Genomic DNA, 55,058 nt, shown 5'->3' with positions numbered 1-55,058 from the left:
TTCCCTGGAATACCAGAATTTCAGCAATAACCCCATGTAGAGCACACATGGGAAAGTCTGGCTGCTGCAGGGAGAAGAAGCCTCGGCTGGGGCAGGCACCAAAACAGAGGCATCATCCCGCTTCTGATAAGGTATCGAAGCTCCAGCCTTGAGGGCTCCTGCACCATCCCCTGGACCTCAGGTGGGCTCCCCGGCCTCCCTCTCCCTTTGTGGAGCCGTCAGTCAGGATCACGTCCTCGGCCAGGCACGCTGCGGCCACTTGTCAGCTGGGAACAATGCCCGTGCCACAGCACGCCATTGTGCTCCCGGCGGATTACACAGGCAGGGCTGTCTGCCTGGCATGATATTATTATGTCAGTAGGACTTTTCTTTCTCCTGGAAGACGTAAGCGCTGTCATCTTTTAACAAAGAAACCCAGAGCCAACCCGCTGCTTTTCTTGGAAAGTGCTAATGGGCTCCTTCGTCACAAGAGCACCAGGGGCTCTGGGGAGGAGCGTGGGGAGGCCTCCATCACGGTGAACCCATAGTAAAAGGGCTCCCAGCTGCTCACCTGCCCCAGCCCAGAGCACCTACGTGCAGGTGGGACACCCCAGCTAAGGGCCACCTGCCTGGGAGAAGACCCATTGACCACAGGGTTCACATGGGGCACCTCTCACAACTCTGGGCTCTCGCCTGTGGCAGGAGGTTGTAACAGCAGGAAAATGGCACTTGCCAAGATATATCTTTCGCTATGTGGGGCCTGTGCTCTCCTCCAGCTCCACAGCCCTGAGTGGCCAGCAAGGAGGGGCTGACGCTGGGCCGTGCATATCACCACTTGCAGCCAGCAGCAGGCCAGGCCTGTGTGTCCCACCATGGCCACCCTGGGAGCAGCGGCTGACATGGCTGAAATTTTCTCACAACAGCCTGGGCTTTCCCCTTCTGGGCTTCGTTTCTGGGTGGATTTCCTGAAATCCCTTCTTTTTTCCTGTTCTCGTCACAGATGCCTCACACTGCTCTGTTAGTGTGAGGGAAGACCCCTCGCCAGTCAGGCTGCGCATGCAAGTGCACATTCAGCCATGCTCAGAGACCTCCTCATTGCTCCTGAGTCCTGCAAAGATGTTCACTGCTGGCTGGTGGGGGCCAGCAGCCCCTAAAAGGCTCCCTGATTTCATCTTTTCCCTCCCAGCCCTTGGGCTGGTCACACTCAACCACTCCTCGATGTGTTTCTGCCCCCTGCAAAAGTGTTACACCACCATCACCTTGCACTTGCTGCTATTACTGTCTCTCTTGGGGTTATTTATTTCTCATGACATAATTTCAATCAAGTTTCAGGGTGCTTGGTTCCTGTAAAGCAGCATTAAGAGGCTGTCGCTGCTGTGCCTGCTGATGGCGGATTAAAACAAACATGCCTCCATCTGCCTACATTAATCTTTCATGTTCGCCCATCTGTGGTTTGTCCTACCAGTTAAATTCATTTATCATTAGAATAGATCCCTTCTGGAAATGGAAAAGGGAAAATGAGGCCATTTGATGTACTGAGTTTAGGTGAATTTGAGATGGCTGCATGAACTGACTCAAAAAATTATGAGCTGCATTCCTGGCCCATCCTGGGAAACATACCTGTCTCCACAGATATTAAATGTATATGCTTCCACAGGAGGCCAGGAAGACAAGCCAAATATGTACCCGTCTATTGCAGGACGATTGTCTGAGGGATGTCCTGGCCATATGTGTTTGTCTTTGTGCACATCAAGAGAAACCCCACAGAAATCAAGGCATGGAGATGATTCTGGCACCAGGAGGCAGTGTGTTCAGAAATGCTTAAGTGACCCAAGGTCCTGTTTTCAAAGGTGACCTAGTAGAAGAGATTTATTGGTGCCTGACAGCTGCTGTATATGTACATTTGCAATGTAGAAGCTATGCTCTTTAACATACATTTTTCCCTTCCTTCTCTGGTGTTTATCTAGGGGTTGTTTTTCCAGAGAATAATCCTCTTCCCAGCAGCTAGGAAAGGGCGTGAAGCCCTTACACATCCCCAGATCCCGAGAGCCTTCAGACGGAGCATGCTCACGATGCAGTAGAGCACCAGCCCTCCTGGGGGGACTTTGTCTTACAGTGGTGCTTATAGCATTCCCAGGCACCCACCATCATCCAGACATGAAGAGGTGACCCAGAACGGGGCCAGAGATGCTGGATATGCACTGGAATAAACTGCTGAGCTTCCAAGCACAAACAAGCCAGTCAGCTGTACTTCATTACCACCTTAGTCATTACTTTGCAAATACTTGGTTTTCTGCCAGAATTCATCAACATATTTCTGGATTCCAGGAGTGTCAAGAATTCATACCAGCTGTTCATTAGTCACTGCTCACCAGTCAACTTGCTCATGCTAGGAAACGTCAGTGACTGCTTGGAACAGAAATCACACGGGCTCACCTGCCAGGCACCCCACTCCCCAAGATCTACCAGTGGACCATGGTAGCTAACATTTTGAAGGACATCTGTAGCTGGAAAATTATTTGCCCACACAGTCAGGTAATGTTTAAACAAAGAGCAATAGCAAAAAAACCTGCTTCAGACTTGTTTCCCAAAATAACACAGTCTGTACTGCATGACTGTCTAGAGTGGCTCTGACTAGGGGATCTGTAAAGGGCTGGCGCTAGGCTCTTAATTGCTGCTCAAGGCCTTTTTGAGTGGCAACATGACATTTCAGGGGTACTTCAGGCCCTAAACACCACATTCAACAAGGCTCTGCAGCAGAGCCCTGGCATCAGCTCCTGCTTCATTTCATTGCTTCATGTGTCTCCGTCTCATGTGGTGACACAACAGTGTCACCTGGGCTTGCTTGTCCCTCTTGGAAGGTGAGGTTCATACACTGAGGTGGCTCTGAGCAGGAGCCAGCTGCTTCACATCGAGGACTCTCATTTGATCATCTAAACAGCCTCAAAGCTTGCTGTTATACGGTGACAGGGCCAGCGGCTCTTTGAAGGAGTACAAAGAAAAGGTGAAGCAACTTGATCAAACCAGGGGGTTCGATCTGCTGCAGAAGTACATCAAAGCCCCCAGTATAGGACTCAACACGCAAGCGTTGCACAGTCATATTCTGCAAAGACTTGCACACTCTGGCAAGACTTTTCTTCAAACTGAAGAGGCTGCAGCAGCTGTTCCTTTCATGCTTTGATGCAAAACAAGTAAATGGCCATATCCCAATGACTCTGCTGCATGCAGCTTAGCCAAAATTGCTGCCTGCTTTGAGTCACCACAGAGTGGTAACGTCAGCTTGACACGGCCTCTCCCATCAGCTGGTCCTGGGTGGGTTCCTCCTCAAAGACAGCTGTCCACTGGCTTTAGTTAATGCCAGCATTTCCTTTTTTTTCTGTTTCACATAGTCTGTCAGTGCTAGGGGCTGAACTGCACAGCTCTAGCTTACTGCTGAGCACTCCCAGGAACTCACTGCCCAGGGGAATGAAATTCTGCAAATGGGCATGTGGCCCAGTTCAGCTTCTTCATCTTTGCTCCATCCATCCTTGTGCTGGTTGGATGACACCCACTGCCCTGGGCCTCCCAAGAATGAGGGCAACTTCTAGGAAATCTCTTTATGTTAGGAGAATCTGCCCCAACACACAACAACATTACCCAGTTCTGGTATTTTGTTTTGGATGATTGTGCTGTTGGTCATTCACAAGAGCTGGCTTTGGCTTTGGCCTGAATGTCCCCAGGGTCTATCAGTCTTTTCCATAAGCTTACTCATGCCCATCTTTGCTAAAAGAACTCAAGTGGGAAACTACTGAGAAGCTAAAGGGTAAGTGTGGAGTCCAGTGTATTAAATGTTCATTCAGATGAAAGGAAATCGCCTCTATTACAGGGAGATAGAGAAGATACAAACAGATTTTAACTAAATGGTTGGTATTCTCCAGTCATTCAAAAGGAAGGCTTTAATTTCTCTAGAAAGGACAAATGAAAGAAAAAAGCACAGCCCAAGGGAAGGGAGGAGAGAAAGACATTAAAAACATAAGACAGTATTTCCCATTATGAAAGGGGTTTGGGGGAGACATAATGCTCAGAACTACATTATTACAAGATTTCTTGTGATTTATGATAAATCTGAGAGCTGACAGAAAATGCTTGACATAATTCAGTTAATATTACAAAAGCTCTTTGGAACAAGCTAGCACAAGCTTTATACCTTTAACTTAAGATTAATTAAAATTCTTACACCAAGAGCCCATGATATTGTAGAGACAACGCATATCCCTGCAACATCATGGATGTTGTGGTTGTAAAATGGACATATGCAAGACTGATGATTATGAGTCTGGGGGATAGTTCTTTCAGGCTTTTGTGTTGGGTTTTGTTTTGTGGTTTTTTTTTTTGTTTGTTTTGTTTTGTTTTGTTTTTTTTTTGGTGGTAGTGGTTTGGTTTTGTTTTTGTTTGGTTTTTGAATAACCTTGAAAGCTAGCTAGGAAAAAAGAAACCCAAACTGTGTTTGGTATACATCCTTACTTTCAAAAATACAAGCATTCATTGCTGCTCACTGAACGTTGACATCTGCTATCAGACGGTTCAGCGTCATTCCCGATGGACATCACTTTTCACAAAATGCAGAGCTGCTGTGTGTAGGAGGCTTCAGTCAAGGCCACATAATGCCAAAAATTATTCACTGAGAAAAAAATAAAATAAAATAAATAAACATTGTCCCAAGAAAATGTGAGTCACCACACTGAAGATGAAGACTAGGACCAACCCTTCACAAAGACAATCTGACGAGCTGCTGTTGGCTTTCCTCACGCCTCTGTTTTGAACCTGCGTGCTTCGTTCTGCCTCTGCCTTCTTGTGTAGGCTGGGATAGTTTGATTACTTTCTTTGTCTCTGCATTCCTATTCATGAAACAGAGAAATGATGTGTTCCACATCTCCTTGCCTTTCAAAGAACAGTGGAGCTTGCTCAGATGTAGTGACATACAGCTGCAGCAACTGAGAACTTGCTATGCTTATTAAAACAGTAGGTCAAAATGAGTATTATTTTCTGTTGAAACATTTCAGAAAAACGTTTTATTAAAATGGCTCAAAGTGAAAAATAAGGTTTTTGACAACTATAAACCTTTTTTTAATTATCATTATTGTTTTATTTTTAATTTCAGCCCTTACAGAAAAAAATGACTTTCATTTTTGCTTCTTCCTTTCCTCTGAACTTTCTACACTAGAAGGAAGGAATATAGACTACATGGCAATGGAGATACCTCAGGTTAGATCACCAAATGTGAAGGCAATACGGCTCTATAAATTGGAGGGTGGGAGTAGAAAGAAAAATGACCTCTTCTAGTCCCTTAAAACTGTGTCAAACCCCCAGATTTTTCTGCTTCCATCCAACCTAGAGAGGCAATTCATGGCTTGAATGCATTGAGACACGTATTTTCATTAGGAATTCTTTTCTTATTAAAATCAGAATAACTTTCAAACACATCAACATGTTTGTATCATCCAAAAAATCACGTTACATCTGACCTTATTAGAGAGTAGTGCTGATGTGGCAGTCCTCTACTAGATACATGCACTGGGCTGATGGCTTCATGCTTTTTTTCCATTCTCCCTTTCATCTCCTTCTTCTCCTCTTTGTTCTTTGGCGGGTTTCTGAACGGCAGCATGTTTTTCTTGGCTGATTCTCAGAAGCGTCAATTGACATTGTTGGATCACTGGATCTCATCTGCTTTGATTTCAAACCTATTTTAAACCCATTAAAAATCCAAACCACTTGTCCTGTTCTGTTCCCACTCCTGCCTGGCTTCCAGAAGCTCAGACATATTTAGTCAAGGGCAATAAGGAGCCAAAACACCTCCTAGTTTGTGTCCGAGGCTTGTCCTGGCTGTCTCCTGGCTGTTCAGGGCTGTGAGTGCTGTGGTTACATGGGGCTGCTGGAGCCCATGACTGGGGCCCAGCACAAAAAGGGGACCTGGTAGCACACCATGTCCCTGACAGGGTTGCTAGAAACCCCAAAGCAATGCTTTTTGGGGAGAATATGAGGAGTTGGGTTTCGTGGCTGTTGTTGCAGTCCATGGACTCCTGTGTCTGGTACCCTTGGCTCATGTTTTCAAACACTGAACTGGGAGAAACAGAGAAATAGGGTTTATTAAATCTGTTCCATGTTAGGATACCACTGGCCTACAGGAGCTACAGCAGCTAGTTCCCACCACCCAGATCTGCAGTGACACAGGGAGAGCCTCATTACCCCCTTGCACCACCTCGTGCTTGGGAAAACCTCCCCGTGCGGGCGGCCCGGCGGGGCTCTCGTGGTAAAGCCCTGCTCTCCCATCTGGCTGCAAGAGCCTTTCCGTGCTGAGCTTCTGACAGCTTACATCCAGGGCTCTGTCCAAGTCTCACAGTCACTCCAGCTGTTAGAAATTTCTAAATTTGTCTTTTATGAAATGCGAATAAGTGGTGTCTTATCAGCTCATATCTCTGCAGATGTTTGGGGATCTCATCTCTCAGGAATGTATTTAGAATTTTTCCCTGTGCCAAAATTATAAAGCTATAAAAAGTATTCCCAGCCTTACTAACTCCGGATCATTCTGAATTTTCCTCTTAAGCATTGCTTATCTCCTTTCATGCTTTTCCGGCGCTTTCTGTTTTTAAACCGAGGAAGAACATTATCTCAGTCCTAATTCAGTCCTAATTCAGCATCCCATCTCTGAGAATGGCTGAGACCTGGGGAAGAGCCAAGCGAGCCTGGAATGGAAAACGATGAAATTATTTGACCATAGTTAGAGATATTCCCCAGAGTTTAGTGTCTGGTCTGTGTCTTTAAAAAGTTTTTTACCCTGTCTACAGCTATGAACTGTTCATTCATATGCAACTATGTATGTGTTTATTTGCTTCTCAAAAATATTAGCTTTGTAGGTCGGTACATTCTGTACATTATGGTCTGCAAAGACATAGAAACTGGAAATGGAAAAACAGTCATCTGCCTCTCACTGTTGTGAGATCCCTACACTATCCTTTAAAATATTTTAATGGAGTTAGAAATCACCTAAACTTCCTTGTTTTTGCTTTCATTTCTTTTATTTCTTCTTACATTTTTTAATTCATTTATTTAGATTTTTTTCGGCATCCAGTCCTGATTTTCTTTTGCTCAGCTGCATTGTGCACTACACTGTCTCGAACAACCATACCATGTATGTATGTACCATCAGTTATATGGAGGGTTTCTCTTCAGTTGCTCTTTATCCAGGTCAGATTTAGTTCTCTGTCCATCTGGCAGAGGTCTGTCTTCCCCCTTTCATTCTTCCCGCTCCTGCATGGGTTCTCTTCAGCATTCCCTTTCCAATGACAGGTTCCCGAGGCTATGAACAGCCCTCTAGGAACTGTCTAGGGAGTTTTTTCTTTATAGAAAAGATCTACTGTATAAGGAACACTAATTCATTGCCTGTGTTTTCAGTGGGCAATAAGCCCAATCCCCTTGGCATCATACAACTCAAACTAAAGGACCAGGGTTGGAAGGCTCAGTTGGTGCTTCAGTGAGTAGGAATGTAATTTCCACTGGGACTGGGGCCACAAATAGACAGAAGTGTTGCAAATCGGAGTGTCCTGACATCTGCTTTTCAGGCATCATGCCATCTGCTGGTCCACATTGACCTGAGTTGTCCTTGCTCCCTGCGACAGGGTTGGAGATCACTAGGTGTCTGGGAATGGGACCATAGGGGACAGGACACTGGTGGGTCAGGACATGAGCAGGTAATTCATCGTGGTAGGTTGACCATTAGACCAGAGCAGCATCTACCTTAAGCGTGTCCAAGGGTTTTCCTTTGTACTCTGACACCCTGATCATGCACACTGCTGAAAGCTGCCCAAATGACTCGCACGAACCCGCGTGTGCCCCTGGGTGCTGGATGCTGCCCTCCTGGAGCAGAGCCTCGGGCTTAGTGGTTTTCAAGGGGAGTCCAGTTCTCATGTACCAAAACTGCTCTGCGAATCAGATCAGTTAGCAGTGAGTGGAATTGATCAATGAACTTGTTTACAAACTGCCCTACCACTCCTGCGGTGCCAGGACTGCTCCCAAGTTTGTCTTTCAGAGATTTTATGGGCATAATTGTGGAAACTTGCCACTCTTCTGCTGTACTTCATTATTTTTAGATGCTAAGCACAAATCTGCACAGAAGGACAGAGACAGTGATCTCTGCAACACTCCTTCACGTGCAAAATGTTAGGCACGAGACTCCACCAGCTTCTGTGGGACTACCCTGTTGATCAGGTAAGGATGTGGGTACAGATCTGAAGTGCTGGGACCTAGCTTGGGCATTTGGAAAATTACGCTGTCACTGCAATAATATTCTTGTGCTGTGAAGGAGAGGTTTCAAGGCTATCAATAGGATGTTTTCCAAGAAGTCTAGACTCAATTTATAAAGACAGAAAGCACAAAGGCTGATTGTCTCACAGTTTTGAGTTCCACGAATCATTTGGCTTCTGGACTCATGCTTCAGAGCACAGAGTAAAGAATGTTACAATGACCCAGAAAAGTATAGTCTCTCACGCTTTAACATTTCCTTTATTATTTGATTGATTGTCTGATATTCTTCAGGGATAGTTTATTACACAAAATATTATATCAACTTGGTATAAAAAATACCAGAAGAAAGGTAATGAGGAAAGAGAAAGACGTGGGGATGCATAGGCTGGATGTATATGAAAGGTCAGGGGCTGAGAACACAGTTAGAAATCAGGTGTAGGCTACAGGAGTAGGGACAGTTTTGTGAACAGGAGGGAATTAAAGACCATGATGACAAGAAGCGAAGGCAAAGGGTGGATTTAGGCCACAACATGGGAAAGCAGAGAAAGTTTGAGACTCAAGAACTGTTACTGAGAAAGAAAACATGAAGAAGAGATCAAGAAAAGACACAATAGAAATGAGCGATCCTTTATTTTTATTTTCCAGCCCAAAGAGACAAAATGTATTCTCCTTAATGTTGACCATATTTGCTTCAGCTGATCAGTTCAGGGCAGGGCAATAAAATCCTTGTCAAAGCTTTCATTCACTGAAAGATGCAGTTAGGAGTAGCTGAATGCATTTGTAGATTAAGCACATAGATTTCACTGCAACAAGAAATAATGACTCAGAAATGCTGAAATAAATCTCATAACATCCACAGCAGCTTTTTATGACTCATTTGTGATTAAGGCAGAAGACCAAACGGAAGCAGCAACAGCGTTGGCACTGACTGCTACTGGTGCCATCCCAGTGGAAATAGCAGCACATCCGGGATGTGGAAGACCTTAGTTCAAGCCCTTTCTCTGCCTGCAGGCATTTGTACCCCTATCTCCTACCACACTGCTCTGGGATTTGGTGGGTGTTTTGGCGTGTACCGCTTGTGCTTGTTTCTGCTGACACAGTGCCACTTGGCGTATACATTTGCTTTGCATTTGAACATACATTATTGTACAGATGGGACATCCTACCTAGTTCTACCCAAGGCACCAGGTGATATTACTATTTTCTTATGTGCAATCTCTCTGCTACAGCAGGCAATGGAATTTGCTAAATAAATCTGAAAGAGCAAGGGAAGAACACAGAGAACTATTCAGCTTACAGTAGCTGGTTGGTTAGCATCCTTTTCTAAGAATGAAGTTTAATTCTGCTTGATACTCAAAACAATACCTTGCTGTTACAGGTGAGGTCATCTTTCACACCCTTCAGTTCCTTTGTGAATTTGGCATTTCAGAATACTGAAAACGGCAAATAGCAAAACTCTCAGGGACCCTAGTCAGTGACAACATCTAATGATATGCAGAAAGTTGCTCCAAAAATAATAATAATTAGAAGAGCTGGGCAGACTTTCATTTCAAGAATAAGAAGTTGGTACAATTAGTGTTGTCCCTGTTGTTTAATGTGAAATTGTCCAAGAAGAAAACAAACACATTTCTGATCATATGATGAACAGAAGAAAAATGAAAATATAATAATAATAAAAAAGCAGCTACTGACTCACTTTTAGGTATGTGGTTTTGACTTTCTTGGAAATGATGGTCCCATGGCCAGGAAGTGCCACAGAAGCACCCTGACCCTTAGCGATTTCAGGGACCCACTGTTGGGACTGCATGGAAATCCACAAGGAGCAAGTCTGTAATATCTTCCATGGACCTGCAGCAGTCTCAGTAGATGAACAAGCTGAATCTTTCCACCATAAACATAAAAAGCAACCAAACCTTAAAGGACCCCAAACATAGACCCTACCTAAGGCTAAACAGAAAACCTGACAGGGAAACAGGTCAAAAACAAAGGCAAAAAAAAAGACTAATCCTCCCCACAACCACCATTCTTGGCTTGTCCCAGGCTAAGCATACAGCAACCTGAATTCCTTCAAAAATATTGTAAAAACATCCCAGTTACCTGCTGAATTCACATACCCTTATGAGCAAGAGTTGCAGGGCTGTTCATGAAATGGTCTCCTTCAAACAAATTAGCATCTGGCTGCTATCTGCCCCTTTTTGAGTGCTCTTTCATCCCCTTTCAAGCACAGTCACATCAAGTAAGGAGGTGCCCAGAAGCTGGGTCAAACCATTTTTCTCCTCTGAGAGCTTCTAGGAACCAAATCCTAAACCCTCTTGGGTAAAGTCCATTGGGACCTCTGGCAACAATCTGTCATCTTACTGCTATCTGCTGCAAATTGTCTCCAGATCCCTACGTTCCTGCTGGATGTTGTGAATCAGAGGCAAACACACTAGGGCCTGAAAGTCAGAGTTGCTTTGAGGAGGAAAGAGATCCCTCCTGGAGGACTCCTTCAAAGGAGTTCATGCTTTTTGCTGCCTGTGCTGGTATGTCGTGTCTTCACTGCTGCCTGCAGTATGGTTTTGAGATACCAAAACTAGCTGTAAGTAGGAGCTTAATACAGGCTAATTTAGCTTAATTCCTCAATTTTCAACCAGAGCAGAAATCATGAGGCCCCTGGCATCTTTAATATCTGTAAGAATAAGGCAGCTGGGAATAGGATGGTTCCCTGGCTGTCTTCCCAGTCCATACGTGTCCTACATCCACGGACACACTGAAGAACCAGAGTTGACATATTTAACCACCTAGAAAAAAAATGATATTTAAAAGCTCCCTAGTGATCCAAGCTCGAAAGCAGCCAAATGGTGACTTGACTAAATGCAGACTCGTAGGCACAAGCCACTTGAGTCCATAGCTCTGCTGCATTACGCTGCCACAACAGCACAGGCAGCACATTCCACATTATGAAACCCTTCTAGTTTAAAGAGCTAAGTGGTCTTCCATTTCCACTTCCAAGAAGGTAATTCATTTGGCTATGTGACACTCTGTAGATGCATGTTAGACACGTAGAAGAAGAAATTCCCCCTCTAAAGAGTATTTTCTGCTACAAATTATGCCTGCCCTCAGCAACAGTCACACTCAGTAACCTGTACCATGAAGCCTGACTGTAATTAGTGCGCTTAGTCCAGCACGAGCTCTTTCTGGCACCGAGTCCTTATACTGCATCACAATGTGATGACTCTTACTGTACACGTTCTCCTGTACATCAGCCTCATATGGGTCAAGGAATTTTAAATATGAACTGGCTTTGTCTTCTGCTTAGCAAAAGAGAGGAGATTGTTGTCAGAGACCAGAAATAGGCATGAAGTCACCCTGCGTGTACATCCAGCAGAAAGCAAAACCATGCCTAAATCAGCATGGAAGGGCTGACAAGACCCCAAAGTAAAAGCAGCATCTGAGCTGAGATTTTGATACTATGGGGAGGGCTGTGGAGATGGACAGACCTCTCTAACATGCTGGAGCTCGGTATTTGAAACACAGCCCATGCTCCACAGGTCCATGTATCTGCCAGGCGCATCCCCAGGGCGTCCCAACATGAATCAGCCGCTGCAAAATGGTGGGCAGGGCGTGAAGTCACGGTGCTTAGGGCTACTTAGAAGCCAGACTTTCGTGCCAACATAGGCACAATCATGGCAATAGATGGCCTGAGAGAGAGAGGGCTGGTATATTCAGGGCTTGGGGGACTCTGGCCCCCTTTGGAGGCTGCACCATGAGCCTGGGAACAAGTCTGCGTTATCCACCACTGCCGGAGCTCGGCTGCACCCAGGGCTTGAGCCAGGTGCCAGGGCTGAAACAAGAGCCTGAGCCCAAGCTTGCTTGCCCCAGCTGCCAGCAGCTTTCTGCCTGGGAGATGCTGAGGCTGGCAGCACGCGGGAAGCAGCCAGCAGGTTAATCCCCATCACCACTTGTAGTGCGGGATGGAGTGGAGAGCTGACGCGGAAAGCATTGGTGCTGTGGGTTTCTATGGCATTTCAATTTCATCGTTGTCTTGCTATCTGCATATCAATTGCCAAGAAAAGTAGGGAACCAGGAGGGGCAAAGGTTACGTGGGAGCTAAGTAAACAGCGGTGGCAATAATCCAGCAAGTGCAGGTTCCATTGCAGAAATTACGCTGACTGCCTACCAACAGTTTTCTTTCTTCAGCCAGTCCTTCCCACCTCTTTCTCTCCTGTGCTTTGCTTTTTTTTCTTTTTTTCTTTTCTTTTCTCTTTTTTTTTTCTTCTGAATCCCCTGTAAAAGGAACATGTGCAGATTAGCTGGTTCCCCTTCATTCCTGCTTGTTCAAAATGTACGGTAAGAAGAGAGGGAGAGAGAGGGGAGAAAAAAACTCAAAATGCCTGGAGCCATAGCTTGTGGATAAAAAACAGCTGCACGTGAGAAATAATTGATGTGGTTTTCAAACTACTGCAGTTTGGAGAATAAAATGCCAACTCAGCCCTTGCTTCCAGAAGGATGACAGAGCCTAAAAGACACCTTCCTAAAGCAAAGCCCTATCAGAGGCATTTCAGTGCTGTTAGTCAGAGGTGTAGCAACTACTGGATCTTCAGGACACCAGAACAAGCCCAGGCCCTCTCTTCCCTCCCATGAACCTGAAGAGAGGACAGCAAGGGCAAGCGATGCCCTATTTTGTGACAAGGTGAGGAACCCTTGCTGGAGCACAGGGTCCCTTTGACTTGCACAGAGGGACCCTTCTCCTCGCTAAGGATCGATGCTATAATCAGAGGGAAAAGGGCTCAAATCTTCAGCAGACCACATGGTAAGTGGATTTGCATGTGCTCGATAAAGGGAGTTACTGTGACAAGCAACATGCAGGAGTCTACCCAAGTGACTGTGGATGTCTCAGCTTTGCTCCCACGTAGACTGGGCTGCAGTGAGTACCTCCAGGATTTCTTCTTCTTCCCTTTTCCAGGTTCCCTACTGATCCTTTGAATTCTTCCCTCTGGTAGGGAAGAAATGGGGTGATTTCCATCCTTATTACAGGTTTCTGGAGAATGGTGCTATCACTGCCATGATGCTTCTGTGACTTGACTTCCAATTACACTAAATCCCATGCAAGTGCTCTCATTCCTGCATGCACACTGGTGCAGCATGCAAAACACTTGGCTCAAAGAAGTCGATCCCTGGGTACAGTGAAAAGTAATGGCACTTTGGTTCCTTCATTCTCCTGTAAAGTGCTGCACTGTAGCAGAACTCAGATTTAACAGTAACTTAAGCAAGGGAATGTGAAGCTTTAATCAGTATTTATCACTCCAGATTATCCTTTGGTTTATTTTCATGCAGAAAATTTAGGAATCAAACTGCTTCAAAATATGATGGGTCAGTAAAATGTTTTCCTTACCATAAAAAAAAAAAAGTCCAAGACTTATTAGTGGGTTTTAATAGAACAGATTAATGGTGTAGTACCAAAACAGATGAGAGGAAGGTGGCTTCAGCCCCCATCCAAAATCCCCTTGCATTGACTTCAGTGGACTTTGAATGAAGACCAAATTTTTTTCTTGAAACAAATCAATTTAGATTCCTTTTACCAAACTCTTTTGACATGTTTAAATCATGTATGTGTTACAGGAACACCTCTTCTGGAAGGGAGGAGCAGATCATGTCCTGCAAACAGCAGCCACCGGACCTGGATGAGCCACATTTTCTCTGGAGCACTTCGTGCTGATCCAGCGGGCCACTCATCGAGACAGACCATCACCATCTCACGTGGTGGAGCAAAGGGACAGAAACATATCACCTCCGCCACCCTGGTACCTTACGTTGAACACCAGGAACACTGGTAAAAGACAAAACAGATCAGCAAAATGTATACGGAGCAAGCCGCAGCTGCCGTGGGGAAGGACCCTGCACAGGTCTGTGGTGGCTCTGTGCACAGCACAGCACAACACACCTCACACCGGTGTGCGTGGGGATCCAGAGCTCTCTGACCACATGTCTTGGACCCAGTCCCTCATCTTCCTCGCCACAGGGTGATGCTCCGTGGGGTAACCCCTCTGCTCCTGGTACACGGTGAAGGGGCCATGCCTGGCCCTCGGGGGAGCCGTGCGTGCGGGCAGACACATCTGGCGCATGTGACACCACTTAAAATAGCCAGACATACCCGAAGGGCTGCATCGGCCCCGAGGGCCTCCTGTTAAACTGTAACAGGAGTCCTGCGTACTTACACAGGTGCCAGTATACAAAATGCTGATCTTTGAACAAGCCTCTAGTTAAAAGTAAATCTGATCTTTTGAATTTTTGATGTTTTTATGACAAAAGCATAGGCCAGCCTGGTCTGGCCAGGCAGGGGGTGAGGTATTCCATCCGTGTTTTGCTTCTAAAATTAGCTTTGCATCTTCATTTTAAAATGCCAGCCCCAGCTCATCCCTACCCTGGGCAGGGGGTTTGGGGAAAGAAATTTTTTGGTGGCTTCTTTCACATCACATGATTCAGGGCCCAGGATTTCGCCTTGATGGAAAAGGATGAAGGGCTTCCTTTAGGGCTGGGACACTGAAGGACCTCTGAGGGAACCCCTGTGAGTTTTGAGCCATCACCCCTTCTTCCTGGGACATGTACATTCAGGGAAAATCATTCAAGCACCAAGCTTGAATGTTTCAAGCAGTTCAAGCAGTTGGTTAGTGCAGTCAGGAGACACAAACACCAAAGGCAACTGATCTTCTTTTTTTTTTTTTTAATTTTTTATTTTATGTGTGTGTGTTTTTTTGTTTTTTGTTTGTTTGTTTGTTTCATCTGCCTGTCTACCTACAACCACCTTGTCAGTAAAAATCTCATTTTTACTGACCCAGCAGAACAGGATGAAAAACCTATACGCCTCTGATCCTGAAGAAGTTTTGGAGAGAGGCGAATGCTCTGGTCCTCATGATTTTGTGATTTCCTCTTCTAGCACCTGAAGAGACAATGCTGATGGAAAGAGAAAACAAAACCATGCTGAAACATCCGTGTGGGCTTCCTACCCTCTGCTGAACCCCCCCACCAGATCTGTGAAGCCGCAGTCACCCACACCTGCCCTAGGGAGGTGCCAGCAGCTCGATGTCTTGCACAGCTCCGTGGTGGGCATTTACAGAGCCACCACCAGGGCTGTGTTTGTCCAGCTGCCATGGGACCTGCCCTGCTCCTGCGACAAAGGGCCAGGAGGACCAGAGCTGCCAAGGGGAAGCACAAACTCAGCCAGAAGCACAAGCAAGCCTTAGCAGGCTGCAGAGCTGCTGGGCAGGAAGGAAAGTGCAACCCCATTTGGCTTTTGAGCACCAAGGCCTGTGAGCCAGTGACATCTGGAAGGAGCAAGGTGAGGGCAGCTGACCTTGCACGCTAAGGCTGATTTTTGGATGTCCTGCCTGTGGTCATCTGGAAATTTTCCTTTATTTGCTCCTGTTGTCCAAGCAATGGGTCCATTCCAGCAGTGTCAGCCTGCCTTCTTCTGCCACTGCTGTAAGCATGTGCTGACCACACGCTCTTCCTCCTGTCCCAGCAATTCCTTACCCAGCACACAGCCTCTCTCCTCCCATTTTCCCATCACTGGCCGCTGCTCTTCCCACTCATTTCTAAATCAATACAGGGTCCACTTGCACTCTCCCTCTCCATTCACTGACACCACCACCCATCTCCCCTCTCAGGACTCTGTTGTCTGAGGACAACCTCTTGCCCTCCTGCCCAGCACCTCCTCCAGAGCCCCCCCGTGCCCCGCCAGCCTTTTCTCCCCCCCAGCATCTCCCACTCCCCCTGCCCAGACAGCTGCTCCCCCGTGCTGGTGCCGAACGTGTGGGTGCAGCAGCGATCGCTTGGGCTCTGAGCATCACCAGGAGGCTGCGGGGTCCCGGCATGTGCCCGGGGCTGGAGGTCGCTGTCTGCATGTGCACGGGGCAGATGCCAGCGAAACGCCTCTGCGGTGTGCAAGGTAGCGCTGAAACATCAGAAAGGTGGCTGAGATCAGCCAACATGGATGGGATGGGATGGGATGGGATGGGATGGGATGGGATGGGATGGGATGGGATGGGATGGGATGGGATGGGATGGGATGGGATGGAGTGGGATGGGATGGGATGGGATGGGATGGAGTGGGATGGAGTGGGATGGAGTGGGGTGGGATGGGTTGGGATGGGATGGGATGGGATGGGATGGGATGGGATGGGATGGGATGGGATGGGATGGGATGGAGTGGGATGGAGTGGGGTGGGATGGGTTGGGATGGGATGCGATGGGATGGGATGGGATGGGATGGGATGGGATGGGATGGGATGGGATGGGATGGGATGGGATGGGATGGGATGGGATGGGATGGGATGGAGTGGGGTGGGATGGGATGTGGTGGGATGGGATGTGGTGGGATGGGATGTGGTGGGGTGGGGTGGGGCGGAGCGGCGCGGGGCGGAGCGGGGCGGTGGCTGCGGGGCGCGGGGCGGCGGCGGGCGGCGGAGCGCGGCGGGCGGGCGGCGGCGGGGCCGCGCGGGGCCCCCGCTGATGCCGCGCAGGGCCCGGAGCGCCGCGGGGCGGCGGGGCGGGCGGCGCCGCGGCCGGGGGCTCGGCCATGGGGCTCGGGACGCGGCGGCTGCTGCTGCTGCTGGCCGTGCTGCCGGTGCCGCTGCTGGTCCTGCTGGCGCTGCTGGCGCCGGGCGCCGCTGCTGCAGGTGGGTCGCGACCCCCCGGGAAAGCCCCGTGGGAAAAGGGGGGGAGTGGGGAGAGGGGAGAGGGACCCCGGGGGAAAGGGGTCTCCGCCTGGCAGGATCCCCTGCTGCTCGGGGGGGTGATCAGGTTTGTGCTGCGATCCCCGGGGTGTCGGCGAGCCGAGCGCCAGGACCCCGTAGCAAGAAGGAGAAACCCGGCTGGGAAGAGGGGGCTTGGTCGGGCACGGGGCGCAAGTGGAACATCACCAGGCGAGGGTTGCTAAAATGCTTTAGCAGGAAGCATATGATTTTCCGTGGATGTTTTACAGGTGAGTCATGGTATTCGCTGCGTGCTCTTGCTCATTACGGAAGGTTCCAGGGCAGCAACACGCGCGGGACGGGGAACGGGGCATTTAGCTGGGCAGATGCTTTTAGTGCAAGTAAGGCAAAGCACCGCTCCGGGGCTGTGGCACGGCAGTCATGAGCTCGTGGCTCACGGCGTGGAAACCTTTACGCTCTCATCTGTCTTTCTGCCGAATTCCTCTCGCATGCGGCACTAAACTGGAAAGCTGTCACTTTGCATAGCATGCGGTGCTCTGCGTCCGTCACGCGACTCTAACTCAAGTGCAAACAAACACCCTTTACAGGGGGTTTCCTTTCCCCCCTTCCTGCCCCAGTGATGAGCAGCAGGGTCTGCATGCTGGCAGCTTTCCTAAAATCTTGCTGAAGCCAAGGTCCCTGGCCCCAAGTCTGGCCACAGGTTAGGAAGGGACCGGCTGCAGTCAGTGACCGGGGCCGGAGGGTACCAGGAGCTGAATGCTGCTGGGGGCAGTCGAGTACCTTCAGCTCCCAGTGTCTTGCATGGGAATTCAGTAGCCAGCCCCCCTGGCACAGCATTGCCACTGCCCCAGGGACAGCCACCCCCCAGAACAGCCACCCCCGGGACAGCCACCCCGAGCCCTGGCACCACCGGGGGCCCCAGGGACCCTCCCTACTGCCTCCCTGGGACAGCAATTGTTGCTGTGCAAAGAAACCAAAAGGTTTGAAACACAAGCAATAACCTGGTCCTGGCTCAGGGTGCTGGCTGAGCCCCGCTGCGTTTGCCTCTTCCCAAGCCCACCTTACGGTCCCACAGCTGGGGGAACCGCAGCAAAAGCTCACCTAGTTGTTTAGCGGCTAGCTGTGCTGTGCTACGTGTAGCCAAAGAATCTAGGAAAGCAGCCAAACACATAAATTAGGCCAACTTGCGGCAAGCCTGATAACATGATAATAGCACACACTTGCCTCTCCCTCCGGAGAGCCGTGTAGGTTAGTTAGTGTTTACACGAGGCTTTGAAAAGTGTCTTCAGGAGATGTAAGGGACATTGTGTGAATTTTACAGTTAGCTTTGTGTACTTTTCTGGAGCAGATGTGTGCTGCACAGTTAATACAGATCATCTCAGATACACTTCTACACGTAGTGCTTCTGTCTCTGTAGGAAGCTGACTTCACCGAGCCTGTTCAGCTCACTAAAAACTTCCCGAAACTTTTTACCTGGTGAAGTCCAGAGACTGGAATGAGAAGTGCTTTGTGATGGGTGCATAACAAGCAGCGGTCCACATCTGTTCCGAATAACCAGCACAGAAAACCTGTATAGATTGATGGTGGTAAAAATGTGTTGTTTCCAGGGTGTTTCTCCTTAAAGAGCAGGAGTGGGGAAATTTGTCAGGCTCTTCAGAGGCTTAGTCTCTGCTAGTGGATAATATAGCTTAATTGCAACTATGACACTGTAGACAAAGGCTGAATAAAGCCCAAATAAAGGATTTATTGGATGCTAAACTGAAATGACCTTTGGACATAACAAAAATGCCAAGAAGAAGCCATAGTAATTGGTGCACAAAGCTGATTATGTACGATTGGCCCAGTGATAAAGAAGACATTATGCACTTCGGATGTTTTGGCCTGCCTGCATCCAAGTCATCAGAGCTTCTTCTTTATTATTATTATATTAAACAGTTGTGGTTCATAAAATACAGCCTTGGCCTCCTGCTACATTTATTAACGAAGAGGAGAGAGCCCCTCATCATGCGTTCCCAAACCAGGAGGGTTGCTGTGCGGAGGGTTTCACTCCGAACCCCACAGTGATTTTGTTTTCCTTCAACACTCTGACTGTGATCTTTAAACCGACAAGAGAAACCTGAACACAGCCCGCAGAGACTCAGCTGCAAGGCAGCTTGCCAGCGTCATTTCAGCCAAGGATTTATTCCTCCCCCCCCCCCCCCCAGCCCTGCTTTACACACATTGGTGACAGGCTTCCCAAACTTCAGCAGCGTGTCGATTCAACCTGTGCAGCAGATTGGGACTGTGGGGAGATCTGGGGTTGGAAAGGAGGGGAGGGAAATGGGGGTGAGGGTTTGGGGTCACCGTTTGAAGGAGATGCTCGCAGCAGCTCCCGTGCCCCCACACCTGATGTGCCATGGCGAGATGGGGCACTACACGTGCGGCAGAAGCACGTCACCTTTCTTCTGCCTTGCTCCCATCCCCAGCACTGCCTGGGTCCCCTCCAGGGCCTCGGGGACGGGTGGCCGCAGTCCCTGGGGGCCTCCTCCCTGCCCTGCCCAGCTGCCTGAGACAGGAGGGCGAGGTGCAGGCGTCCCTCCTCCCGCCCTCTCTCCCTTCTCATCCCTTTACAACTCTTGCTTGGGATTTTCCCAAGCACAGGGAAGCCCTGAGGGTGGGGTTGCATTTTTTTATTTTATTTTTTTTGCTTTATTTTGCTGTTTTAGACGTGCTAAGCTGCAAGGAGAGCGCCATGTGGCGGTGCCCCTCCTTGATGGGTTGATGGGCACCAGGCACGTAGCTGTGCTCGGGTGGCGGGTGGTTGAGTGCGGCACAGCCTCGGGGTGTGTGGCAGGGCCCCAAAACACATCCCGCAGTCACTTCATTTTCCTTCCAGGCCTGGGCAGTGCAGCCGGGGCGGGCAGCCCGTGCGAGAAGGCCTGCAACCCCCGGATGGGCAACCTGGCCCACGGGCGGGCGCTGCGGACGGAGACGGCCTGCGGGCGCCACGCCACCGAGTCCTTCTGCGCCTACACCGAGGACACCGCGCTCCGCTGCCAGCCCCCCGCCTGCGGCCGCTGCAGCGGGGCCCACGCAGGGCTGGCGCATCCCCCCGCCGCCATGGCCGACTCCCCCTTCCGCCGGCCCCGCACGTGGTGGCAGGCGGCCGGGGATGCCCCGCAGGAGACCATCCGGCTGGACCTGGAGGCCGCCTTCTACTTCACGCACCTGATCCTGGTCTTCAAGTCGCCCCGGCCGGCGGCCATGGTGCTGGAGCGCTCGCAGGACTTCGGCAAGACCTGGAAGCCCTACAAGTATTTTGCTGCCAACTGCTCCGCAGCCTTCGGGCTGGAGGACGACGTGGCGAGGAAGGGAGCCCTGTGCACCTCCAGATATTCCAGCCCCTTCCCCTGCACCGGAGGAGAGGTGAGTCTGCCGGGACAGCCCTCTGCTCTGCTTGGGGCTTGTGTTGCTCATTTTGCTGCACTGGGCTCCCCTTTAACCCCATTTATTGCACAAAGTGTGTTCCAGGTAATGTAGGCATCCTCCTGCGCCTCGCCTCTCTGGGCTCCTAGTCCCGCTGTTTTTCCCCCAAAGCTGCTCATCCCTCACCTGGTGAATGAGCATGGACACGGTGGGGGCTTGGGGACTGAGAAGGTCCAAAGACGTGGGAGTTCACCAGCTTCACGCTTACTCCCGTGTGGAAATAATGTGGGAAAAAAATATAAGAGAAAAAATACACATGAAGAACAAGATATTTTCAGTAGCAGAGACTACAGGTAGTAAATGGTGCATCTGGAGGTGCCACAAGCAGAACCTTTCCCCATCCTGCCGGGAATTACCGGCAATGTCACGCCGGGCTGGACACCCAGCCTGGCCACTGCTCCATGGGGTCCCCACCTGGGCAGGGGTCCCCCCGGGACCATCGCTGGCCGCCAGGCTGCTCCCTCTAGTGGCCTCATCCCACGGGCTGGGCTGAACGGCGAGGGAAAACCTCACTCTGATGCATGCAGAGAGAGGAGCAAACCTGATTCGTGAATCAGGGTGCCGGTTTTCCACTGATAAATGCTGTCATTGCATTTTTCCACTGATAACATGTTTTGAGGCGAAGGTCCTGTCCTTGCAGACCAGCATCCACATCTCAGAAGAATCCCCCATTCATGGCTTTCCACCCTATCCCTATCTTTTAGGGTCACCTTCGCCATGCTCGGAGCCCCTCTCTGCAGAAACACAGGGAGCTGCTCACCAAGTTGCATCTCAGCTGCATCTCAGGATGCAGCCGACATCCTGCTCTAGGAGAAGCTGGGTAATGCCCTTGTCTGCTCAGAAACAAAGATCTCTGGACATGCCAGACTGGCCCACTGTTGTTCCATTCGACTAGCAAAGGGCAGTAGCACACACTCACCTGGTGTGCAAGAGAAACATAAAATCATAGAATATGCTGAGTTGGAAGGGATCCACAAGAGAAAGTGATCTCTTCTCTTCTTCTCCCTCCATCTTCCCATAGAAATAATGTGTCAGCACCCAGAATGAGGGCTGTGTCTGGCAACAACCTGTGCAAATCCTGGCCTTGCAAATCCCTCTGCAGGTCGGTGCAGTGTGAGGGCACAGCAGGACTGAGGCTCTTGTATGTTGAAACCAGTGCCTGTTTCAAGAAAGACAGAAATCTGGTATTGTTTGGTGCGTCTGCGGTAGCCTGCTGCAAAACAGGCTGTGTACCGAGCTTGCTCCTGCAGGATCCCTTCTTCTGGCATTGCCTTAGTTTGTGTTATTGCAGAGAAGCTGTAAAAGTCAAGATCATTTAATTATTCCAGGGCTTAAACGAAAGTTGAGTCCAAGAGGCTGGAGCTTATAAGATTTTATTTACATGGCACACTTCAGTTCCCTGCACTTAAAAACCACTTCTGTTTACCTGCAAAGTAATAACAGCAACTTTCTGGTGACCAGATGGCAAGCGTGCATGCTTAGCAAATATCGCATTTAATTTATTACAGTGTGCTACATTCCAGCAATTACTCCTAACTGCCAATAGCAACATGTATCTCACCTAAAGAAACATCGGAGTTTTGTGTTCTGTTCGGAGTTATGCAGTGCTTTACTCCCACTTCTGGCTGGACCTAATTCCAGACATATGGAAACAGTAATTTCACTTGAAACAGTGGTTTTAAAGATGCAGTCATCTGAAATGTCCAAGGGTATTATTTAATTGCAGCTCAGTTTCCACAGTTTTCTTTAAAGCACAAACATAAATTCCGTAAGTGCTACTGGATTTCTTTTTAAACTTTCGATAGCTTTTTAGTGCCATGTAACAGCTACAGCCCATGATCCAGACTGCGTATCACACCATCTATATACCACTTTCTCCCACTTCAAACATATCAACACCACATGTGCATTTCCAGGCACGGAGGCAGGGCCTGCAGGATCTGGCAGCGTTTTGCGGGACGGAGGGGTTTCTGCTTGCTGCTGGCAGCTCAGTGACTGCTGCCCATCCCTTGGGATGAGTAATTTGCAAAGGTCGGGGTGGTCTTGAGGTGCCTGCTCACCCCTAAAGATCATCAGAGTTCAGCAGACCTGGGCTGGTGGTCCCTGCTTTTCACTGTCTGCAAGGTGCAGGCAGCCCAGGGAGGTGGTGGTGTCACTGTCCCTGGGGGAGTCCAAGGAAAGGTGCTTAGGGACATGGTTTGGTGGGTGATACTGGTGGTAGGGTGACCAGATGATCTTGGAGGTCTCTTCCAACCTTTATGGTTCTATGATCCACATTTCTGGTGCCTGCAAGCCCCATTTCAGGGCAGCAGAGGCAGAAGCTCGTTGTACTCAGTGGGTCGTGGCCTCTTTTTGGCAAGTCCTATGTGTTAATTTGGAGCAAAGGTGTGTCTGCTTCATTTTTTACCGTGTGCTTCTTTAAGAAAAGAAAACTCAGACCTTTTGCATTTCTTCTGCCCTCCAAGGACTTGGCAGTTCCTTTCAGGAACCCGATGCCCTGGTTTTGGGTCTTAAAGGTTTTGTCAGTGGCATTAAGCACGTGCTTCCAGGTAAGCGTGTACTCAGAGCTCCTGTGGTTCCGCACGTACGGCCACGCTGTCCCCTTCCCGCATGGGCAGGAAGGAGGAGGAAACCCCACCACAGCCAGCCCGGCTTTCCAGCAAGCCTCAGGCACCTGCCAGGCAGAGGGGCCAGGCTTGCACCACTGTGAAAGGGAAAACAAACCCCTTCCCTGTCAGGGAATAATTTTGGATCAGCTGCATGCAGAGAGGTCACTGAAGACTCTCCCCATGCTCAGTTTAGTGAATTGTCTCACAGCAGTGGTTCGTTTAACCTAGGCAGGAACCTCTGAGTGCCGGCCTTACATTATCAGTGTTTTAAGAGAAAGGCTAGGACCAAGTTTTAGCCTGGATCTTACAAATGTGCTACAAACCCAGGGTATTTTTGTGGTTTTCCAGGGTGTAACTCTTCGGCCACATTACTGCAAGGGAAATCAAAACTGATTCACCAGCCAAATATAATCTGATCTAAGTAAACAAGATGCAGAAATAAACTCTTTCAGTGTTGTGCTCAGACAGGAATGCTGTTTTTATTAGCACGTGTAAAAGGCCATCTTCCCTCCCATATTTTGGCTCATATTAATGTTTCTTCCTGTACAGGCTAATCTTAAAACTCTCCTGGACTAGGGATCGGTGTTAAAGGCTCATCTAGAAGGGGCCCTTAGCAGATGTTGGTTCTGTAACTGTGCATGAGGGTGACTGTCCACCCTGCAATGCAATTATCTCATTCACTTTAAATTCCCATCTGTGGTCAATTCAGATTAGCTCGCCTGAGTGTCCCCATTTAGACAAGCTCCGGGATAAAAGGACCTACTGAAGCAGAGTCTCCTTGACAAGATTTTAGTAAATTAGTAACTTATTTGAGTGTTCATCTATTCAGAATACTGCTAATAAATCACTTTGAGACTTAGCCATTGTTGCTATTTGCTATTAATAGGAGAGGCGTATTTGCAGCTTGACTGTTTTCCAGAAACAAACTCTTAACACGCTGCTGACATTTGAAACATCTCATACCACTCTTTTACTGTGGGGCGTGCATGTGTGTGTCTTACTGAGCATTTTATTGATCTCATGTGCTTTCTGTAGCAGAGAAACCTTGCAGTGCCTCGCCTTGCACTGTTACTGCATGCAGCCTGCCTCCCTTCCCGAACGATTTGCACACCAGCCCTACAGGTTCTACCTGAAATTAACTCTGCACAGCAAAACTTAAGTTTTGTCCTGCTCCTCACAAGTTTGGCCCTGACAGACAGCGAGCAGTGTTAACACTTGGTAACACAAACAGGAGTTAAAGATACTTGGTGGCTTTTATTTTGGTACCCTAATGTTGGGGTTGGAGGAACAATCTGCTGCAGCCCAGGAGCTTTTGCCCATTTTTTGCCTTTTAGGCCTAAATAAGCTTGGTTTTAAACTTATGATTGGCATTATTAACTGAAGGTAAATATACATTGCTCTGGTCCTGGCTGGTCCTGTTCAGTAGTGCATGGGACAGGTGAGGGCATAGTTGCAGAATTACATTTCCATACCTTGTCCCATCTCTACAAGTTGTAGAAGTACATTTTGAAGGAAATAATACAAATAATAATAATAATAATAATAAACCTTTTAAACAGCATCTTCCTGATCATTTTGTCCTCTGGAAAATGCTCCTTACTGGGCTCTGTACAAAAGTGCTGCGTGTGAAGGACAGCCTGTTTACCCAGGGAGTGATGGGGGTGATGGCCAGATGCAGCACAGCTCTTTGCACTTGCATTGTGTCCATGAATTTTGTGAAATACAGGGGTCCTTATTTCATAAGTACAAAAATGAGGATTTCTAGGGAAAATATAAATGACACAAAGTAAATGAAGTCAGGGCAGAGTCAATGATATGATGTAGGAACCTAAAAATCCCAGGCTTTGGTGGCTGATAGTTCAATGCGAGGTAGATTCAGGTAAAAATGGGAAACCTCAGTTTTATTTTCACTGTGTCCAAGAGAACACAGTACAAGGACAGCTCCAAGAACATGCTGAGATGAACCTTTGGTACCCTGGGAATTTTACCACGAAAGGCACCTGCCCTCAAGGGCTTGGGCATCACCAGGAGTGAGTGACAGAACGGTTTTCTGGGCACCAACACCTGCTTGTAAAGTTTTCCACACGTGGAGGACCAGGGATGATTCTGCCAGGTCTCTGGGCCAGGCTGGGACTACTGTGGACTGCAGCTGTCCTGGAGCGGAGATGTGTCCCCTTGCTGGGTATCCCGGGGAGCTCAGCACCGCTGGTGGACCAGGGACCAGGGCAAGAAGTTTGTCCCACCTGCCCAGCGATCCTCCACTCGATTCCCCCTTTGCAGCCAGCCCACAGGAAGGCCTCATTGTCTCCTTTTCTCCCTGGCTGTCCCAGGGTTTTTGGCACTTGGAGTTTGGCCCTCGGCTTGGCCAGCTATTGAAATGCAGCCACCTCTGGGATGGAGCATAGCCAGTGTTTAATAGTGCGTGCCGGCAGTCCCCTGTTTAAAACAGCAAGTTTCTAACTGCTGCAGATCAGGGCTTCAAGATCAGCCTCCAGTTATGGCAAAAGCAAATTATTCCTAGGAGGGAGCTTGACCAGTCTGTGAAAGGGGATATATTATATATTGTCAGCTGCCAGCAAGAGGAGGAGTGGGCTCCAGGGCTCCAGAAGACCCTTTCCAAACTTAGGTCCTCATGTAGGAAGTAAAGAGCACCATACCCACGTGAAACCAGAGGAATTTGGGTAGGGAGAATTTAATTCTCTAAATTGGCATCTGGCCTTGTTAGCAGGGTTATTGCTTCCCTTGAGAAAAGGGCCGCAGGATTTTAGCCGTGAAGCTGGAGCCTCTCTTCCAGCACTGCAGCCCGCTGCTTTGCTTCACTGCTCCTTGCTGGCATGAAGGGAAGACTGGATCACTTGTTCAGCTCCCAGCTAGCTGGCTGTAACGTGTGGCTGACATGTTTCTCTTTGGGCTTCCTGGACACAAATGGCCACGTGAGAGGTGTGTAATCTGAAGCAGTGAATCGCCACATCCCACAAGTCTTGGATCAAAAGCTGATGGGGACTTAATCTGAGATGAATCGACGTGCACAACAGGTACTGGCATGAGGTTTCCAGCATTTACCGGCATTCAACATCCCACACAAGTGTCAAAGACCTCAAATTCTGCCTGGGCAACATTTCCAGGAAGAAAATAAGTTTACATCCAAAGCAAACTTACCAGAGATGCAAGCCATGGCTCTCTTCTCTATAACCAGTCTCTGCGCTGCATTCCCCATGTCCCGTTGCCATTGTCAAAATCTGTAGTGTAGGTTGAAAGGGGGATGCTGTTTCTCACGGCCTTTCTGACTGTGCATATTTGCATACAATTCAGACAGATGTTCTTCTTCCCCAAATTAACTATAGCTCCTGGGCGCTGAATGGCTTCCACTGCAATAATAAGCAGCCAGCTCTGCAGACACAAAGCCTTTTCTTTATAGACAAAAGGAGTATAAAAATATTCATGAAATCGAGTTACACTTAGGCTGGAAGCAATCCTCTGGATCCCCAGCACTGTTGCAGGCATTCATTTCTCCAGGCTAACCTGCTGCCTTGCAGGCTTTTGCAGCAGAGGCTGTGAGGGCTGTCCTGCGGCCCCGGGGAGCCAGCCAGCTGGACGAGCACATCCAGTTCTTTCTCTGCCTCCTTGGATGTAGCTCCAGGTTTTCTTGCTCTTCCATACCCCAAACATTATTTCTGTGATCATCACCTGAATGAAGACAGGCACGACCTCACAGGGTTTGCTTTTCATCTGATAAAACTGATCTTGAGTGGAAGCTAAGATGGCCCTTGCCTGACTGATGGTTGCCAGAGATGTAAAGGATGCTGGAGGAACACTGGGGCTCTTGCCCAGTTCTCCCTGTGCCTTTTTCAGCCCCTCACCGTGTAGGTTGCCACATAGGAGTAGGAGCTTTTCCCGCACAGCTTCTCACTTCTGAGAATGGCAGGGCAATGCCTTGAGTTTCCCAAAAGACAAACATTGCACTGGTATAAATTAACTTGTCAAGGCTCTCACAGGAGACAGTTATTTGAAATAGCTGGGTTTTCTTTTAGAAGTCTCTGTAAGATCGTGTAACTCTTGGATGGTGAGACAAGGGGTTATTTGCCTCGTTTTATGTGCTGCAAAAGATTGCAGAAGGGCTGTAGGCACAGGCCACATGTTCCTCTTTGTCAACGTGTATGAGATGTCCATAACTGCAGGAGTGCCGTTTCCTCAGCATCTCTAGGAGCTCAGTGGACTGCTGTTGGTGGCACGTGGCAGGGTGGTGCAGCCATCTCTTGGGGATGTGGACAGAGTGCTTCACGCTGTGGCAGGTCCCCCAGTTTCTCTGACTGTTTGGTCTCACCCAGGTGATGCTGTGCTTGTGCAGGGGGTGGCCAGACCTTTCCCCAAGGAACAGAGAGGCTCCTTCTCCCTGCAGTCCGCGTGGTCCCACAGGCAGAAAAGCAAAGCTGTGTGCTGGAGGAGCTGGTGGGTGCCACCTGCCTGGTTTGGGTTGATGAACTTCCCACATCGTGTGAATTATTTACAGCACCTGCAAAGAGTCTTTTTTTAGCCTCAGGTCATTGCAATGAGCACAGCACAGCACAGATATGTGTGGGTTTCTTTCCTACTAGCTCTTTTGCTTGTTGTGGGGGTAATACATCAAATAATTGAGGGTACCAGCATTGGGCTCGTAATGGCCTTCCCAGGGAGAGGAGCCCACCAGGTCTGATTCTGTGAAGGACCAAGACTGTTTCTGTAAACCTTTTAAGAACTTACTGCTTTTAAGATATCTGTCAAATATGATTGAAGTTAGCTGGTAGTTTCATCATTTTTTAGAGGGCACTGATAAGCAGCTGCATAGCTACACACACGGAGTAATGGCACAAAGCCTATTTCAGTAGGAAGCTAACCTAAAAGATACAAGAAGGCTCCTACTGCTCTGCAGACACAGCCCTCGCCTCTGGGAACAGCCACGGAAGGAACGTGGCAAATGTCTCGGGTCGTGGCAGGGGAAGTTTGGACTGGACATTAAGGCAAATTTCTTCAGCCTTGAAGAAAAGTGTTGGAAAGAAACCACAGACCACTTCATGCGGTGTCACTGCTTTGGCTTTTACAACCTAATAACAGCGGGGTGATGTTTGTAACGTTTGTTAATTGCTTTTATTTCTGCTGTTTTACTTGTTTGTTGGCTTGTTTCCATGCTCGTTGACTCCCCCATCCACTTACCCGTTCTGCCTTATTTGCTGCTGCTGTTTATTGCTGTTTGCAAACCATCTCCTGATGCCTTCCAGGCTCAGGGTGATGGCTTTGGGTCGAGGCCTTTGGGAAGCGCAGAGCACAGGGACGGGACATACACGCAGAGCTGTGTGTGCCTGCACCCTGCCTCCACAGGTGCCTGTTTCTCCTGTAGGTGTCTCTTAAACCTCGGGGGTGTTTCTGACCCGAAGAGCCCCCTTTATCACTGCAGCCCCCTGCATCTCAACAAAGGCCTGTGGCGGGTGGAGGCTCTGGTGGCCTGGGATGTGCCGGTGACTCATGTGGCTGGCTTTGCCCTGGTTTTGTTGACTTCCTTGGGTCTCTGCGACTTCAGAGCCTATTTTGTTGTTCTCAGCATCATTCATTAGCATTTTCCTTCCCACTGTGGATATATATATAAAGATGCCCTTTCATTGCCTTTCGAGTGTAAACATAGTAGGGTACTTCTTGCAAAGGGACTTTTATGTATTTATAAATCAAGGTCATTGTGGTGCAAGCGGTTACTTGAGTGCAGCATGCTCGCAGCCACCGTTTTATTTATATTCAGGGCTACATTTTTGCATCTGGGGAATGGAAAGTAGCTAAGCCTTCTTGCGCCACTCGAGCAAAAAAACGTGAAATAATCAGCAGATCAAGAGCTGCTCATGACAGAGCTTCCCCGTGAGGAAATTGAAATGCTGTGAAAATTAATTAGGGGGTGTCAATGTTTCTGTGTGCCCAAACCGCAGGCAGCCTGGCTGAAGAGCAGCACATTTCCATCCCACAGCATGCATGGGGTGCTCCCAGCCATCCCATACAGCCCTGGCCATCCCACTGGGAGCCAAGCACTGCTGTGGGGCTGGCTGGGATGCGACCCCAAGGATGTGGGGAGAGGGGCAGCGCCTGGCCGGGGCTGGCAGCGGGCTCCGGGCACCACGCTGTGGTGGCTGGCATCGGGACACATCACAGGGTCATGGCCTAATGTAGGGATTTCAGTCTGCATTTCCATTTTTTATTGAAAGCATTGCCTTTTCCTTGGACATTTTTCCTGGGGATGAGGATTCCTCAGCACTCTATCTGGCTGTGCAGAGACACTTATCCCCACACACAGATATCCTTGTGCAAGTCTTAAATCACACCTCTATTGACATTGCTTCATGCAAACATCACATTTATGGACATGGGAGACAGCAGCACAATTCCACATGGCTTCAAAGGAACATTACCCTGAAAATCACTTGGTATTTTGTTTCAAAGACAGATATTCATTTTGTTTCCCTCCTAGCTAGTGACATTTGCTCCTCAGATGCAAGCTATTGCTAGATACTTATTTTTAAATGGAAGCTGAGACAAAGATTTGGTTCTTGGAAATGTGCTTAAGAAGAAACCCAAACATCAAAAGACTTACAGTGAGCTCACAGCAATGGGGATGAAAATACCTTTCTGATAGGATGTATTATGGCATGTGCAGCATAGAAGTGCTGTGAGTTTTCAAGTTATCACTTCCTACTTGTTCTACAAAATAGAAATTTGTCGTAATGCACACACCAAACAGCTGCTGATGTAGAGATCCAATCCTCCCACCTTTCACTATCATGTGCGGTGCTGACTGTCATGTGGGAGGAATCACACCATCTACCTAACATCATAACACTAATTTTTGGCATATTGTCAGTAAAGCACTTACATGGAGGCCAGCAAGCCAGAGCTCTGCTCACCGCGGGGTGCTCCCTGGTGAGGCTCATTGTGTGCAGAAAGCTAGATTTTGGTGCCATTGCTCCCTTTGCTGAGCAGGTGCATTTCCCTGTGCATGGTGGAGCACTCTCCATCCCTCCAAGGCAGGGGCCTTGCACTGTGAGAGCAGAAATGGCTTCATTTATCAAAAAGGATGTTGTTCTGCACCTTCATGAGCGATGCATCTTCTTTGTGTAATCACGACAAAGCTCTCTTTGGCAGGAGCCTCGTGCACAACTCCTTACAGTGTTTTTGTGATACGAAGAGTAGCAGGCACGGTGGCTTTGAAGGCAGAGACACCCCGACCAGGCAGCAGCCAGCCCCGTGTGCAGGTGTATGTGGGGTTGGGGTGCTGGGCAGCGCAGGGGTGCGGACCCTCCGCAGCTGCATGAGGGTGGTGTCACCCCAGTGATGTGCTGGGATTGCTCCAGAGACAGGCTGGGGTGAATCCGCAAGGTTAACAGCTGACCAGGGAAATCCTGCTGGGAAACACGTCCTTGACCTTATTGTGCAGCCTCTAGGGGCTGCAGCTCAATCTGCTGGGACAGAGCAGAGAATCGCGATTTGTGTGGCGACTTACATGTTATAATGACCGTTTTGTATCTTATTAAAACAGACCCACTGGCATTGGGTGGGGGGAGTAGGGGTGTTTACTGCGGTGGCAGGGCTGAGGCCAGGCTCCCCCGCTGTCCTGTGCTGCTCGCTGGAGCCCGGCTGGAGCGGTGCGAGGCAGCAGCTGGGAGACTGCTCTTTGCAGCCCCTGGGGACTGCAGATAGGGTTCATGTTTAGCATCACTGTTTTCAAGCAGCCATAAAAAGACATGTTTGTAACAATTTAGGGCCTGAGCTGAAATACTGGCTTCATGGAGATCAGTGGTGTGACTCCCCCTGAATTCCTCACCGGCATGATTTAACTTCCTCAGCGCGAAGGCGCTCAGGGTTATTGATTTCTCTCCGCATTGCCTTTACTGGGGTTACAAGCATCAGTTGCATGCATTAAAATGGGAGTGATAAACAAGTTAAACTGAAAATAATCAGAAGAAAGTCTGTAGCTGCATATAGCATAAATTGTTCCCGTTTTTGTATTTCCTTCACCACTCCCATCTGAGTCAGGACAAACAAAGGCTTCTCTGAGATGCAATTTATGCTAGGAACCCAAAATGCTAGATTTTACAGAAAATTCTCAGCCAGGCATTTTCCATCGTCTCCACTAAAAAGGCATCAATGTCTCCAGTGTGGATGTTTTCCAGGGAATTTTCTTTCCATGGTTGAAAACATCTTGTGTTCACAAAGCCACTAGTGAGCAAATGCGATCAGAAAGACACTGATGTAGTTTGGGTAAATAACTTGCCCTGGGGAGAGGCACAGAGCCTGATAACTTGGTTCATCTGGGTTTCTGTTCATACTGGCTCCATATGTATTTTAGGAAAGCAGGAAAAATGCCTATGCTCCTGAAAGAGAGGAAAGAAGACAGCTTTTGCAATGTGTTGCTATTCGGTAATGCCCCTCATCAGGCTCATTGCTGCCGCACAAGGGGCACCACTTCCCAGCCTTTCAGGTGGATTCAAGCCGCTGCTGGAAGCAGAGCCTCAGCCCATGAGGCTGTGTCACACTCAAACCATTGCCAAGAGCCTCGTTTAACTGGTGCTGGCAAATATTGTGATTCATCACGCCTTCAGGCTAGCCAGCGGAGGGGTATTTAACCATTTAAAAAGCGCAAACCATAAATTAGAAGTTCTGGTGACTAATACATGTGTCATAAACATGTCATTTCGTGTGAACGGCAGCTGCGCGGGTCCCACGCTGGTTCTGTGCCACACTGCAGGCAGCCGGCCCAACAAGTTTAAAATAAACCTCTTAACGAAAATTAGTTATTTTTATCTAGTGCTCTTGATTTTCAGTTTGGGACAATATTTACCTATTCAATCAGACCGAAGTTAAACTAAAGACTGACTGATAAGTATTTGCTTAAGCCTCTGGAGCTCCCAACTTTTCATTCTTTCTTATCTCGGTTTCCTCGACTATCAGCTCGCTGTCACTAATTGCCACACCGAGTCACTTCTCCACTAGGAAGCGGCCCAGGACTGACAGGAGCCAAATATTTGGAAATCCAAGCTTTATTTGTTAAAAAATAAGCGGGGAGGGAAGGAGAGATGTCGGTGAGGACTCCCCAGCCCGATGACCACCCACAGGGCTGCCGGTCAGCTGCGGTGTGTTAATGGCCAAATTTAAGTTGGTGACACTGCAGGGACCAGACTGGGTGCACCTAGAGACACGAGGGGGACAGGGACACGTGTCCCGGAGATGGTCCCACACCGCTGACACCTCCTTTCTGTGCAGGTGATATACCGAGCCCTCTCGCCGCCCCTCGCTGCCCAGGATCCCTACAGCGCGGAAGCCCAGGCGCAGCTGAAGGTGACCAACCTGCGCGTGCGGCTGCTGGAGCGGCAGAGCTGCCCCTGCCTCCTGCCGGCCCCACAGGCCCCACCGGCCCCACACTATGCCGTCTACGACTTCATCGTGAAGGGCAGCTGCTTCTGCAATGGCCACGCCGACCGCTGCGTCCCCGTCAGCGGGTTCCGGCCCGTCAAGGCGGCTGGCATTTTCCAAGTGGTACGTACACGCGCTCGGCAGTGGCTCCTTAAAATGTTGACGTTTCTGGCTCCCTTCTCAGCCTGGATGCTAACTATGATAGCACAATATCTGATACAATAAATGAAGGGCATTTTGATGACCGAGGGGGAGCAGAGCTGCCCCGATGGCAGCAGGGCCCTTGTGCTTGCCGTTGCTCCTGGAGCATCCTCAGAGACAGGGTTGGGTCCTGAGCTGAGGGGTGGCTCTCACTCCCAGGCTTTCCATTGCACTTTGCAGTACCACCTCTCAGTAAAAACCCTATTATCTGGTTTCCAGGGGACTCCCATCACAGGAGCTCAGAGCTAAAATCCCTTGGGACCGACCAAGACACAAAGCCCAGACGCGGCAGGCCAATGCCAGTGCCTCCCCGAGCAGCGGCGTGCCTGCATCCTGCCAGCCCGGGGACACCCCAATGCGCTGTGTCCTTTCTTCCCTTCTTGGCCAGCCCTAAAGGGACTGGCTGTGCTGGCAGAGGAGCTGTAGGGAAAGCCAGGGCCATTAAATATATTGCACTGAACAATGTGAAAAAGGGGAAGATCATAAAAATGTAAGCCAATTACTTGAGGTAAGGAGGTCTGGCATCTCTCCAGCTCTTCGGGGAACTCTCATTTGAGTTAAATTATGGTCTCAAACATGAAGCAGACATCATGTTTCCCTTCTAATAGAGCTAGTCTTGCAACATCTTGAAAATATACAAATTTGAAAGCATGCAGCGCTATGATTGATAAGCCTGTTTCAAGTAGCGCTGCTCTGGTTTTCCCAGATGTTCCCTGAGTGAAAGCCTTTGAAAGGAGCTGTTTACTTGGGATTATTTCAGTGTGATACAATTGCACGGGAGTGTGCCCCTGAGCACCGCTGAGAGTTACAGCAGAGACTGCAGCCAAATACGCTTCCAGGACAGCTACAGCCCATGGAAATCACAGTGCACAGGTAGCAGGCGGTGCTGTGGGAAGGAGCCGCTGCCAGAATCGGGCTGAAAAACAAAGCAAGAAATAGCAGCAAGCCCTTGCACCAGCCCCAGGGGACTGGGAAAGTAAACTCCAGTTATAAATGTGGCAAGAGTCCCAACAGTGACGTGTGTGCAGTCAGGCTGACTCATTCTGCCGTGCCTCAGAGCTTACTCTGCATGGCCCACGGGGCACGGGGCAGCCTAAGGGTGACCTAGCCCCATGCTTTGCAACACGGGCTCTGCTAGAGGGTTGGGGTGTGCTGAGGTGTCTCCTTGAGAGCTGAGGTGTTTCCTCTCCCGTTGCCCCTTTTTATACCGTAAGACCAGGAAGCCTGAGGCCAAGCCTCAGCCGTGCCAGGGGCTGGCCAGCACGTTGCTCTGAGGTGGGAGCAGGGGGTTGTGTCGTGTCCAAGAGGGCAGCAAGACTTGTTCATGCATGTGTGTGAGCAGAAAGACTGCAGGATCCGCAGCTGCTTAGCTAGAAGAAGTCAAATTTCTGAAAAGAGAGAAAGATTTCAGAGACGGAGCGTTTTTGTGCATTTCACCTGAAAAAGCCAGTCACATAAGTGACAGTTCTGAAGAATTATGGTCAGTCATTCAGGCGTGAGATGTCTTCTGTATGTAACTGTATCTACGTGGGGTTTTAGCAGAACCTTCACTGTAAAACCAGGGACAGCAAAAGCTGGGAAACACATTACCGTTTCCTGATGTGAATACAAAATCTGGCTCGGTTCTTGTGCTTGTGCTTCAGAGCACTCCTGAAGGACATCCCCTAAATTAGACAAACAGCATCAAATTTCATGAGAGTTTATGATTCCTCTTCTTCTCAAAAAAAAAAAAAAAAAAAAAGAAACTTTTCCCCAAAAAAGTGTGTGCAAGTTTTCTCAACCCGCCACTTGTTCTTAGCCTAGAGGCAAAATCCTATCTGCAGGCTTGTTTTCAGAGCCTGCTTGGCCAGCAGAAGAACCGGACGTGGTGTATTTGTGTTTCTGCTGGGCTGTAAGCCGCCGCATCCTGGTAGCACTAGGCATGGCTGCCAGGTCTCCTGAACCCTGAAGCATTTTGGCCACCTGCCCCGGCAGTGAGGGTGATAGAGTCTGACAAAGCCATGCGGGGATGCGGGGATGCTGCTGGCTGCTGCCCGGGTGAGTTTAGGGCCAGGGTGCCCCGCTCAGCTCGAGACCTCATCCCGGCCCGCTGCTGCGGCATTCCTCCCATCGTATGAATTTTTCCTCGGTGGCTGGGCCATCGTGTGCTGGGAATCTGACAGTTCTGAAGAAAAAATGTTCTGAATGGCTGAAGGGAGGCTAAAAGTCTGGCTCGGCCATGAGATAATACTGACCTAGGACATCCTTGGGTGCGGGGGCGGATGCGAATAGGGTGGCTCCGTGGATGAAGAACAGCTCGTTTCACCCCAGAAGAAGCAGGTCCAGCTCTGTCCACCGGGGCGGGATAGGCTCCTCAGGGATCCCTCTGAGTCAGGTCAGAGAAAAAGTGGGCATTACAGACTCCAGACAGTTGCTGTAAGAAAAAAAAAAAAATTCACGTCAAGGCTACTCTGCCTTTTCTTTCTCACTCCTCCCACATCGTTTATTCAAAGGGTCACTACCCAAACCTTGCCAACATCTGCCCAATGCATGCCAAGAAAAAAAAGTGCATGAACAAACACACCTCACACCGTACCATGCAATGTAGTTGCACTAGCGTGTGAGCACAATTACATGGTGAAACAGCAGTGCGAGTAGAGAAATGGATTCACAGACACTGGAGATCCCACCGTATTCAGCAGCCAATAAAAAACTGGGTTTGGGGCTGATCCATCCAGCTCAGGAGCTGTGCACTGAGTTATTTCAGTGCCTCCTTGGCCCTTTACCAGCTAAAGCATCCCAATGGCTTGCTTGCAACTCCAGCAAGGGTTGCAAAGGAGATCAGCTTGGAGACAGGCAGGATCTTGCACTGTAGTATTGTATAGAGGGGAAACCAAGTGCAGAAGTCCCTCACCTGGGCTTCACAGTTCAGTCTCAAGGTGAGGGCAGGGCTTCATCTGCCTCAGAGACTCCCTGGCCCTCCCTGACTGCAAAGCCCTGCAGCACCCAGGTGGTTCGCATGGTTGGGCTGAGCTGTCGGTCTCAGAGGGCTGTGCCCTTGCTGGAGCCACCTGCTTTTACCCCTTTTACACAATACTGCATGCATCTTTGATCTGAAGAGAGGAAATGGGAAACGACAACCTAGGGAAGAAGAAGCTTCAACACGCTTAAGGAGTGCCCAAAGAAGTTTGGTGTGGTGCTGCTACCGTACCAAGCTGGTACTGTTGCAAATGTGCTTAGACCCTTCTTTAGTAGTCCAAGGCTGCGAGAGCCCTGCTGCATAGCTGGGCAGTGGGAATATCTCTCTCCCTTCCCACGTGGCCAGCCCAGTGGCTGCTGTAAATTGTTGTCATGTTACTGACATCAAAAGATGCTGAAGGTCTTCCCCAGAGCCTCTGACAGAAGCCTATTGTACAAGGAATAATAATAAAATTAAAAAAAAAAAAAAAAGACAGCCCCCACACCCTGAACAACAAACTTTGTATTCTTTCACAAGAGCGAGATGGGATATGAGAATTTTCTCATGCATAAATTTGGTTGTCTGGTGCTCTGGGAGACAATACCTTCCTGCGGGCGGGCAGCAGCCAGCAGGCAGTTTCTAAAACTGGCACAGTGGCTTGAGTGCAACACGGTTTAAAAGCCATTGTTAGGGACTCGGCGTGAATGGCACGGTTTTCCTCTAGGCTAACATCGTGCCCGTTCTCCAAGAAAGTAAAAAATGATAATTACAATACATTTTTAAGGGTTCCAAGAAAGCAAGTCTATTAAAACCTGTTGCCCCTCCCAGCTATTTAGCCTATTTAGACTATCAGGCCTTTGGGACGTTAATTTGTCTTTAGTGTGTGTCTGCTGGGCTCTCTGCAAGGCGTGAGTTCCCGTGATACAAATGCATCCATAACAGGTGACTCGGTGTGTTTTATCCTCAGCGCAGCACCTCTTTCGCCCTGTGCAACATTTTGGAAGGCGATAAATAGGGGGGGAGGCGTTTTATAAGATTCGACCAAAAAGCCCGTGTGTTTGCAGTGTGAAAGGAAGCGCTGGAAGGTAATAATTCAGCAACAAAAGGCTATGGAAGGAAGCATGCCCTAGCAACTGTCTTTGTATATAGAAATCAGCCGCTCGTTTATCTTACAGAAGTCAACTTTTGTAACACTGTTTGCATTGTGCCCTCTAATGAGTGACGCTGCGACTGGGCTGTCAGGCTAAGAAGGGAAGCAGTGTGAAAGCCAACGGGGATGTAAAGACCCCATGACAAAATGAAAAATGGTATGAAAAGGATTTTCTGCTTAAATGAGTCAAGAGCCGTGTGAATGCTTAGAGCGGTGAGACGCACTGGGAATTGTGTTTGTGTACTTAGCAGTGCTCCGTAATGACCCCAAATGGGCACGCCCTACAGCTACATGGAAATCGAGGTGAGTGAAAAGGGGGAAAAATCTGCTCTTTCCACCGCAGCCCCCGTGTGGCTCACACCCTGCCTTCTGAGAGATGCTGAGATGCCAGAGAAGTGCCCCAGGCCAGCACCACTCTGCCAGGCTGCTTTCTCAGCCCTGGCTCAGGGATGCTCAGGGCACCTCACCTGGTATCAGGCACTCACACACCTCTTACCAGCGAGAATTTTCACCTGGTGCAAACAGCCTCGGCCGTTTTTCACCTGCTGCCATTTCTCTTTTCCTTCTGCTGCCTCTTCTCCTCCTTTCTTTTGCCCTTAGCCATCACAACATTGCTTGAAAACTCAAAAAAATACCTGTCTGCCCATGGGTTACAAGAAAAGGCTTGCTAATATGCAGCTCTTTTGTTGTTTCCGATGCATAAAAACCTTTTCTGTCATGCTGGAATTATGTAGAAGAAAAAAAGAGATTTTTTTTCAATGGGATAAAGCTAGGATGGAGAGGGTTTTAAAGCAGAGCTGTTTTGGGGGTAATCATTATAATGCTATTGAAAGAGAATAAATACATCAGCCTGAGGCAAGGTTTTTGAAGTACTTAGGTCTGACTTCATTACGTTTCTGGAAAAAAAGGAATAGGGAAAAAAGGTATTAACTAAACTGTGTCTGTGAGAAACAGGTTCTTAGAGAGCCCGCTTCCCTCCCCTCCCCTCCTCACCTCCCAGGGTCCTTCACAGAGCCCCCAGCTCGCCCTGAGTGGCTCTCCGGTTACTTTTCAAGCTTTTCACCCATACCACTCATTTCCCTCCCCCAAGTGCATTACAAGCCATCGTTACAAGGCGCATCATGCCCTGCTTGGCCCTGCTGGCTCTCTCAGGGCCGGCTGCCTCGGCTTGCACCATCTCAGAGCCCATAAAACCGCCCTTGCGGCGGCAGGATAAAGCACCCCTCCACAGACTGTTGGTCTTTTTTTAATTATTATTTTTTACATTTGCACATTCTCTCCCATGCCTCTCTTGCTTTGGCCTCACGCTCACCAGAGCACCAAGGGACCACCTGAGTTTGACAGCAGCAACCTCTGGCAGCCTCAGGAGCCTTCCCCTCCTCATCACGCACGTCCCAGCTCTGGTAGGTGCCTCTGCCCAAGCAGCAGGGCACGCTGGTGAGGAATTGTCTGGCCACAGATGTACTTCAGGCTACCACGGCCAGGGTAGCACTAACCACAGGCAATGCTGGTTTAGCAGATTTCTGCTTCCATGCAGCTAGATGCTTTTGAAGTGTGTGTGAAGTAGGTTGTAATGTTGGTTTGGGCTTTACCTGAAGCAGGTGTAAGAGCGAGAAGGTGTTTGGTTTTGTTGTTTTTTTTTGGGGGGGGGTGGTAATTCAGGGCAGTGAGGGTTTGAAGAAGGATGTTCAGAAGTGGTAGCAAAAATGAAAATGTGAAAGCACGAGACACACTTTGAGAGTTAAATATTCCATCGGCAAATAAGTTTTGTTTCCTTTCTCTATTTGTTTCTCATTCTTTTCACACGTTATCACACATTGAAGCATATAGGTGACCTCACTTGCATAAGCCAGACAGACCAATGGATATCTGCAGTGAGGCCAAAATAGCACAGAAAGCAGTGTTATCTTAGCATTTGCCACTTTAGCTCAGACACTTTTGCATTCTGTCAAATTCTGTCTGTATCTGTGCGTTGCTTATACCGTCTGGTCACTGTGCTGCATTTTACTTGTCCCCGCTTCAGTGATCCAGATATTTTAATAAGGCAGGAAAGGACCACTTGAAAGGTTTTCAGGAGGTTTCACTATTTGCCTTGCTGCTGAAAAGTCTTTCAAGGACTTTCAAGGCCAGTTTTGGAGTGTTATCTGCACTGGTTATTTCTGACCCCCCTGCAACGGGAGCTGAAATCTGTTCATGAAAATAAAGCAGCCACAAAGTCATCATTAGCCAAGGGCACGTGTGGCGTGCATGGGTGTGCGCCTACACAGCAAGCAGGGGTTGTTCACTGGGTGCTCCAGGTCCCCTGCTCTGCCCTTAGGCAGGAGAAGCGGAGCTCTTTGCTAAATCCCCCTGGCCGCGGCTTTCCCCGCAGCTGGTGAAGGAAGGGGCAGCGGGTGGCGAGGCACCGGGCAGCAGAGGGGCTCTGAGTGAAACTGCACCGAGAAGCAAACCCCTGCTGGGGGCAGGTCGGGGTTCAGCAGGCTGGGAGCACTGCCCCAGGCTCCGTGCCGTCACGTCTGGGGGCTGCCGGCTCCTGCCCTCTGGCTGCGTCCTGTTTTCTTTGCCTTTGCCAGCAGCGTGATGAATGCCAGCGGCTGACCGGGCAGCTGGCACCCGGCTTGCTACGCTGGCTTTTCGTCTCTAATTACCCCCTTGCACTGTGCTCACTAGCTGGTCAGTTCCCTGTCTGTCGTGAAGGTATCTGAGTATAGTCCCTCACCATCTTTGTGCTGTCTCCAGTTCTTCCCTTGCAACGCAAGGACGAGTAGGTGTCTATGTTCCTGGGGGGTTCATTTCTTTTTTCTTGTGCTCGCTGGTGTTGGTACTTGGCATTGAGATGGTGAGCGCTGCTGCTGCAGCATGGCATAGGTGTCTCACTGTCTGGGAGGGAGAAAAAGAGAAAGGTTTGACAGTATTTCCCAACGACGCTTTGGACCTTGGCTTCTTTTAATCTCTCCTGGAAATTCATACTGCAGCTGGAAACTCTGCTGGTGATCCTTTTAGATCTCAACAAGAAAAAAGGATTACATGATAGGATGACATGCAAACCCACAAGTACCAGTCTACCTGAACGTGTAACTGCAGAACTGCCTCTGGGCGCCAGGACAGGCTCTGTGCTCACCCCCTCCCGGTGCCCAGGGACGCGCCGAGCGCTGCCGCGGGTGATCTGACCTCGCTCTGTTTCCCCCCCAGGTCCACGGGAAGTGCATGTGCAAGCACAACACGGCGGGGCCGCACTGCCAGCTCTGTGCCCCGCTCTACAACGACCGCCCTTGGCAGGCTGCCGACGGCAAAACCGGAGCCCCCAGGGAGTGCCAGTGTAAGTGCCCGGCCGGGAGCAGCGTCCCTGAGCTTCTGCGGGAGCCAAACGCTTCCTCCCGTGCTTCCTTACATGTTTCCCAGAGAGCAGATGAGAAGGGGCACGGGGAGAGCCCATGCCACCATGCATTTGTGGGGTGGGTGCCCACAGGGAGCCAGCGTTGTGGCAGGCACGTTTTGGGGAGGTACGGCCTCCTGGTGCTGGGCTGCAGTCCCACCTCGCTGCGGTTCCCCAGGGCAGTGGCAGCGCAGCCCTTACTTCCACCAGCAGCATCTGGTGCCGGGGGGTGCAATATGTCCCACCCGCACTCCAACAGGTTCCTGGTTCAGGTTTTTGCCTCTCTCTTCCACAAACCAACTTCCCTCACTGCCTTAACAAGCCTTCCTGTTCCCTTTGGCTTCGTCCCAGCGTGCAAGTGTAACGGGCATGCCGACACCTGCCACTTTGACATGGATGCCTGGCTGGCATCAGGCAACCGCAGCGGCGGCGTCTGCGACAACTGTCAGCACAACACGGCAGGGCAGCACTGCCAGCGCTGCAAGCCGGGCTTCTACCGGGACCTGCGAAAGCCCTTCTCCGCCCCCGACGCCTGCAAACGTAAGTCAGCAACCTCTCAGTCTAGTGACTTGCTCCCGCTGAGTAGGGTATCAGAGGAATCCTCCTGAGATCCTCCTGCTCCCGCTTGGAGCAGCCTTCTTGTTTCAGTGAGGGATGGGGAGCTCTCAGGATCTGAATTCCTTTTTGATGATGTCCGCAAAAAGCAACGGAGAAGTTTTCAGGACAAAAGTCTGCAGATGCTGTTGACAAATCTCTCCAGAGGATCCCTGTAGCTTGGGGGTAGAGGGAAGAAAGATGATTCATTGGCTCTCCTGCTAATTTTGGAGAGCAAGAGCTGCATCATGTTTGCATGCCTCCTTGTTCGGTGGTGCTGCGACCCCAGACACGGGGTGCAGCTGGCGAGTAGCATCGCCCACGCAGCAGCAGGTGGGTATGGGGGAGACATGGGAACACAAGCGAAGGGGCGTTGCAGAAGGAATCACATCTTCATTACTTGTGTAAATAATTATTTCACTGCTGTATTATGTACACAAATTCGGTTTTTAGACAGTGAATGTCATCACTTTTTCAAGTCTCTTTACCTACTTGTGTACACTGAAGTCCCACGTCTCCTTATCTGAAACATCAGCAACTTTCCCTCAGCAATTATTGTCAGAACTTAATCAAAGTATTTTTATTTTGGAATCTCATTAGTAAAAAACACATTTAAATCTTACACTTACACTCAAAGCTTGAGGGATTTTGTCAAGTACATCTTTTTTTTTTTGACAATTTACAGAGCATAAAGTACTCAAGCATTTCAGGGAGGCAACTTTCCCCAGCACAAACTGCTTCCATGAAAATGCAGGGAATATCTGCATGCTGTCCCTTCAAAGATCATATTGCTACAAACACACAGATCTTTTCTCCCCGGGCTTCTGAACCCCTCACAGATGTTCTCCTCCCTAAGACCCTTTGCAGTTTCCCTCCTGGGCTCCCACTGGCTGATTTAGGGCTGCCAGGAGGGTCCTGCTGCAGCTATCCCAGATCATGCCAGGTGCTGCCCGCGAGCCCTCTCACCCCTTGGGCTGCCCTGGCCAGGCTGTGTTTTTTTTTTTCTCCCACCACAACGTTTTCCAAGCCCTATAGCAGGTTAGGGCTATGTACCGTAGCTCCAGCTGAACAGCGAATGACTAATGACTGTTAAATTAAATTATATGACTGATTACAGCCCTCAGCTGGAACATTTCCAAGGACCGTGCCGTGGTTTGCAATAACAAGGGACAAGGGAGATGCCCAGTTATTCTTTCAGGGAAGGCCACAGCGTTGCTTACTTGCTTCTGGCTCAAACCCCTGTTATTGCTCAACCGCGGAGCCGTGATGAAAATTTTAAAATACCAAGGTCAAAGTAAATAAAGGAGTTGTTAAGCCATAATCTCTAAGGATACTTTAAAGATTCTTGTAGGCGAAGAGCATATATAATATTTGCTCAGGAGTAGGTGTGTACCAGATAGAACAAGACGTTCTGCTGTTTAAAAGAGCAATCTGATGACTCTTTCCCCCCGCCATACCTATCGGTCCTTTTCTTTATGTCCCCCATGAATTTTTAAGCCTCAGCTACAGTATGATTACAGACAATAAATCAGCCTTTATAGCTGCCGAGTTTATTTTTGCTTTTAAACTGTAGGTTTTTGAGGGTAAATATTTGTCATTTCCAAAGGCAAGCTGTCAGCTCAAGAAACCACACCAGTATCAGCAGTCAGGGGGTGAAATCCACCCTTCTGGAATCCCTCTCACCGCCTCTCAGTCCCCGTTGGTGAGTAGGGATGGGCAGCTTTCCGTTTATATGGGCGTGGAGGTCTCGTGCCACATGCAACCATGTATTGCAGGGGGGGAAAGTGCCGTTTTAATGCTGCTGCTGCTTAGGAATGGAAACGAAAGCAACCAGGTGGAGCTTGTGGCAGGTTTTCCCTAGTCCCAGCCCAGCGGTGCCCAGCCCGGAGGGGTGCCAGCAGTGTGCATGTGGGTGCTGTCCCCAAGCCTCGTGCTGGCACTCGTGCTCTGTGCCTGTGCATCCTCTCAGTGTCTTCAGGACCAAAAGCCCACAAACAGTGGGTGCATTTTCCATAAGGGCTGCATTTTTCATAAGGACTTTTGTAAATTTAATGTTCTTTCCTCACCATGATGTTGTCATTGACATTAAATTTTCCATTAGGGAAATAAAAAGTATATGAAAAAGCATCACCTAAAACATAAAAAGCCACATAAAAACACTAACAGGGCTGGGAGTGAAACTCAGCTGAAACTCAACCGAGACAGGACTGGGCTCCCTCTCTCCAAGCACTGGCTGCGTGGGGACAGGAGAGTGTCAAGGCTCAGTATTTCCCCCGGAGGGGCTGAGGAATGCCATAAATACCCACTGCATCTAGGAGGAAAATAGAGCATTTGGATACATGTGTCAGGTGTAAGAAACTTCACAGACTTCAGGAGAAAGGTATGCGACTCGAGCTGAGCGCTGTTGAAAACTATGCTATTAAAGGGACCAGAGTTCACTGCCTGCAGCTAGTTATGCAGTTTGCAGAGAGGCTTTCTAATCTTTTAATTTTATATAATTATATTTGTTTGGGAATGGAAAGGGTGGGGAAAAGTTGGGGATTACTTTGGCAAAGATTTTGGAATCGCAGTCTCCTCTAAGTTGACTGCCAATATTAACTCATCCTTTAATATTTTGCAACTGCACTCCAGATATGTCAGAGCCCTGAAACCACAGACCTGTCATCAGATCAAAACTAGATAAATGTGCACAGCAGTAAGGATTTAAAAAAAAAAAAAAAGAGGGGTTATGTCACACTCAGTGGCCTTTCTGTTTTATTGCTTTCACAGTTGCAAAATAAAAATATTTTTAGAATTTGGTGAAAATTTTCCCTCCAAATGAAATTTCCTCAGGAAATCCATTTTTTTTATATAAACAGAGATTTAGACAAAAATATTCTAGTATTCCACAGGGGATCTTTATTTTTATTTCATCTTTTGGGTTGCTAAAGTTGAATGATTTATGAACACAAAGTAATGCCGTAGGTTTCATGGCCATGCTTTGTGTGCTCTGAGCAGCTGCTCCCCTGCTCAGAGAGGGTTTTTTCCAGCTGGGCTCTTTGCTGTCACACACGGGGCTGACCGGGGTGACTCGGGGTGCTGTGGTCAGAGACCCAGCCTGGGTGCAGGGTAATGCCATGAGCCTCCCTGCGTTGGGCTTGAATTTTTGATAATCATATTTCTAATATCCTAGAAGGGAAAACAGCCCTAGTTTTGCAATGGGTATGAATTATGCTTCTGCTGAAAAAAAAAAAAAAAAAAAAAGGCAAGGAAAATTTCAAACCACCTATTTTAGGGTATTATTTCTGACTGGTGAGCATGGTCATTTCTTCCAGCACATCCCAGTGTACTCCCAGTTCATCTCCCTGTGTTCAGGGTGCCAGGGAGGGCAGGAGAGCAGTGAGCACTGTTCTGGAGGAGAAGCTGCTCACACATGCTCTGCAGACCCATGCCCCATGCCTCAGAGCATGCAGAAAAGCTCGTCTTTGGGCTCCCAGTGTCCTCATCCTTTTTCCTTTAATATTTTGAAATGATGGCTTTTAAAGAAAATCAGACTTTAATTAAAATGACTGTTGGGCATGGGTTTCCTAACCTCCTGGCAGCCAGAGAGCTGCCGGTACTCCATGACTGACTCCCCCTGCCATGTCCCCACAGCCTGCTCCTGCCACCCGCTGGGATCGGCCGCGCTGCCCCTGGGTCCCCGCACCTTCTGTGACCCCAGTACCGGCGACTGCCCCTGCAAGCCCGGTGTGGCAGGGCCCCGCTGCGACCGCTGCCTGCCCGGGTACTGGGGCTTCGGCGCCGACGGCTGCCGGCCCTGCGACTGCGCCCGCAGCTGCCACCCGCACACCGGCGACTGCCACAGCGGCAGGTGAGTGGGGGTCCTGGCTGTCCCCCAGCACAGGGCAGGCTCCTGCCTGGCTCTCATGTGTGAAATAACTGTGAAATAACCACATCTGGAGCTGTCTGGGGTTTGGGGTAGAAGGGGCATTGATGCCGTGGTTCTTCTGGGCGGTGGGCACTGCTGCGGTGGTGTTGCTGGCGCTTGGTGCTGGTGTGAATGTAGTGGGTGCTCTCCATACCCTTCACAGTTTTTTCCTCTCCGTGAGCTTCGGGGAGACCTGAGCATGTGGAGACCAAAGGCTCGATATAGTTGCTGTTGCAGCTCAGTTTGCATCGACTGTGCTGGGTGGTTGAGCTCTGATTTCCAGCAGGCAGCATGTTTGGATGATAGCCCACTGTCTGGATCTCATAGCATGCTTTTCTACCATACCAGTGATATTTAGAGCACAGAAGTTCCTGTAGCAGATTTTAAACCAAAACTGGGTTAATGGCCCAGGCTGACAACCCTCGGTCACCCCTTTCACTTGTGTGCATTTACCACCACCAAGGCGTGTGGCGGAGCGGCACGGGCTGTTAGTTACACTGCTTTCTGCCAGCGGCAGGAGGACGGCTGGCTGACCCTCTGCTTTCCCCCAGCAGCGCAGACCCCAGCTGGCAGCAGGAAGCTCTTCCCTTCCCACCGGCGTTCAACGAGAGCGAGCCCGCCTGGGGCTGGGAGGACGAGCAGGGCTTCTCGGCGCTGCGGCACTCCGGTAGGACCAGGGCCCCATGTGCCCCCGCCACATCCCACTGCCAGCAGCCAGCTGTGCCCAGTGTCCCGCTAGGCCCTGCTCTGGCATGGGTTGTGCTGAGGGAGCGAGTCGCCCTTGCCTGGTATTCGGCTGCAGATCCAGCTGGGGAGGCTCCTGCCCCCTGCCCCACCGGGCTGGACGAGGCGGTGCCATGGCCTGGTGGCTGCTGACGGCCTCGGCCTCCTGCGAAACAACCAGGCAGGCAGGTGTAATTGCCTGCGTTTGCACAGAGCGGCACGATAAAATCTTACAGATACCATAATTGAGTTAATTGAGGAGAGAGCTCCATCATTTGTCCGGGCAACTTAATTTGGAGCATAAATAAGTATATCGTGTTATTCTTTGTTCTAAGAGCACGGAAGTCATTAATCTGCCTTAACCTCTGCGACGTTTCCTTCTAGAATCGTGTCTGGTACATTACAGTGTGGAAAATACCACAGGGAAAGACATGCATGTTATTTGCATCCTGAGGCCACATAATAAGGCCTTTGTTTCCCTTCTCTTCAAATTGTAAACAAGGAATGATTGCCCTTGGACTAAGGCTGTGTGTTCAGCCTGGATCTGAAAACAGGGCTTTTTGCAGGGGCTTGTGGACCTCATGAAAAACCCTTGGCAGGTCCTTGTGGTGTGGCCAAGCCCCTTCTGTAGCAGGGGGGCTGGGACCATGATCCTGCCCATCACAGCAGCCATCTCCAACACCTCCTTTTCTCCCCAACCAGGCCCACATAACTCACCACTGGTGGTGGCAAAGGTCTCCTACCTGCTCCTGACCCCTGTGAAGCTCCCTGCTGGGAGGCATGATTCACAGACGTTCACTTTGCTTTCTTCCCACAGGTAAATGCGAGTGTAAAGAACAAGTTTTGGGCAACCCCAAGGTCTTCTGTGGGATGAAGTACACCTACGGTGAGTTGTGGTGAGGTGCTGGGGGCCTTCAGGGAGGTCCTACAGAAGTATTGGTATATGGTATTGGACCAAGCCTCTCTCTGGAGAGGGGAGCAGCATCCCCTAAGAGCAAACTCCAGCACACAGACACAGCCTGACATTCAATCACTGTACAGGGGATAAGGGAGGCAGTGTCCCAAGCGCCTATGTCCCCAAACACCTCTGCATGCACTCAGCAATGGAGCGTGTCAGCCCAGCAGACCCGTGGGCTACTTAGTCTAAGGACAGATCTTTGTACTTCCCACGGAATATAGATCCCATGGTGCCTAGTCAAGCTGGGTGAAGCATCTTGCTGCTAGGTGCCCCTCTTGCTACCAAAGTACCCTTGTGCTGAAATCACGGGAAGGCAAGAGCTGGAAGGGCCCTGAGAACTGCTACAAAAAATGAGTCACCTAAAATCTCTCTATAGACCAGGTGCCCCACATGTGGTCTAGAATCACTAAATCTGACTTACACTGAATGGAAGGAGAGACAGGGATCACCACAGAAGACAACACACAGCGAAGACAGCTCTGGCAGCCACTGGGAGCTTCACCCTGTTGGCAGAGCTCAGCTGATGCAGCGTGGTGATGTGGGCATTGCACATTGGATCTGAATGAATGAGAGGAGGCACTTTATTCCCCAAGACCTCTCTGGTCTGTGCCAGCGAACCACCTCCCTCATACTGCTGCAGAGCAAGGAATGCTTTGTGCAGCACTCCCTCCCGTCAAAGCCTTCCAGAGGTTTCTTGCACCTGTTTTGTCTTGCAGTAAAGTTGAAAATGTGCAGGGAGATAATCCACACCTCTGCAGGCTGTGGAGCAGCCCACAAAGAGAAGTTCAAGGGGCCGCGAGTTGTTGAAATATAGCTCTGGCTTAGTGATATTAGAAAAAATCTGATTTTGCTTTGCTTTGCTTCCTGGCTGCGATAGTGACTGTGTTTAATCTTGCAAAAGATAAGAAATGAAAAAAAGGCACGAAAAACCCAAGTTCATAAATCTTATCTAAAGTGCACTCAGGCTTCCCACCCTTTCATCACTCAACATGCAAAGGTGTCAGCTCAGCTGGAGAGACAGATGAGTTATGGGGCTCATCACGAGTTTCAGGAGGCCATACCGTCAGAGGAAAGGTTTCCCCGTGGTTCATAACATGCAGTGCTGAATAAAGCACCTCTGGAGGCATCAGTGTGGTCCAGGGCTGGCTGATGTGTGGAACCTGGGCCCTGAGCCTCCACCACTTGACCCTCACAAGTTTTGAAAATGAGGTCATGGGGCCTCTCCCACTGCCTGCGTGGCAAGTCCAGGGGCCGTGGCCAGACCATCTGGTGGTGTCCCTGCCCACAGGTGTGGGGACAAGGGCATTCCCCCTGCAGCTGTGCTCCCCAGCAAGGAGCATCTGGCTAACACCAGTGTAGCACAGTCATTTGTCTCACCATTTCACCCAGACCTGCACTAGACACAAAAAAGACCACTGTAAATTATTTATATATTGCTGTATTTAATTCCTATCTTCTCAGTGATAAAGACTAAGATCTTGTCAGCGCATGACAAGGGCTCTCATGCTGAAGTCAATGTGAAGATCAAGAAAGTCTTGAAATCTACAAAGCTGAAGATCTTGCGAGGCAAGAGGACACTCTACCCTGAGTCCTGGACTAACAGAGGCTGCACTTGTCCAATCCTCAATCCTGGTAGGTTTGAATCCCCAAGAAATACATCCCCACCGTATTCACACAGATTTCATCCTCAGTCCTCAGTCCCCTCATGCCAATGAGTTTAAAACTGCAACCCAGTGCTCATTAAAGTATTGGCTTCTAAATCATTTGGATTCCAACAGCAATCTCTGTCAAATTTCAATTTTGTAGAGAAAACCTTGGTTCATTCTGCAGACTTTTGCAAGTACAATTGCTCTTCCTGGAGCGTAGTAACAGCATTACAGCTGTACCAGTCTCAGTGTGTTCCCACAGGGAGGTAGATGGATGTTGCACCATGACTGTATGTCAGATCTTTCCAAAACTAATGCTAATTGGAATCCATAAAAGCACATTTAAATCTAATCTGTGTCATTATATTGTACTGAAGATAGAGTCTAATCTCAAGGGAAAATGTCTCCTTCAAACTAACATTACTTAGCATCTGCAAGGTTCAGAGCCTCTCTTATGGCTCTCATAAGAGCCTCTCTTATGCAGTGCAAGGGAAGCTTTGGCTGCATAGTTTTTTCTCATCTTTCACTGAAATGAAGTATAATCAGTTCTGGTTAAACTGTGCAGGTAGTCCCATTAGGAGGGGAAATGCATAGTCAGGGTTTTCTTCAACAGAGCAAAACCAAGATACAGTTGACACAGCTTTCTTTACAACTCCAAGATAAACCAAGAGTTACAAACTCAGATAAAGGAGACTTTCTTTCTCTAGATACATTGCCTGGCAATCACTGATCAAAGCGTTGACTTCAGTACTGAGATTTCTTCTATATGTGCAGCATTAGGAGCTTCCTTAAGGGGACGGTGCTGTCTGCAAGGCTGTGTCATACAGAAAGGTTACTCATTGATGAGGCATTTGCAGTCTTCTTTCATGTCCACCGGAGTATTCGGCTTTGAAGGCAGCCTGCCCTGATAGCACGGCTGCAGTTGGTCAGGTGCAAGGGTCAGATGGATCAGCAGCATGAGGCAGGACTTCACTGTTTAAGCACAGCAAGACTTTGGGCAGTGGTAAAACACCATAAATCTGTAATGAAATAGATACAGATGTTTTAATTTTCTGTATGCAATGCAAACACAAGCCAGAAAGCCCAGGTGCATAATCTGCCTTAATACAAACCTGGAGGAAAGCAACATAAGCTTTCAGACACCGACTGCATGGGGCAGCCCCACACCTGACACCTAGCTTTGTGAGTCTGTAAGCTTCGGGGAGCTTCCCTGATTTCCCCTAGCAGAAAAAAAGGGCAGCGAACACACAGTCCATTAAGATTGCTGCTGCTTAGACATCAGCAGAGGAGTGGGGCTGCGACTGTCTTTAGGTGTCTGACACATCAGGAGCTATCCCTTTCCTGTCCACTCACAACATCGCTGCCACGCCACACGACCATCACCTCCATGATATTTTAGGCTTCTGAGCTCTCTCCACTGCAAGCCATTACATTTTAGCAGCCCAGCCTCTCCCCGTGGTGCTGCAGAGGAGCCAGTTTCGGCCAGCTGCAGAAGGAGTCGCAGCAGCTGGTTCAGGGCAGCGGTGCGTGCTGCTTTGGTCCCGTCCCAAACAGGGAGCCCGTTCCTGTATTTGCAGTGTTGCCAGCTCTCATGACTTACCTCACAAAGCTTGATGTTTTCTTGAAATGCAGCTGCTGGAGTTCAGAATATCTCTTGGTCCTGGTGGGAAACTTGAAAACATCAGCTGATTTCACCTTAAAGAATCAATCAATCAATCAATTAATCACTTCAAAATGAAAAAAAAAAAAGGGGGGGGGGGATCCAAATATTTTTTTTACAATCTCATGATTTTCTTTAGCTACCACATTCATTTCTGGGTGGTTGGCAATACTATATTAGCAGACTTAACCCTCTCTCGGAGTAGAGCTTGTGACCTCCAGATGAGTAAACCACCACCACCAGCAGGATAAAAATCCAAGCTAACATAAAGCAATTTCCTGACATACAGCTGTAATGAAGATCACATCTCCTAAAAACATAGAGGAGATTTTAAAAACTATATAAAAGCAGAAGAAAGAAAAACAAATTTTTGTTGTGTTTCACAGTGCTGATGTGATACCAAATGGAGGGTAGGCTCTTAAATGTTCTGACACAAAATAAAACCTCCCTGCATTTATCAGATCTCCACAGCCTGTTTCCAGATCATAAATGTGCTGAGGTTCCCGAGAGAGGGTGTTCCCCACACTGGCACACCTTCCTTTGCACACAGGCTCACCAGGGCAGGCTGGGTTTTTGGGAGGACAGAGAAAGATGCCAACATCTTGGCTGTCTACGGGGAGCAGGAGCCTGTCCGAATCTCAGCTCTGCCACACACACATGCACAAGCAGAGAACTCCCTGCTAGCAACACAGGCAAAGCTGACAGCCTCTAGAGCTGGCTTGTAGCATCTCAGTAGTTCGTTTTGTTTTGGTTTTACACTTCTGTAAAGCCAAATTGATGATCTAGGGGGCTGTATCTTCCTACAGAAAGAGAATCAGCAGCCAAAGCAATATTAGCTTTCTCTTGGAGAGCATGTGCCACATTTTTGTCTCAAGAGAGTAGATTTAGGAGCCCTTGAAAAGTGATGTTTACAGCAGAAGGATTGACATGGCCAAAATGAAGGTCTCACAATGGCTATTCCTGCCAGGCACATATCCTGTGTTTACTTGGCAGAAGAGAGGATGTGTGTGCCCAGAAGCTCAGATGGAGTAGATAACAAATTGTATTGAATTAAAGAAAACATGCTTGACCTTTAAATAGAGGACACTGTCCCCCTTGCCACAGCGTTCCCTTATGAGCAGCAAAACAAAAACCCAAGAAAACACGAGCTGACTGCCTGCTGTGGCCGGGCTGGAGCTGGGAGACTGGAAGGGCCCTGGGCCCCCACCTGCCCCGGGGCAGCCTCACCCCGTCCTCCCCCCAGGCAACCTCTGCGTGGCTCCAAGTGCCCCGTGAGCCATGCCCCAGAGCCAGGAGCACCTTTCCACCCTCCCACCAGCATCCAGCTGGAAAACTGGGCTGGTGCATGACATCCTGGCAGTGCCAGGGTACAGGGAGGATGCTCGCGTGCCACTCATATATACGCAGGCACATGAATGCTCCAAACAACCACTGTGGAAATCACTGGGAATGTCATTTCTGAGAAAATGCAATGCACTTTTACAAGGAGGTTGAAAGGAAAGTTTTTCTCCCCTCTATGTTTCATTTACCCCACAGCATCAGGAGGATTTTGAGCAGTACACAAGCATGGGGCCATCCTGCACAGTCACTGCTGGAATGAGCTCAGCTGACCAATTTCCAGGTATTATGGGAGGCCTGAGGCAGGTGGCTGCCAAATGAGTGCAGCATCAGTTTGTAAACAAGGTACAGAAACTTGTCCTGCCAGCCCCAAGACTTCAAATTCAATTTATATTTAGAAGCCAGCACAATCAAAGATTGCTTATAGCATCTCTGTGACAGCTGCGCCTCTGGGATCATTTTTGCATAGATACAGATGGAGGTGTAGGTATGCAGACATAGTTGAAAGTCATAAATGCCAATATTTCTCTGTATAAGTGCTTTTTTACTCAGGACTAGATAGTTCAGGCTGTTTACCACAATTATAGCCCTCACGAGCACAGTGCCGTGCAGTCCCTGACCACTTTGCTGGTTTGCAGGCTTGGAGTACCTGGTGGCAGGACACGAGGATGTGCGGACGGGCAGGCTCATCGTCAACATGAAAAGCTTTGTCCACCAGTGGAAGTCAGCTCTTGGAAGAAAGGTCCTGGAGATTTTGAAGAGAGACTGCAACTAGATGTGCACAACCCCTAGGGCATTTCTTCATGCACAAAATGCAAAAGCCTTCACAGAGGGAAGATCTCTAGGATGAAAACTGGAACGTAAGAAAATAGTGCCAAAACGCGTAGCGAGGCGTTATGATTTGTAGGCACTGTCTAATTTAACCCTTCCTGGTCAATGCCCATTCACTCGCCTGTAGCTTCCTTGTCAGGCGCTCCCTGAGCCTGGCTCTTTGAGGGAAACAGAAGGGAGGGGGGCCTCTGGTCTGGCTCCAGGGCAGCGCCAGAGCAACACCCACGAAGCCACCCATCACCCCGACCTAGTTTTCCACCTGCCAGGGGGAAAGCCTGCCCATGATCTGCAGCTGGGAAGTGCTGCCAGTGCCACCAGCATGGATCTGGAGTCACTCCCAGAGGCAGCTGCAGGGCGGGCAGGGCTGGCAGCAGGCGCCCGTGGCAGAGGGCTGGATGCTGCCTGCTCCTCACCTCGCCATCCCGCTGGAGGCTGCAGGGGCTCAACCCCCTGCTTGTGCTCGTGCGGGCAGACCTGCCAGGTGGTGTGAATTCCTCTGCCCTCGTGCACGTGTGATGCAGGGTGGGTGCTGGCTCTCTGCCTTCGCTGCGGAGAAGAGCCGGCTCCGCAGGGAACGGCGTCTCTGAGCACTTGTCCTTGAAGTGTTAAAATATGAACCCAGCCCCTTGTAAATATTTCATAGTATAAAGCACTTTACTACCTGCCACTTCACGGTGTGGAAGGCCGGATTGTGTTGGGGAACGAAGAGGCTGAAGGTGGCACTTGAGAAAACCTTCTTGAAACAGAAGCACTCCTGAAGACGCCCCAGCTGGACAGCGTTGACGGCATAAAGGGAACAGCCAGCCTGGCACGGGCCGCTCACAGCATCCCAGGGTGCAGTCTGAAAGATAGTAAGCATTTGCACTGAAGTCCCAGCTTCAGACCAGCGCTCGGACTCCATGGGCAGGACTCCAGCAAGACTTGGCAAGCAGTACGAAAAGAAGAGACTTTGGAATAAAAATGCAATTGCCAGAGGAGGAAACTCTGCCTGCAGGAGAAGGAGTGGATCCGGAGAATGGAAAGGACTCCCATTCACATATCCCTACCCAGTGATTCACGATGGGCCTGGAGTTTATTTTATTTTTATGTTAGTATTTAAAACTGAATGTTTGATTTGTTTTCTTCTTTGTTATTGTTTGCAATATATATGGCCATTATACTTCCTCATTAACACCAGTATGGAATATAGCACAGTTTACTGCAGTTTTCAGCACTAAAGTATATCCTTTCTGTAAAGCATCTTTAAACCACCTTGCATAGAGTGTATTTTGTTCTGGAGTATGAGAGGAAAGAAAAGGCAGACTTAAAACATCATAAAAGCTACAAGTCTACCAATCTGCTTTACGTATGTATTTTTCTTTCAAGGTCCTGTGGACTCACAAAAAAAAAATGATACTATTTTGGTAATTTGTTTTTATATCTCATCTATGTAATAAATATATTATGATTTCAACATCTTGGTCTCCTGCTCCTGCTTATACTGCTGGCATTGTGGTCTTCATGCTACTGAAGAGCACAGCTAAGTGTGAAAAGAAGCTGCTGTGGGGCATATTTTCCTCCCTGGGGGGTAACATTTGCCATATGATAAAAAGCCAAGTCACTTGGATGGCTTACAGAAAGCTAGCTTCAGGTCTCTTTGAGGAGTCTTAGTCATAGGCTCTTCTCAGAAGAGGGGGAATTGCTACCTAAATATTTTCAATGCTGTCTGGATCCTTGCATCCGTACAAACCTGGTGGCTGATCTGCAGAGCAGTAACCAATAAACACCAAGTCAAGGACAGATGAAACCAGGCTCGCTGCCTACATTTGAAATATTTGAAACTATAAAGGAAAAAAAAAAAAACAACTGTAGGAAGCAAACACTGTGGCAAAATGTGTTCAAGGGCACTGCAGAGTGAAATTAAGTACCAGAAATGAGCAGCGAGGAGGTAGAGGCTCTTGGTGGTGCTGTTAGGGACCTTGACTTCTGGATGTAGACTCTGAAGCTGACTGAGCTGGGTGCAGTCTCAGCTCCCATGCCCTGTGGTGTGAAGTTTGTCATGCAGTCTGAAGTCACAACAGTACAACTGACTGTACCTGCAGTGAAGCACAGAGTTAAGCCATCTGCAAAGCAGGAAAGCAACCCAACATCAGTAGTTGCATCCGTTCATGTGAGATCACCTCACAGTAGCAAGGTGGCCAGGCAAACCCTTCCCAGACAGAAAAGCACATTTGGACATAAATCTTTGCAACTGAGTGAGTTTATCATAGAATAAATAGATCCATGGAGAATCATAGAATGGCTTGGGTTGGAAAGAACCTCAAAGACCACCTGGTTCTAACCCCCCTGCCATGGGCAGGACACCTCCCACCAGACCAGGTTGCCAAATCCAGCCCACCCAGCGTGTTCAGATATGACCAAACCTACATTTTCCCAAGATACACAGAGGAGACCTCTTTGCTCTTTCTGGTGTGTTCACCCATAAGCTCTTCAGAGAAGGCGGACACCCAGCCCTGCCAGCGCAAGTTTACGGGATTTCAGTCCCTCCTTCTACTGTGTATCTCCAAACCCAAATCCCGTGACATGAGGGTTGTCAGGACAACATACTAAACTAAATAATCTGCTGAGCACGTGCAGATTTCTCCACTGTTGTCTGCCGTCACTGCTACCTGTGGAAAAAAGAGCAGGACAGGCCACCCAGATTTGCCCAATAGTTTTCACTAACATGGCGCTTGGTGTTTGGAGAAGGCCGCACCCCACATGTTCTTGGGATACCCCACGTCCTCCCTCAGGGACATGATGTTACACACACAGTTTCTCACTAAGTAAAACCCTGCTGGCAGGGTGAGCTTTCCCCTGGATCTGCAGGGCTCGGGGCTGGGCTGGTGGCACGTGCGCAGGGCCCGTCCTGGCCAGGCGTCGCTTGCCACAGAGGAAGGCGCTCCTCCAGCCGCCATGGAAAGTTACAGGCGTGTTTAATGTAGATGTGCTGCGGGGAGAAACCTTCTGGGATGCGACCGTGCTGCTGAATGTGACTGAACATCTGGTAGTACCAGACCGCCCAAACGGAGAGCAGGGCCAGTACGGGTAAACAGAACAACTCGGGAACAAATAGCTGCAGTGTTGTGTGGTTGGGTTCGCTTTTTTGTTTTTGTTTTGCTTTATTATTTTTTTAATCTCTATTTTTAGTTATTGTATTGACTTTCAGTATCAACAGCGGACAGAATAAACATCTCAGAAATGTCCAGTGGCTGCTGCCCCGGCGTCCAGAGGAGCACTGGCTGTGGTACGGCAGGAGGAGGCTGGCT

At 49.2% G+C, this 55,058-nt stretch overlaps 1 protein-coding gene across 2 annotated transcripts; it reads left to right on the top strand.

The window, feature by feature from the left end:
- Positions 1-16,691: 16,691 nt before the first annotated feature.
- Positions 16,692-53,224, top strand: NTN4 (netrin 4). 2 transcript variants are annotated; one of them, XM_068668687.1, is made up of 10 exons: positions 16,692-16,916; positions 19,828-20,357; positions 32,300-32,572; positions 39,931-40,057; positions 40,466-40,654; positions 44,342-44,558; positions 45,167-45,282; positions 46,156-46,224; positions 47,758-47,928; positions 51,579-53,224. In XM_068668687.1, the coding sequence occupies exons 1-10, from the start codon at positions 16,817-16,819 to the stop codon at positions 51,713-51,715; spliced, it is 1,929 nt and encodes a 642-aa protein (XP_068524788.1). In that variant the 5' UTR covers positions 16,692-16,816; the 3' UTR covers positions 51,716-53,224. The 2 variants fall into 2 exon arrangements, with proteins under 2 accessions (XP_068524788.1, XP_068524794.1); XM_068668693.1 differs by having other exon boundaries at positions 16,693-16,916; positions 45,170-45,282.
- Positions 53,225-55,058: the final 1,834 nt, after the last annotated feature.

The sequence above is a fragment of the Anas acuta genome, chromosome 1 (genome assembly GCF_963932015.1).
Source record: "Anas acuta chromosome 1, bAnaAcu1.1, whole genome shotgun sequence".
NCBI classification, from domain to species: domain Eukaryota; kingdom Metazoa; phylum Chordata; class Aves; order Anseriformes; family Anatidae; genus Anas; species Anas acuta.
The sequence above is the reverse complement of the archived record's forward strand: the minus strand, read 5'-3'. Positions and strand labels throughout refer to the sequence as shown.

What these genes read in the sequence shown, in the direction of transcription:
- NTN4 (XM_068668687.1), top strand. Translation starts at nt 16,817, where the DNA reads ATGGGGCTCGGGACGCGGCGGCTGCTGCTGCTGCTGGCCGTGCTGCCG. An exon ending in GCCGGGCGCCGCTGCTGCAG is followed by an intron (nt 16,917 to 19,827) that starts GTGGGTCGCGAC and finishes TTTTCCTTCCAG; the next exon opens with GCCTGGGCAGTGCAGCCGGG. An exon ending in TGGGATGAAGTACACCTACG is followed by an intron (nt 46,225 to 47,757) that starts GTGAGTTGTGGT and finishes CTATCTTCTCAG; the next exon opens with TGATAAAGACTAAGATCTTG.